Source organism: Erithacus rubecula (assembly GCF_903797595.1).
Source record: "Erithacus rubecula genome assembly, contig: SUPER_Z_unloc_7, whole genome shotgun sequence".
Lineage (NCBI taxonomy): Eukaryota > Metazoa > Chordata > Aves > Passeriformes > Muscicapidae > Erithacus > Erithacus rubecula.
Genome location: NW_027635539.1, coordinates 188638 through 260406, shown reverse-complemented (window position 1 = coordinate 260406; position 71769 = coordinate 188638). Strand labels below are relative to the sequence as shown.

Genomic DNA, 71769 nt, shown 5'->3' with positions numbered 1-71769 from the left:
AGTGTCAGCTTTTCCATGTTCTGCAAGCGTGGGGCTTGCTGGAAGAATCCCAGGATGCTGCCCCGAGCTGCCCCTGCTGTCTGCTGCAGTCCTGGCTCTCTCAGGACCTTGACAAGGAAGTTGATGTATCTCATGGCCAGCCGGAGCGTCTCGTTCTTGCTCAGTTTTTTGTCTGGTGGGTGGGTGGGAATGAGCTTCCTCAGCTTGGCAAAGGCAGTGTTGACATTTTGCTGCCTCCACCTCTCCCTGGTGTTGGTGAAGATCTTCCTTGTCATTTTTAAGGGGCTGTAAAGCAAAGGAGATGTGAGTGAATGCAGGATACTCCTGGCTTTCACACAGGCTGCTTTTTTAGGGGTACTGTAACCTCTGGGCCAGTGGCAAGCACAGAGTGGTGGTGCCAGGCTTCTAATTTTTACCCTCTCTGGCTAGTGCTCTTGTCCTGCATGTCTTTCACAGATTCACCCTGAAGTCATGATCAGAATTATTAGAGATGCAACTGGATTCCAGAGTTCAACAAGAATTTCAGAAAGGAGGTAAAGGAGTTTCATTTCCTTATACAAGCATTTGGTGCTGCTACCAGCCTAGCTTCTCCAGGCTCCTCAGAGTTCCCCTGCAACAGAATTCCCAACAGACAATGCATTTGCCATCCCACCAGGCTGCATGAGGCACTGTCTGGTTCCCTACCCAGCCCACAGTGGCTGCACACTGCTGGTATCAGAAACTTTTAAGTCTGGCTTCTGCTTTAGCCTCTGAGAAATGCCAAGACTTAAGCCACCAGTGCCATAAGTGCATGAGGGAGAGTGTGTTTCTTACAAAGCTGGCATCCCAGACAAAACCTCTCCCCAGTTGTTCCCTGTCCACCCTCACAGAGCCAAGCAAAGGGAGCCCTGTGCCCAGAGCAGACCTGGCAAAGAAGAGTACTGAGGCAAAGGGTGCACGGTGATTTTTAAATGCCTTTTACCAGAAAGACTGCCAAAAGTTCTTTGTGTTGCCCTAACCCTTCTCCCACCACCATGAGAAAGTGTCTTCCCTTCACTCCTACAGCCCTGGAGGAGACAGTCTCCATTTCTGAAGCAGCTCTTTGTGCCAATGGCACACAGACATTTGGAGTAGAGAAGAGCTATCCACAGCCAAGAGACTAAAGAAAAAATATGAAAACCTCAGCTTTCTATACTCATTGGCAAATCTTTACTGTAAAGAGGAGTGGGGAGCAGAGGGAATAGCATACTTCATCCCCAGGAAGAGAAAACTTTGGGATGGTAGCCCAGCTGTGATCCTGTTTCCATCTGAAGCATCCTTACACCATGTGAGACACTCGAGGTTCACCAAAATACACAGTGAAATCCAAGGGAATAAAGAAACACAAATGTGGCTCACAGTTTAATTGGGATGCCCTGTCAGGGAGCCAAGGCAGGGAAGTTCCTGCCCAGTTCCTTCGAGTTCCAGTCCAGTAGGGATTACCAGCTGCCAGGGGAACACAGCTGCAGCACTATAAATCCTGTCACAGCTGTATTCAGAAACCTCTAGCCAGGGATGCAGGCAGTACACGAACAACCTTATACCCTGCAAATGGTCATGCTGACAGCACCTCACAGGCTCCTCTTTGACCCTGGCCTTTGCACTGTTAATACATTTTTATTTTGGTAGAAGTCTGAAATTACTGTCATACCTTTAGGGAATGAGAAAATGGTCTCATCAAAATGGCCTTGCTTCATGAAAGGCTCCTTTAAAAAACAAACCCTTATATTTCAGGTTGCTGAGAGTTTTTGTAGACTTACATTAAGACTCCTTGCTTGATTGTATCTCTCTTTGTATTTATTTTTTTTTTAATTGCTCTCCTGCTTCGTGTATCATTTTTGGTTTGTGCTGTGGGAACAAATCTGCTTGGTGTTTTGCACCTGACTCAAACATGTTATATGCACCTTTCTGGCAAGAACACTGCCACATCAGTGGTACAGATTTAAACACTGTCTTCCAGTGCCTCTCTGTAGTGCAATGTTTTTAGTGCCCAAGACACTGTATTTTGCTTTATTTATTCTTCCAAGCAGCTGCTTAGATCCATGTGAAATGCAGAATGCTACGTGCTTCTTTCTGTCTTCTGTTTTGATGTTTATGTTGTTGTTTGATTTTTTTGGTTTTTTTTGTTTTTTTTTTTTTTTTTTTCTTCTGAAGACATACTTATCCCTACAAAGGTAGTTATGTTTTGTAACATAGGGGAAGTTATTTGGGCTTTCTTTTTTCTTCTAATGGGTTGACTGGACTGTATTTTGCCAGGCCTTTGGGGCTCTGCACTGTAATTCCGACATGTGGGTCAGTGTTTGCTGAGTACCTATTTACATCTCAGTAACAAATACCAAGAGAGAGTCTGCTTCTTGTCTTCCTCCTGCTGCAGACAGCCCCCAGCAAAGCACTCCAGGAAAGCAGGTCAACACCCAGCCTTGGTGCTGTGAAAACATGCTCTCTTGTCCTGTTAGTGGTGTCATTGGTGGAAAAATAAACCTAGGCTACTCTTTCACGCCATGTTTTCTTTGTGTCTCTACTCATGCCTCTGGAAAGGACAATGCTACGTTTGTGGTCACAAGCCTTGTCAGCAAACAGATGCCTTTGTGAGAACAGCTCCTGCTTTGCATTTCAAAAATGTGTGTTTGTATTTCTGAAATTTATTCGAGATTAGCAAAGAGCAGCTCCTTTCCTTTCCCAGTGCATCCTCTTGAAAGGATAGCTCTAAAAGGAGCTTTGTTTCAGGTGTAAGCCACCTCAATACATCTCTCCACCTTAAATTCTTCTCCCTTTTTTCTTTACAGGTATGGGTTTCCTGTTGTGCTTGGAGTTTCCATTAGAAGCATAGCAGAAAATATTACCCTGGTCCAATCCTGCAGTAATTATAATGTTTCAGCACAGCTTTTTGCTCTAGTCACCTACACATCCCTCGAGTTCTCTGTAACCACAGCACCTTCTAGTTAAAATGCAGCCAGTTTGCTGGCAATGGATCTGATTTCCATTTCTTTTGTCTCATTCCCTTCCTTCTCTGCAACTCTTCTCACCAAACTTTCAATATATTATTTGACACTTCAGGTCTTTGCTAATTTTGCACAAACAAACAATGTATTCTTTAGCTTTCTCTGATGTACTGCATAAAATACATGTCATCTGCTGATTGTGTGCTGCTTGTGTCCCACTGGTCTGCTTTAAATCTGGGCAGAAATCACCTAATCACCTGTTTGTACGAATAATATACAGATTTATTGCATTAACCTGCACGTTTGGACTCTGTACTTTCTCCTCACACTTTCTAACCACAGATTAACTGCCCCACATTTAGCTGACAATTAAAAATCCAGGAAGACAGCTGCTTAAATTCAAGAGGATTAATTCTGCTGTCAGCAATGTAAATCTGGAAGTTTACACCATTTTCACAGGAGGAACTACTTTGAAGGATAAAATTTTTCACTGATGCAAGGATTTAACTCAGGTCAAGAAGGCATGTCCAGAAATAGGAGGTAAGGAGGTAAGTGCAGTTTCTTGAGCTAAAGGTGCACCACAAAAAAAAAAAAAAAAAAAGAGTGAAACAAGCCACCAAGAACCACCAAACCTTTGCACCCCCTGCCTACCCATTTGAAAATTATTAAAAATGTGTGGTGGGCGGAATACTGGCTGTTTTTAGTGCAGCCCCGAGTATCATCAGACATGGGTCTGAACGGAAGAGAGGAAGATCTCTCCCGTAGCAGCAGCAGTTCTCACAGCCTCTCTCTCCGTGCAAAAGCCTTTCAGGCAATTCAGGCAGCAGCAGCAGCAGCAGAGCGGCTTAGGCACAAAGCACATCTCAGCCAGACATTCCCCAGCAAATGGCCCCCGAGCCAGCCGTTCATTCTGAGGGCTGGCAGGGAACTCGCCGGCAGCCCGGCACTCAGTCATAATTAGCAGGATGCTATTAACTAACGATCTTGGACGAGAAATTTCCTCCCTCAAGTTATACCTCTGACCTCAGTGAAGTTAAATCCATGTTGAAACTGGCCGCTGGAGACCTGCTCCTGCAAATCTTGATCAGAGAGCAGATGCCTGCTGCCACCAAGAATTGGAGTGCTTCTAGCAAACCTGAGGTGCCACACCATCACTCCACAGGGGAAACACAGTGCCTACTAAAATTGGTTTTTAACACATTGCACTCGATTCTGTAAAGTCCCCCCAGCCCTTAAGTAAATGGCAACAGAAGAGCAGGTGGTGCCTGTTTCATCTATCAGGCAGATGCTTGTGAACCTGATCTGCTACAGAGAGCAGATTCCCTAGTTATCACTCCTTGCTGCTGTGCTTTGTTTGTTTTGCATCCCTGTGATTTGGGCAAGAGGAGAAAGGGGAAATTCACAATTTCCCTCTTCGGTTTCACACAAGCCTCAGAGTGTGGCACTCAGCCTCATGCAGAGGGCAAGATGAGCATAGGTATCACATGACAAAACACTAACTTTCGCTGACGTGTGACTTAATTTTTTTTTCCCATTCCCTAGGAGGAATGGAAAGCTTTGCAGCTTAATCATGCACAGTTTCCTGCGTGGATGCTTAGATTTCAGGGACTTTCTTTGTGTTGGCAGAGGGGACAATGCACCCCAGTTTGATGGACTGCAAGAGGAGCAGCTCACCACTAAGTACAGGCTCTTCCCCCAGCTTTCCTCATCTCACTCTCCCCGTTTATGCCTTCTTATATCTCTGACCTGCTGACCCTTCCCAAAGTGCCTCCCACCTAAAATCCCACAGGAGAAGGACACAAAGGGATCTCAGCCCTGAGAGCTGGTAACCAGGAAGATTAACTTCTGTGTTTCTGTGGTTCCTTTGCCTCAGGCAAATTCCTTTATCTTTTTTTTTTTCTTTTCTTCTTTCTTTTTTATTTTTTTCCCTGCACCTCCTTGACCCTCCTGCTTATAAACCTCTGCAAGGTGTGTGGAAAAAAATTGTAAAGTATATGTAAGAATTTGTGTGTTAGAGCAGACACAAGCACAGCCTTGCAGTGTTGGTATAATTAATGAGAAGAGCCTTTCCCTGCATCCCTAGGGTGATTCTTTACACTATCAGTGAACTTCATTTTATTTCAAATAAGATGTGGGAAGAGGAGCTACTTCAGGACTAGACAAGGGCTCCTTTCCCTGCCTCATGCCTCTGTTGGGGGTGTTATCTGACAACCACACTACACTACACAGTAGAGCAGAGCAGCACTGTAAAAACCAGTCCATGCTGACAAGGTGATTTACCTGTTTTAGAGTCTGAAAATCTAGGACAAAACACACATTATAGAATATCTGCTCTTGGGAGCTCTCTTGTCTAAGGGCAGCATTTGCAGAAACTCTCGCAGCCACACTTTGGTCTCACTGAACCTTTAGAAAAGAGTAATCACTGGAGTCTTCAAAAGCAATTGTGTGAAGGTCTCAGGATTAAGTCATCCTTCGTGTTTAGGGTTACTACACTGCATGTGATCCCAGTTTCAAGGGGCAGGTCCTTCCCCTGACCCAGCACTGCCCCTGGGTCACTGAGTTTTGTAATCCAGCTCCCTACTGGAAGGTGCAGGTCTCTAGCAGTGAAAAGTTCTCTGCTTCCTGAGAAAAAAAGACTCCACTGACTCCTCAGCATGCACACTGTGGCATCATGCCCTCTAGGCCTGCCTTGGGAAAGAAAGATCTGTAGAGTGATGAATGTGCTGCCACCCAGATGGGCTTTGGGAGAGCACAAAGGATGTGGCCAAGAACTTGTCAATAGTAATATAGATGTAGCTCAAGCAGTGGTTTACTCTGCACATGGGAGTTGGCTTTTTTGGTGTTTATTGTTGTTGCTGTTGGATTTTTTAATGTGGCTCCCTTCTGCTCAATATTTTTCATGGTTCTTTGCAGAAAGATGCATTATACCACAGCTCTACACCAAAAAAATAAAGAACCCTCTCATGGGCTGCAACAGCTTTTGCTAAATGGAGTTCCAGTGCAATGACAAGGGCATGGCAGCTTGGTAAGCTGAGAAAGGAACACTCTGCCAGAAGGTTTAGCCTTTCTTTGCTAGAGTTGCACTTGTGTAATTTTCTGTTCCAGAGAATCTGAGAGTCTCTCTTGGAAAAGTGCTTCTCTGGCCTGAATGACAGTTCCTGTGGGTTTCCTTTAACAACAGTCTCTGCCAAATTAGCAGTTCAAATACCACATGGAGACACCCTCCCCATTCTTTAAAGTAAACAGAGAGAAAAAAGCAGTTTGTTTCTGTTCCAGGAGTTCTTCAGGTCTCTCTTTTTTCTTTTTTTTTTTTCACCAGACTCAGTGTGCAAAACCTTGTTCTACACTGATATTTCTCCCACCTCATCACATCACTCATTCCTGCCTCCCTCTCTCTGCCACAACAAGGCAGGAGGGCAGCTGTGAATAGCAGAAACCATTTGCCCTGCCCTTGTATGTAGGGAAGTCCACATGTTCCAGGAAGGAAGCATGTAAGTGAGGAGTGGGATGCTGCATGTCTTACTGCATGCTCAGCAGAGAGCAGTCTACAGCAGCTCATGCTGCTAGAGAAGTTGTTGGGAGCAAAAAGCGGAAAATACAGGTCTGCAAAGGACATTTGCAATGGGGGAATGTAGATATTTATCATTTTTGGATGTGGCCCCCAAACAATATTTGCTTTTGCATTCTATCCAGGTCTGCTCTGAGGCTGCTGGCAAATCTGTCTGTAACCACAGCCAAAGAAGAAGGTCTGTCACTATCCAGTGCTGAGCCCTGTCCAGATTGCTCACCACCTTGGGTCCCACCAGTGCCTGCTGTGCCTAAGACACAAGGAACCATGAGGTCCTAGCTTCTGAAGGTGAGATTTAAACCACTGCAAGACAAGGAGCAAACCCCATTTTCTTCTGAACGTCTTGCCACCAATCTCTGTGGGGCTGCTCCTGAGAGAAACAGCAGCACAAAGATCATTCCTGCCTCAAGCACTTGCATTTAGTCCACAGATTTCCTGCCTGGCATGCTGGCTCTGAAGAGCACCTCATTTCTTGGATCACCTGCTCATATCACAACTATCATAAAGATTTATGTAAACAGGGAGTAAAAACAAGTGCATTTATTTTAGGGGTTTTTTTCCTAGTGTTACAAGGAAATCAGGAAGGATAGGGACAGCTCCAAAAAATATGCTTTTGGCTTATTATTAATGTTTTTGCTTATTATTTTATATTATCTTTCTCAGGCAAATAGTTTTATGCAGAAGGCTACCCCTGGAAATACAAATGTGTTTTACATTGGCAGTTGCAAAAGTTTTTTCACAAATTTGAGAGTTACTAATATTTAACATGAGAAATTAAATTTAAAAAAAAAAAAAACAACCAAGAAAAACCCCTAAGGTTTTCCTCCTAAGTGCACTGTTGAACAAAGGAAAATTCAAATGTCTATGTATTTTACATCTGCATCAGCTGTAACATGGATGACGAGTAAAGTATGGGGATATTCTTAAATATGTGAGTGTTGGAACTTAAAACTGATTCCCTACGCCTTTACCTGTTGACACAGTCAGCGAATTTGTACACAGTCTAGTACATAGTTAGATTATTTGTGCTTTTGCAAGGATTAGTTTAAAATATCAAACAGCTTTGGAGAATTCATTCTCCACTCAGTTAGTTCTGTCAGTTCATTCAGTTAGTTCTGAACTCAGACAGTCTAGGATGCTCTGTCTAATCCTTTTGCACCAGTGCAATAATTCTGATTTACAGCAGCTTGCAGTGCTATAAATGAGTTTGCCTAATGTGTAATTAAACAGCTGTAAGAAAACCCAGGAATAGTTAAGAACAGTGATTATAAAATCATTTTTGTTTCCTCCACATCTCACCACTAATATTTCTCTCAAAAGCAGTAAAACCAATCAATATTTTCTTCTGTAAGGTCTGACTCGCTGAGTCTCTGTGAACACTAGGAATTTTGAAAGTTCAGGTACAAAGTGTCTGTTCACTCGATGAAGTGCAGCCAGGTATAAGTGGCTGTTTCTCAGGTGAGATGCCTTACTCTTAAATTTTTAATGACAAGAACCAGAGGTGCCAGTCTAAGAAATTAAAATCCAGCAAATTGGTAAAAAGGCCACTGCAGAAATCCCTTACTTTAAGGATACTACCTGCTCTGAGAGGAAATTTTGGCTTTTCTAAGAAAGTTGCAAGATAAACCCATAAGAGGGGAGGGTAGCTGTAAAGAGCCATTGTCACTTACTTTTCTGGAACTTGTGCCTCTGGAAACCTGGTCAGGGGACAAACAGGCAGCAAAATCAGGTGCTTCCTGTGATTCTTTCCTGACTGCTTTTCCAGTGCCTGGCCACAGAGCTTGCTCTTGCTGGAGTCAGCCTAGCACTGGTCCCAGCTGCCTCATTTATAGAGTAGCAGTTCCTTTGTCTGGCGCGTGTCACCACTAGTCCTGGCAATCCAGGGAGCTTATTTTGCATTTCCCAGGAGATCCTCTCTCTGTCTTGCCTTTTCTCTGCTCACCACGTGCCCCCTGCCCTTTTCTGGGGCTGGTGTGGGGTGGTAGCAGGAACCCTCCTTATCAGCTTTAGTCACTTGTCTCAGTGACTCTGGCTAGGTCAGGTGAACTTTGCAGGAAAGAATGGAACCATCATTAGCAATAGTATAATTTCCCCTTCTTTTTCCTCTTCTGTTTGAGGAGATTTTTTTTTTTTTATTTTACCTATTTATCCAGCTCTGAGCTTGTCAGTGTTTACAGATCTGGCCCTTTGAAAAACCCTCCTTAGCATGACTCAGAACTGAGGAACAGGCTGAGGTATTTATTGCACTCCTAAGCAGGAGGAAGCTCCTGCTCTGCTCTGAGAGGATGTGAGGTGCAGCTGGGGGGTGATCCTGTGCAGAAAAATGGATCCTGCACTCTCTTCTTTGGTGAGAGCTCCCTCTCACTTGGAATCATAGCTGGCATCTTCTGCAGCCAGAGGACAGTAACAGCTGCTGCTGTCCCAGTGCTGCCCCAAGCCCTGGCTGCCCCTCTGCCTCACTGTGTGTGACAGCAGGAAGCCAGAGGTGTGAATTCACACCTCTTCCAGCCTGTCCTTCACGTCAGGGCCCAGGCAGTGCACTGAAGGTTTAACTCATGGTTTTGCAGCAAAGATGAGTCCATACCCCTGTGGCTAAGATTTAGGGTCAGTGAAACATAAACTTTCTCCACTGCTGGGGTGACCCCAAAGCTTTCTGTCTGCTCAAGGAGAACAAGCAAGCAAGGTGACATCTGAGTGCAAAACCCAAAACCTGCAGAATAACCCCACCCCAATCATGTGTCTGTGTCTGTGACAGAGACTGGTCCACCCAGCCTCACTCTTGCCCTGGGCAGCCTCATTCACAGGTCAAACACTGGCACAGGCTGCCCAGAGAGGTGGTGGGTGCCCCAGCCCTGGAAACACTCAAGGTCACTCTAGATGGGGCACTGAGCAACCTGATCTCATTGAAGATATTGTTCAGTGCAGGGTGGTTGGACTAGGTGGCCTTTAAATGTTCCTTCCTAACCCAAACTAGTCTTTGTTTCTATGAAAATAGTAATGAAATTGCCCCAGGTACAGAGAAACTAGCCTTACTGCAGTCATACAGATCCTTTGGGACCTGTCCAATCCTTTCTGCTCCTCCATCCACTTCTCCATTAAGTGCTGAGAGTTTGCTTTGGATGAACATAAGAGCAAATAGGGAGAACAAGAGCATAATATCTGCTTATGCCCTGGAGTGACAGGAAATATCCTGGGGATACAAAGGAGAACAAGAGGTGGGGAAGGAGAAGCCCCAGCTCATCACCCCAGTTTCATGGGGCAGAAAAAACTTCTTCACGCAGGGTAAGCAGCTTTAGGCAGACTCCACCACTTCCCTCTGCCAAGTCCCAGGAAAGCTCAGCTATTAACCAGACCAGCTTACCCCAAACAGTAAGATGGCTCAGCATTGGCCACCTATTGGGTTTTTAAAAGCACTGAGAATGTTTCAGCTAACAGGATTGCCCCATAAATATTAATAAGCCAGCAGTGGAGTGATGTGGTTGCTCTCCGGAGAGAATGAGCCTCCTGTCCCTGCCGGGGCAGAGCTGTTCCCTGCAGAACTCGACTGAAGGTTCAGCCCTTTCACACGATAAATTAACAGTGGCACTACAGCCTGAAAGCTGTGGCAACCACTTCATTTAGCACAAGTGTTATGTTAACTAAAGGCCCTGTTCCGGAGGGGCCTTTGGCCTCATAGAAGCCTAATTTCCATGTAATTTACATTGGAGATTTGGAGTGCCCCTCCTCTCTGTTACTTCCTCCAACCTATTATGTACCCAAAATCTGCCCTGAGATGCTTCAGCCAGTGGGCAGCAGTAGGGAAGTGGGCTTGTAGGCCCAGAAAGTGAAGGGAACTGAAGCTCTTGATCCCTAACTGTTTGGATACTTGACTGCCTAGAGCTTTCAAAACCTGTCCAGACAAAGCATTATAAAATACACAACCAGGAAAGCTTCTTTCCTTGCAGGGAGAGGTGTAGGATGGACTGCTTTTCATTCCCACACAGGAGAGGGTGCAAATATGACAGCAGTCAGTTCTGCACTCCCGGGGCATACCAGAATCCACTGCCAGGCACTGGGCAGGAGGTCCCAGGTGCAGAGCCAGCACTGGGAATGCTGATGAGATGGCACAGGGTTGCTGATTTTTACACCAGCTTCAAGGGTCTTTTTCACCCAGTCAGAATGTTCTGAAGGGGTCATAACATCAGAGTCTGCTTCATTGTGTCTTCATTAAGCTTCCTACTGAGCTGTGATCACTTGGCACCCATGAACCACACCAGTCTCATTCATCTTTCTCTCCATACTTGTCAGTGACCTGGAAGCAGGGGCAACACATTGCCAAACCATCCCTGCAGTCCTGGCATTACTTTTCCACAGACCAGGACAGTATAGCTCAGCCAGGAACAAGGGCTGTGGAAGCAACATTGCACTCTGGCCTTGCTCCTCCTTCCAAAAATCTCTGCTGGGATACATCCTAACAGTTTCCCTGAAGTCTGAGGCAGTTCTTTACCTGCAACAGGTCTGGTTTTCAGCAGCCATCTGTTACCACCTCATCAAAATTGAAGGGGACACCTAATGCATTTTGTAAGATGTGATAACAGCAGGTAGCTTCAGCCACCTCACCTCTGCACCACAGGCACCAGGAGCTGCTTGACCTGGATGAAGCAGCAGAGTGAATTCTCTGTCTTACGCAGCTGCACTTTCCGTGTGTGACTCTGTGAAGTGGGACATTGAGAGCTGGCTACTTCCAAGAGGTCAAGAACATGTGTGTGGCTGCAAAGTGTGAACATCTCAAAACTGGGTCTCCTTTTGAAATTCGGCATGCCAGGATTAAAATTCCAGCCCCTTGGAACTAGGGGCATAACCCTTGTTGTTCCTCTTTGTAAAAGGAAGACAAGCTGTTTCTAGTGTAGGGGACTGTGTGATATGCCAGCAGGAGGAAAAGGCTTTATCCTGCTGCACAACTTCCAGGGCCAAAAGAAGCCTCCACGAGACAGCGTGATGGCAAACAAATGTTCATGGTTCCCACTGGGACAGACTTCAAATTCTGTTTTTCTCTAGCAAAACTCTTACTTGCAAGTGACCAGGATATAGCAGAGAATCCTGCCTAAATACCAACAGAGATTTTGGAGGATGGGCCTGGATTCAAGCAATTTTTTCTGCTTTGTGAGGTGACCCAGGTGAGCCTGATGAAAGCAGCAGAGTGTTGGGCAGGAAAAGGACAGTGAGGAGGCTGCAAACACACAGCTGTGTTATCACTGTGAGTTCAGAGCCCTGTTCTACATATGTAAACAATAAGAAACAATTACGAACATCTGGGCTCCTGCCCTTTAAAATCATAATTTAGATTAATAGATTTTGAATACATTGAGCTGGAGGAGGCTACTTGGGGTTCAGAATAACAGCTGCATGCAGACTGCTGGAATATTAAACTTTCATCATCTGAAGCTTTTTCGTAGCATTTTGAATCTCTTATTAGTGTTAACAAAACGCATCAGAGGGTGCTTTAAATTCTGGCCACACTTTCTGGCTTAATTCCAGAAGCCAAAAATCTTCTCCTTTTTAATGCTGAAACTTGCTGATACCATTGAAGAAAATGTTTAGCCGCAGAATAAAGAGACTGAAAACCTAATGTGCCTCTAAACCTTTTCACTAGGAGCAAGGGGAGAGACAAACAGACTTTTCCACTTGATATAGATGCACCTCGACATAAAAAGTTCTTGGAAATCACCTAAAATAGAGGAAAGCAAGTCAGGGATCTGAAAGGATAAGCAGCTGCCACTTTCAGGGGCACACAATGTGGAGCTCAGCCAGGTTGCACGCAGCAATAAGGTGACTACATCAGCATCACTCAAAACTGAGATTCAAAGAAATGTGAAGTTGAATTTACGAAAATCTTTCTGACCAGAGTAAAAGCCCTGAAGGGTCTTTGCCATAGGCATGCCTTCTACAACAAACTTACAATTAATGACAAAAAATTGTCAAGAAACCAAGAGCTTTAATTTCCAGTATGACAGGCTCAACCCCCAGCCATCTTTGATGTGGATTTGATGTGTTGGGGATCTCCAGGATTTTCCACAGTCTGGCAAATCCTTTTCCTTCATGGGCAAGTCTTTGGAACCATGTAGCTTGCTCTTCAACGTGCACTCTTGTAAGAAAGGAGGGAATTTGCTCTGAATCTCTCCAACATCTATTTAGTGCAGGTTGCTGCATGGGAACAGCCGAGGTTGAAATCCTCCAAGGAGAGGTCCCAGTTTTGGTGCCTGAGGCTACTCCTCTTACAGGACCAGCAGTGCATGTGTGTGCAAAGGGACCCTCCAATGAAGCCAGCCTTTCAGGAGCTCATTATGATTACACAGTTAATTTCATACAGAAGAAACAGAGGTACTCCCTATTTTAAGTCTTAAGGCTGCTTTCTTCCTTCACTTTTAAAGTTACTCCATCCTATTATATTGCTGAATTATGAATGTATGCTTATATTGCTGCCTTGAGGTGGTGAAGTGGTATTGTTTTAAATTTCCTTTTCAACAGCTTTGCTTCCATTAAGTACTTTCTGATCATTGTTTATCGATTTTGATCAATACTTTTTAAAGTATTTCTGTATTTCAGATGCTCGGCTGGTGCAAAGGGATTAACTTTCCTCAGTTATAGCAAAGAACAGTACTGGCTTGCAGCATGCAGGAATCATCCCATTACTCTTTTAATTCACCTGTATTACATCATATAATCATGCTAAACACCCCTTTACTTTCCACTGTCTCTACAGGAGCCAGCAGCAGACAGAGAAAGGAAGACAAATTTTAGACAAAACTTCTCCAAGTGAGAACTATGCAACATTCATATCTGATCACCTGAATTTTCAAAATAATTTTTCAAGGTCAGGCAGAAGCTCCTAATAGTTTGGACCAAGGTGTTCATTTTCCCCACCTGGCCATGACTATTGTTCCTGCAGAGCTCATGTCACATCCTGTCACACCACAGCACAGGGAAACAGCTCTATTGACCCCAGAGAAGTCCTTTGTGTGCACATCAATGTGTCCCTACTCCACCTGTCTGTCACCTGAGCCCATGAAACCCTGGTGTGCCCTGGACCCATCAAATCTGCATGATATTAACCCTGTTTGTACAGATTTTAAACATCTTTTAAATATGAGACATCTTTGCCTACCCTGAGTGAAAAAGACATAAGTATCAGGATGTGTGTTCAACAATGGAGAAGAACTGAGGAGCAAATTCTCTTAGCCATCTGTGAGTACCAAAAGCCAGTGCAAAGCCCTGGTTGTACCTGCCACAACAGAGGCAGCCTCATCCTTGTCACAAACAAATTGCATTCATCCAGGAGTACCTTACCCACAAATGTAGCTCAGCTTGGTTTTCTAGGTCATTTTCAGTGAGCACACAAAGAATTAACAAGCTCTCAGCTCCTCGCTTTAGTTGCAACTGACCTCCCTTGCCTTCTCTGGCTTTCTAGTCCAGATGGTAAAAATATACCATCAGTTCTCCCTAGATAAAAAACATGGCAGCCTCAGAGAACAAGTGAGAGCCACAAGCCTCATTCTGAGCAATGATCAAACTCGGGGAAGGTGCTGCTGTGACTGCCTGGGCTCTTGGTCCGTGTTTCAGGAAGACACAAGCCTGTACCAAACCCAGAGCCAGAGGAGGTGCTTTCCTTGCCTGCACTAAAGTGCAGCAGCAGGTCTGGGCCAATACAAGTCCATGTTTTGCAGGCACAGATCACTTTTGGTAAACTATCCCTTCCTTCAGTTCAGTCACTGTGCTCAGGTGCTGAGACAAAAATGGTGACAGCATCTCTCAACCAAACATTGTTTGAGGTGCTGGGTTTTCCACTATTAATGAACAAACTCATAAGACATCACAAATGCAAAGTAACAGGCAGGAATCACGGAAGAAACTGAGTTGGAGCATGCCCTCAAGGATTATCAGCCCAACACCTGGCTCTGCATAGCACTGTCCCCAGGGGTGCCACCATGTGCCTGAGACCATTGTCCAAACAATTCTGGTCTCTGTGCCCCAAGGAAGTTGGGGATGCTCTTCCAGCACACCAGAGGCACCATCCTAGGGAAAAGTGCTGGTCTCCAGGAAGGCACCAGGACTGCCCTCCCCAGCCCAGCACCAAGGCACTGCTCGTGCACAGGCAGCATCCACTCCTGACCTTTGCTTTGCTGGTGTCTCCCACTGCTTGGCCAGGGCAGAATGCCTGCCTGCCTGTCTGCATGGAAACAAAGATCTGCTCCCCTGCTCCTTATCCCAGCACCCTCTGCCCATCCCTTTCAGCAGTGCTGCCTTTTTGCAGTTTAAATGTTCCTTTTTAGAGTGCCTTTTATTTCCAGATTGGAGAGCAGAGGGATGAGAGATGGAATAGGGATGCTGAAGTACTAATTTACATAATCTGATTAACAGAGGATTATCCAATGGCTGCTGAACAGCCTTAGTGTGCTTGAGCTAAAAACCTTACTATTCATTGCTCTCACCACTGTGCAGGCTGCTGCACCTGCAGCACCAGCTAATATTCTCCTGGGGACTTCAAGGAAGGAGAAAAGCAGGGACATATTTTTATTATTATCTGGGGGAGGGTTGAGGAGCTGCTGCTCGTTGTGTGCAGCCCCTAATTAATCTGTCTGCATTAGTCACTAGGAAGATGAAATAAAAGCTGAGCCAGTTGGCATTATCAGGAACAGACATCACCTTTGAAAAGGGCCAGCTTGTGTGGCTCCTCCCAGGTTCCCTGTGGCTAGTTCAGTGGGGCCCATCCTGGCCTGCCATGAAAGGAGCTGGGTAGAAGGGTCCTGCACATGCAAGGACCTAAAGCACAATTTTTCCTGTGCTTCACTCAGCTGGGAGAAAACCAGCTTCAACCCTTGCCCCAGGGTCTCTAGGATCATCAAGCCCAGCCATTAACTTCCAAGTCCACCATCAAACCTGTCCCTAAATCCCTAATCTACATGTCTTTTATATCCCCCCAGGAATGGTGATTCTACCATTTCCCTTGGCAGCCTGTTTCAGTGCTTGACAAAGATCTCAGAGGAGAGATTTTTCTGGGTATCCAATCTAAATCTCCCCTGGCACAACTTAAGGCTCTTTGCTCTTTTCCTGTCACCTGGGAGAGGAGATCAACCCCCACCTTGCTAGGATCTCCTTCCAGGTAATTGAATGAAAAATAAGGTACTCCCACCCCAAGCCTTCTTTTCTCCAGGCTAAATGTTTCCTGTTCTCATAGTGGAGAGCAGCAAACTCTCCTGTAACAATTCGGCAGGCAGGCTGAAAAAAAAAACCAACAAAACCAACCTGAAGGGACAGATGAATGCCATAATTCCTTGAACACATTACAAAACTCAGTTCTGCATAAGGGCATCGACTGGGGGTGAGTCCAGTTTTCCCAGAAGGAATGGGAGATGGCTGAAATTTAGATCCTGGCAAAACAAGATGCATTCAGCACCTGCTGGTTTCAACAGAAGCAGGTCTGCACCCCAAGCATACACTCATAATGAAGGGTTGAAACTCCAAACTGAGAAACATGTGAACTTCAGAATGGAAAGAACTGGGGTCACAGAGACCTTCAGCTCAGGAGAAACAACAGATAGTGTGAGGTGGACTCTCCTAAACACATTCAAAACAAAACCAGGGAAAGAGTAAGAATTTGGATTCCCCCCCCCCATTTCCCCCCCCCCCCCCCCTTATACAGAGGGACATCTGTAAGGCGAGCAACTATAAATGGTTTTAGAACATTCCAAGGATATTTAAACTGGAGTTCCTGGAAGAAAAGAGACACAACCAAATTTAATCCCCGCCCCCAGTAGAAATGCTGCAATATAATCACCCAAGACTAATTGTGAGTCTTTGTTTCCAGAAGCACACTCCATCCTCACAGCAAGGTCTGGAGATGCTTTACATATTCACTTGTGACTCAGACTGCTGCATCTGTCTCTGAAGACCTGCCTGACAGCTGCCATTCACAGACACCACCTAAACAGATTTACAGCTCAGTGTGTCTTCTTTACTCCTACCCACAGTGTGAATGAACAATGGAACAGTTCATTCAACAGTGGCCTACTAAAACAGGGAGGTTGCAGAGTGTGGTGAAGTCATCCTGCCTGCTTGTTCATCCAAATTTTCCTCCTCTTCTTAATCAAGAAGGGGAAATGCTTCTGACTTAGGGGTAAAAAACACAAGAACAAAGGCTGAGAAGCAGCAATCAGGGGACACCCTGTGTGTACACAGCTATCACCACTGAATGGGTTGGATTTTTTCAAGGAACTGTGGCACAGAGAAATGTCCTTTCACTGTTCAGCCCTCACTTCTGGCTGGAAACAATGACCCCTGCCAGCTGCTGGCTGACCTGCCACCAATTGCACCTGTCCAACAAGGTGTCCAGGGTGTCCATGGCAGTGATATCTCCATGCTCCTCAAAGAGGTGTTTGCCAAGATATTTCCATGCTTTGGTGTAATTAATATTCCTGGGTTTAGGAGTTCAGTAGTATCTACAGAAAGAGATAACATAGCATCCTGGGGTACACAGGCTCTCCTGCTTTGAGAAAGATAATCTCTGTTGTAAAACTAATCCTTCATGCTGGCATCTTCCCAGATGTCAAGAGGAATGAGGAACCAACAGCAACCCCACGAGAATTTCTCTGTGACACATACTATAGGAAACCTGTTTCCTACAGACCCTTATTTTTCTGTACATCTATGAGGCCTCCTTACACCTCATGGTTGTTGAATCTATACCCTTTTCTCCTGAAAAGCATTCAAAATGGCAAGATGCAAAATAGGTGTGAAAGCAACTTGTATGTGCTGGTGGGTAAAGTCAGGTCCCTTCTTCACTTGGTCTTGTTACTTCAGTACAGGAATTGAAGGGCTAGGACCTGGTGCAGATCATCTGCCATCTCATGGTGTTCAGGAAAGAAGAACATTTCCACAGATCACAGAGACTGCAGAGACAACAGCAGCATCTGTTTACTCTGTTGTGTGTTCCCAGAGAGGGACTTTTATTTATATTCCCCAGAGTCTCAGAAGCCAGAAGAAAAACATTTCCTCACAGCTGCTATTACCTTTTTTCCATGCTTCTCTACCCAGAAAAAGCAGCAGAGCTATTTGGCTGCCATCCATTCCCCATGCACACAAACTTGACCCACATGAGGCACAGAAAATACACAGACAGCACAAACAGAATGAAGGGAAAAAACCCTTCTCCTGAGCAGCAGGCACATTTCTCATGATAAATCCTCAACATACAATAGCAGCAGCTTCTCCCCAGCAGACAGCAGGCAAAGTTAGGGAGCAAATATCATGCCATGGAAACACATTCAGATGTCAGGGTCTAGGTCTGCGCACAGTGGTGAGAGGAAGGGATGCATCTTGTGAGGAGGTTCTGCTGCTCCAGCATTAGGTGTCAGCTTAAATATTGACTATTCTCAAAAAGATGCCACAAATCAGGGGCTCTTCCCTTTCCCCCTTTCTTCTGGGCTCCTCCTGGCTGACTCCAGCTCCCTGTGCAGCTGAACAACTGTTTGGGAGCACAGGACAGCTCAGCTCCGCGGCCCTGCGTTATTTATGAGTTTGGAAATCAGAGCTGTTCGGTTCACTGCCAGTAAAAGGCAGCGATTGGGAGGAGGCGGGGGATGGGGGGAGGCTTGTGTGCAGCTCTTCATTCTCTATTCCCTGTGAAAAGGGAATCACTCCAGCTAACTGGCCCATGGAGATAAGGATTTCAGACAATCTGCATTAGCCTGATAAGCCAGGTTTGCATTTCATAAAGATTGTTTGTTAAGAACCTCAGTAAAATAAAATAGTCAGAAAGGCTTATCAGCACAACTCATTTTCACTCACACAACTCTTCCTGTCAGCACTGACTTTTTTTTTCCGCCTATAAATTAAGGTCTCTGCTTGTGTCCTGGGTCTCTGGGATGGAACATGGACCAGGGAGCAGTGGGGGAGGAAGGACAAGGAAGAATAGCCTGAGACCTCCCAGCTGCAACTGGTCACTGTTAGAGCCATGGTCCTGACCCACAGTGTGTGGGAGGGCAGAAGTGCCCCCCTGGTGGGTGGTTTGGATTTGCCCTTTCCAGTGCAAACCAGAGAAGCTGGGCTGGCATCAGCAGCCTTCCCTCTTTGCACCAGCTGAGGAATTTATACACATTTCCCTCTATTTCATGTTTTCCCACTTCCTCACATAAAAAACCCTAACGTGAAGCTGTGGATGCCCAAGCCCCTGTCAGTTTTTCCTCTTCCCCCTTCAAACAAGTCGTAGTCAGGAATTTTGCTATAAAAGAGCCTTGGTGCATCATGAAAAACCATTAGAACAACCTCTGGTGCTCACCCCTTCCTTTTCTTTTTTTCCCAGCACTTGCAGTGTTTGCAGGGAGCACACCAAGGCCATCCTGTTTGGACAGTGCTGCCATTCCAGGAGGTGGATGCCCATTTCTGCACATTATTCAGGTTATCACACTAATTCAGATTCAGCAAATCCTTTTCCAGTCCCCTTTGGATGAAGAGTCCCAGAGAAAGGCAGCCACACAAAAACAATTAACAAACACAAGGCCTTCCAAGGTTTGACAGCCAGAGCAATCACAAAGTCACTTAATCTGTATCATCTGTAGTTTCCAGCTGCCCTTGCTGCACACACTTTATTAGGTATTTTTGGCAAAAAGACCTTAGCAAGGCAGAAAACATCCTAGTAGGGCTTGGCATTTCTCCTTAGTCCTTGCTAATGCTGTGGAGTAATGCAACAATTAGTGCCACAGGTAAGGATGACTCTCTCTCTCACATCTTTTAAGGACTCCAACCCTCAGCATGAGCACTGGTGACCATCATTTCAAACAGGTTCCTCCTTTTCAGGGCCATTTTTAGGTGAAATTTGTAGGTGAATTTGTAGGCTTGTGTGGCCCTGGTGGCAAAGCCTTGTCTCACTTCAGTGGAAGTTCTCATGAAACCCCCCTTGCCTCAAAAGTGAGATGGGACATGCAGTCTAGTCACCACTGTAGCCAAAATCCAAAGTACCCATCTCCAGGCTTCAACCAGCCTCATGCCAGATGGGACATTCATGAGGGCTGGATAACAACCAGAGCATGTCAGAAGTGTTATTGAGAAGGATTGGAAAATTTGGCAGTCAAAACAAAGGACAGGTATCAACATTTTCTGGGTCTTTCCTTGTCTTGTTCACAGGAGATATTAGGGATCTTTTCTCAGAGGTTAGAACATCTCCACTGTGCTGGAAGGAAAAGTCAGGTCGCTGGAGGGTTGAGGGGCAGCAGATTAACTGGCCAACTTTATTAGCTGCCTGCAGCAAAGCTGCTGTAAAAGACAAGTAACGAAGAGGCTAACGATGGTCTCAGCACATTGACCTCAGCAACAGCTTCATCTCACAAGGAAGAGCAGGGACTTTTTCTAATCAAACACTAAATGCATTGCAGAGGTATCATTTACCCAGAGAAGCAGCTGCAGCAAACAGCCAGGGGCTAAAGGCATTAGCAGTGCAGGAAAGACATCACAGGTGGCTACAGGCAACACATGGAGAGTATGTGATGGAGATGGGTCCAAATTTCTTCACTGGTTGTGTTCCTGTGTTTCCAGGTATATTGGAGATATGGAGATTGAGTTTGCCATTAACAAATTTGTAGATGTCACTGGGCTGGGTGGGAGTGTGGATCTGCTGGAGGGTAGGAGGGCTCTGCAGAGAGTCTGGACAGGCTGGATCCATGGGATGAGCCCAATGGACTGAGGAACAACCAGGGGAAGTGCTGGGTCCTGTCATCGGGTCACAGAAACCCCCTGCAGCTCCAAGCTTGGGGAAAAGTGGCTGTAAATCTGGAACAGGCCCTGGGGGGGCTGTGACAGCAGCTGGACACGAGCCCAGGGGTGCCCAGGTGGGCAAGAGGCCGATGGCCCCTGGGCCATCCCAGCTGTGGTGTGGCAGCAGAGCAGGGCAGGGACTGTCCCTGTGCTGGCACTGCTGAGCCCACACCTCGAGTGCTGTGTCCACTTCTGGGCCCCTTGCCAGAGGAACTGAGGGGCTGGAGCGTGTTCAGAGAAGGGAACGGAGCTGGGGAAGGGTCTGGAGCCCCAGGAGGAGCTGAGGGAGCTGGAAAAGGGGCTCAGCCTGGAGAAAAGGAGGCTCAGGGGGACCCTTGTGGCTCTGCACAACTCCCTGACAGGAGGGGACAGCCGCGGGGTTGGGCTCTGCTCCCAGGGAACAGCAACAGGAGAGGGAACCGCCTCAGGCCGGGCCAGGGGAGGTTTAGGTTGGATATTAGGAAGAACTTTTTCACAGAAAGGGTGATCAGATATTGGACTGGGATGCCCAGGGAGGTGGTAGAGTCACTGCCCCTGAAGGTGTTTAAGGAAAGGCAGGATGTGGCACTCAGTGCTCTGGTCTGGCTGACAGAACAGTGATCAGACACAAGTTGAACTCAATAATCCCAGAGGTCTTTCCCAACCTCTTTGATTCTCTTAACATGTATTCATGAGGATCACAGAGCAAAACAACACCACCCAAGAACACCTCCAAATCAAACCAAAAGCCATACAGACATCCTTCTCCCTGTCAGTGCTGGGACTGAGTCACAGAAACACTTTTCTTTCCAAGCACAGAGCAGGACATCTGCTTTTGGAGGAATGGAGGCCACATTGCACTGCTGCAGAGGATATCAGATCTTGGGGCTGAGAAGGCATGCTCCAAGATCAAAACACCTCATTTTCTTCCAAACAATGCAAGACACAGCACTGTATCACTTAACTGGGGGGTACAGGAGTTTAATCTGCTCACCTCTCACCCCTCACAGAGGGATGGGAAAGAGAATCAGGGTAAAAGCCCTGTAAAACTCACAGTTGAGACAAGAACTGCTCAATAACTGAAAAAAAAAAGTAAAATATTAACAATGTTGACAACAACAACAATAATAATAAGAATAATAATGAGAGAAAGCAAACCCCAAAAGAAAGTGGTGGACAGCAGTTTGCTCACCTCCAATAGATTGATGCTCATCCCAACCCCCAGCAGTGAACTCCCAGACAAGTCCCCCCAGTCTGTACTCAAAGCCTGGGATTTTCTGAAACCCTTGGATTGCTCAGTTCACTTGCACCAATGGCTTCTTATGAACCTGTCCACGGGTACATAATGAGAAACTGAAACATCCTTGTTTTAGGGCGTGCATTACACAGCAACAGCAAAAACACTGGTGTGTCATCAGCTGTCTGGTGCCTGAGGGTCTCTTCAGGCGTGAGACCTCCCCAGAGAGGATATGCAGGTGGTCAGGAGTCTGGTTCTCTCAGAGGCACCGGCAAGAAAGCAGCTTGAGACTACTTTGTGTTGCTTCAGGGCTGTTTATTTATCTTATCTTAAAAATGTTTCTGCCAGCCCAGCATGGGTCCGCTCTGCAGGTCGACCATCGCAGAAGGTCTCCTGGGCAGGTTGTGCCAAGGTCTTTATACTCTAAACTACGTGTACAATATTTACAAATTCTCCCCAGTGCCATGCAACCTCTTTACAATGTCCAGTTCTTTCCCCATCCAATCTGTGGTTCCCAGGGTGCAACTTCTGCATGGATGACACGAAGAAGAAGGAGGAAGAAGCCCACCACACCCAGGATCCTCCATCTTGGCCACATGGCTCTTAATATAAACAATCTAAAACCCTACATATACTATATTCTAATATTCTAATTTACACTCTACTCATCATCATTTTCTCTGTCTCTTCCCTCAGTGTTGGCAGATTCTCCCAAAGAGCCAAATCCAGCCCCTGCAGCTCCTGGGCAGCACTCGGGGGTCTCAGAGGGGTCTGCCAGGGGGGGTTTTGCATCCCCAGAGAAGCCAGGGAGGTACCCTGGACTCCCACAATCAACATTTATTCTCATAGTGAATCCAAAATCACAGCAACACACCAGCTACTGAGAAGACTATAAACTCTGTCCCAGCTGAAACCATGACAATAATGAAATTTTTTCCCAGGGAATAAGACACCAAATGTCTGGTCAGGCATGGAGTGATCCCTTTCCACATGACACAAGTGTAACTAAAAATAATTAAAACAAACCACCCAAAAAAAAAAAAAAAAACAAACCAAAAAAACCATAAGAAACCCCCCAAAAAACCAAACTAAAAAAAAAATCACCCAAACCCCAACAGCCTGGCCTGGCTCCTGTCTTTACCAGCTGTTCCCTGTTTAATCTTCTCTCCCTTTCCATGTTTGTTCAGAAATCTCCCTTCCAGTGCAGCTGGAAAAGGTTATTGCCAACAGGTGACCGAGCCTGAATGCTGACAATATGAGATAATTACAGGAGCCCAAGGAGCAAACACATAGATTTTTCAACAGCAAATGCTCCTGCTGCCTCAACCAGCTCCTGAGACAATGTTCTGGACCGTGGCAATGATAAAAAGGGCTAGTGTGAACTCAAGAAGAGAGGCCACACAGTTCAACAGTAACTCCTTGTGGAAGCAGCTTTAATCTAGAGTTTTGACTTTTCTGACAGGAAGTGGATGGGCAAAAGGTGCTGTAATTATTTGCTTTATGCCAGAGAGAGCCACTTGGCTATCCTGGTGTTGAGGTGGAAGGAAGAGAAGTGGCTGAGCTGAGGAAACACAGTGCTATTAAGCAAGATTATCAGCTGGTGAAAATCTTCTGCTACTGCCACTTTACCAAAACAGCTGATGTAGATCAGTAAACACAAGTGCCAGACAGACTCTGATGTCCTTGCACCTAGTTTCTCAAGTTCCCTTGCTCTGTTCTGAAATCCATAATATGATAGAAACACATGAAGAAGAAGGAAACAAGCCTGAACAGTGAGGCAGCTGCTCCTGAGCTTTCTGAACTGCTGTGTGAACTCAGAGAATTCTGCTGGGGAGTAATAAAGGACAAAACCATGTCCCTGGGAGCCACTGCACTGTGGCAAGCCAGTCCTTGGAAGGAAAGTGTCTGTGTGGTTACACATCTCATTCATCTGTGTACAGTGGGCAGTGAAAAGCAGAGACTGGTTGTCTCTCAAGCTGACAGACTTCAGACTTGTAGAGAATTCTAAAGCATCAAAGGATACAAGCTGTTTAACACCAGCAACCAGCATCTCCCAGGCTTTGCTTCAACAGCAAGGGCATAACAAGATCAGCTACTACTTTTTCATCTGGACAGCAGAGAAGGACTCAGCCATACTTGCAGGATCCTCTCCTGCCTGTATCCACAGTTTTCCCCATCTTCTGTGTCTGAGGTTAAAAAGAGCAGCACGGTGGAATGGACATGGGCCCTTCTGTCCGAATACTGCTCATGGACAGGTGAAAAGCATCAGCATCTCCCTCAGACCCTCTCTGCCCTGTGCAGCCAAGCATTGTCCATCCCACGATTGTTCTGCAGCCTCAGTTTGGCTTCTACATACCCTTTTTTGGAAGAGCTTTTACCCTTTTTTTGCAAATAATCACATTTTTTTCAAGTGTTCAAGACACCACAGTTTTCTCTCATTTCCCATGGCAATTCACCATCACTCCTAGTGTGAGCTCCAGTGTCTGATTCCAGAAAGAGATCCTTTCTTAAGGATCCTTCATATACAAATGATGATTCCAATTTCCACTTTGTGAAGCAGAAAGTTGTGGAATACTGCAGAATCATGGGAAATAAGAACTCCCTCCAGTGGGATTAACTACAGCCAGTCCTTTGCTATAGTCAGCCTTGGCTGGCATTTGCCTGATGTGTTCTCAGAGACCCCCAAAGTCCCAGATTTTAGATATCTATCTCCACATGTCAAATACTCCAGTTTCTATGAAGGTGGATCAATTTGCATTCTTCCTCCTTACTTCTATATCCTACCACCCACAGAAAGGGAGCACAGCACACATATCCCTTTCTTTTCTTTTAACCATCAGTTATGGCTTTTGAAAATGGCCTTTTATGGTCCCTTCTCTTCAGGCAATGCTATTTCTCAGTCTTGCCCTGCTGTTATTGAGGAGCTTTGAACGCTTTTCTGTCTTTAACAGCTGCATATAAATAACATTAAAAACCTTGCTTGTTACAGGGAAGCCAAGGGACTTCACATATGGTTGCTTAAGACCATTAGGAGAATTTAGGAATTACCCTCCTTCCAGAACACTTGCAAAGTGAATGCAGTTAGTAAGTTAAGAAGGTAGTACAGAATTAAGAATCCATTTCAGATGAGGCAATTCAGGAGAATCTAAGAGGAGGCATACCTAAATCTGGCTGCTTCTGTGGGAACGCCAAGGCTTCAGCCTTGTGCAGCAGTTCCATGATGTTCACACCACTCCTGGGCACCCAATCTGCATCCAAGCACAAAATCCATGGCCAGAGCACTGCACAGAGTGACAGCAGATGTGCAGTGTGCAATCTCTCTGTGCAACTGAAGGATCTTTTCTTCTATGTGTGGGCATCCGCTTTATTCTGAGTATCATTATTGTATCTAAGTGTTTTTTATTAAAAAAGAAATGCTCAAAGATAGGCGGTGAATAAGCAGTGTAAGAAATATTTCAGGATTTTCCTCTATGCATTATGTCATTGTAACTGCAATGAAGTGTGTTAGATGCTGCCCAAGATGACAAAACAAAGGATGAAACAGCATCTCAAGTTGCAAACTAGACCCTCCTTTTAATCAATGTTAAATACACACTTTATCTTCTGAAGAGAAAATATTTTAACTTTAAGAACACCTTACAGGTATAATCAGCTATTCCAGATATCCTCCCTTTCAGGGACATGCATTTTTTTTCATTAGTCTTTTCATCTACAAAGTCAAAAATTTGACAGATTATAATTTTCTGAGAGCATATTTTCTTTCACTCTTACAGATTTATCACATCTGAGAAACTCACAAGCTTACTGCATGTTATTACACCAAGAAGTTCAGGACAACAGAGTTATGAACATGAAAACCACAAGGACATCCCCTTTTTTCCCCATTTAAAGGAAAAAGTACAAAAAAATCTACCTGAGAAATTATCCCTTACGCTGTCACGGTTATTTTAGCAAGTGAATGGTGTTAGCAGGGTTTTACATCTCTCTCTTCTTCACCAGGCAGAGCAAACAAAGTTAATATCCTATTGAAGACCCAACCTGACAAGTTGTTGCCAGAAGCTGAACAATATATTCCAGTGTTTCAGTGGCAGGAGAAACTGAAACTGAGAGGACTGGCAGGATTGCTGCTGCAAATTTGATGAACAGTTGGTATTTGTACACATTTTTCCTTTCCTTTAGAAAGAAGCCTCTGTTCTGTGAAACAGAAAACTGTGAATAACCCCCATTTCTATCTACTTGCAGGAATGCAGGGATAGCCATAATCTCCTAAAAACTGGTCAAACCTTTTACAGGGAGAACACAAAGAGTGGGACACTAAAACCAGAATTTTCTTTCTTTTCATGGAGAAGCCATCCCAGCAGCATGCACCTTCACAATCTTAAAGAAGAAAAGACAAATTGAAAAATGTCCTATGTGAATAGCTTCTCTTCCATTCACCTAGTTTCACCGAACCATTACCAGATACATCCTGGATATACAGATCACACAGGTTCTGTGCCACAGAAACATTCCACTCCCAAGAGTGGCCCAGTGCTCATGGTAGGGATACACCAGCCTCAATTCAAGCATATTTGAGGTATGAGTACACCTCGGGTTTTGAAATTAAACAGTGACACAATCTCCTTTGCAAAAAGAGGAACTTCTCTGAGATTTTCCTATCCTAACCTTCTCTCAAGCTTGAGAACTGAACAGTCTGAAAGTTCTGATGATCCCAGGAATGCTAAAGCCACCTGGCCACTGTTTACATTTAAACAGTCAACTGACCATAAGTCCACTGCAGTCCTCTCTACTCCCTTTATGCAGTTTTTCTTTCAGCTTCCCTTCCCTCCAGTTGCTTTTCATCTTCTCCTTTAACCACTCAAAAAAGCACAATGAAGGTGAAGAAAATACCTGTTAAGTAAAGTGAGGTAAATGTCTCCTTAGGAAACACAGAGGGCATTACAAAGGGAATGGATCTTGATGCCTTTGGGCACTGGGAGATCACAAATTGACAGTTCTGGGGATTGGCTCTGCCAGCAGCCAGGGCTCAGTAGATTTGGATAACATTGTCCCACTCATCAATAGGCCAGACTCCATTGTCCTGCACGTTGAAAGGTGAGCTCTTCCAGTCCCATGTTTTCATAGGCACCTTCCACTCCGGGCCATAGTTGGCCTCCACGTACTGCAGGGTTTCGCAGGGCACGTGGACTTTGAGTTCCACAAACTCAGTCCAGCACAGAGTAAACTTGGGAAAGAGATACCTGTGCCAGAACAAAAGGATATGGTCACTGGTAAAAGGCTAGAATGTACCTCTAAGTAAGTTCAAGGAGAAAGCAAGCAACTGCAGGAAGTGTCCATATTACATTTATACTGTTTTTTCTCTTACAATGGTGTTATCAACAGTAACTGCTGAACACATTCTTCATGTGCTTAGGAAGGAGCATTCCTAATTCTTCTGTTGCTTATACTCACATCATTCTGCCACCTATAGGTGAGTCTCTGTCTCTGCTTTGCCTGTTACAAATGGGATTAACAGTTACCTCTTCCAGAAAGTGAGGGTGATACATACTTACAGCACTAGCAGCTCAGAGGTAAATTTCACAACTTAACCAGAACTACATTCTACAGAAGTGTCAGAGTCGAGGTGTTGAACAATACCAAAGTCTACCCGCTATTCCTGCAGAGGATCACTTCCACTTGCAAAGTTCAGAAGACTTACACACAAATTATTCTAAAATTCCTTTTCAAGGGTTAAAAAGAAACCATAAGCACTTCATCACTTCAAAAAAGGTTTGTACATTTGTATGATGAACTAGCACTTCCCCCTCCATCTTCTTGCAAGCTTGAGTTAATTTTATTTCTAAGCTCTCAGCAAACATTATGAGAATACAATTTTGCTTCCTGCATTAAGTGGAGGAAAGGAAAAAGGTGATCAAGCATTTTTTGGAAATATATCCAGACTGTTGATTAAAATAAACTCTTACACAGAGTCCTTTCTCTTAAAAACCTACAGAATTGACTCACTTTAACGATTAAAGCAAACTGTGTGGATTTGATTCCCAGACTGTTTTTGTAGATACTAATTCTCTGAAGGAGAATGCAACTGTCCAGTATTAAATCTGCAAACAAACAAGAAGCCTCAATTGCTGCAACTCCAAGACAATATCAGAAGGATGCATGTTTGTATCAGGAATGCTAAGGAAGCGTTTGAGCACATGGAAATGCAAACGGCATAGCTGACTGTCAGGGTTTGAAACCAGCTCTCCAAGGAAACAGAGACTAAAAATTACTATGAGAAATAGTTTAGGGACTCAATAAGAAATTATTTAGCTCTCCACCCTCTAATTTAGATTTATAGAAAGTATGCCTATGCATGTATTAAGCTTCATGAAGAAAACACCTACCTTTCTGTTTTAATCTTAGAAGAGAGCTTCTATTCTTCTCTGTGATGATCTAGTAGCAATCAACATCTCCTCTAACACTTCAATTCCTTTAAAATTGTTAGAGTGGATTTAGGATTCAGCAAGAGCAAACAATAACTTCTCTAGCTGAACTCCTCATCTTTGCCTTCCTCTAAAATTCTGACAGGGCTGGAGACTAAGCAAAATTAAGGGTCATTCTGGTGTTGCACATATTCCGATTAAGCATGCCAAGTGCTCTCACACCTCACAATAGCAAAAGTTGGATCTCTCTTCTCTTTTGAGGGATGTATTTGGAATAACACATGTCTGGAATTACTTGGCTAAGGATTCTGAACAGCTACAGCTGTGATATGGCTCAGGGACTTTATGTGGTAAACATTCAGTTTTCCTGCTCCTTTTCTGTGTGTATTAAACTAAGAAATACCAGCTCAGAATTAGAGGCTTTGCTTCCTTAAGATGCTATGCCTAAACAAAGCTATCACTGAACTAGAAAGCCATGTTTCAATAAGCTACCACCAAAAATAAGTACAGGCTACAGAAAAAGGAAAGGGTTTTCCTTTCCATCATTTCAGAAGATGGAGTTCCAAAAGAGCAGTAATATCCAAAGACATCCAAAGAAGCTAGAGTGCAGGACAGGGTCACATTTACCCCCTATTCTCATGCCTTGAACTAGTTATTATCAAAAAAACAGGGAAACACCTCTCAAATATCCAAGGTTTGATGGAATTTTGAAGGAGCAGTGTCAGCTTCACTGGCATGGAAATAGCTACTGCAATTTAGATGCAAAAGGAGCACAAAGAGAAAGAAAGGAATTTATTAGCCAGCCTGTATTTCAGAATGCACCACACATGAAAATTGGAACTGCTGCTGTATTCTTAAGAAAAAAAATAATAAAAAAAACAACTTTGCTACACAGCACATTTTCTGTGGGGATATTCCAAGAGTTCTTTCTTTAGTCTGTCTATCTCTAAATGTGCCTTTTGAAGCTGGTTATCAAAATATCTTTGCCAGTCTTTGTTTATCACTTCAGAACAAAGATAATTAAGAAAGGCTTTGGACATTATCTCCAACAGAATGACAGTGTTCACTAAATTTCCATTAGCTAAATACAAACAAATACATTTCAGGCAAAATATGAAAGATAACTAAATCCTATAGAAGTCTACAAGGTTTTCAAATAGTCTGCAGCTATCTCCTTCTGAGTGAAGGTATGTGATTGAAAGAAATAAATCTAATTATCAAAACCTATATTCAGTTTGCTGAGTTGATTGGGAAGCTTGTTTGCTGATTTAATACTGAAAGGTGTGAAAGAATTCAAAAATCCATTTTCAGAACAGTAAGGCCTGCAGGAATTATGTGTGCTGCTGTCACAACACTACAGTCAACCCAGTATTCCAAATTGCTACCTCCAAATCCCAAATTGTGAGCTTGTCTGTGCAAGGGGAGTTAAGGCTTTTCTGCCCTGTTTCCTCATCAAGACAGATGCCTAAGGATTAATTTTCTACTACAAAATTTGATTGTGCAGTAAATAAAAATAAATAAATAAAAAACTGTTTTAGAGACTTTTTCTCATCTTGGATGTTCATGTAACTGAGAGCTTGTCACAGTCAGATAAGATCTGCTTGATATACAATATGCCAGGCCTGCTTTTGATTTCACAAGAGATCTGACATTTACTCTCTAGTAAGGCACAGTTCAATCTCTGCTTCACTGGTCTCACTGCAGACTCTCCACTAATTCTCCTCTAACATCCACATTTCCACAAAGAGCACAGACTTTGCCAGGCAACAGCACACAAAATGTCATCAGTAAACACTAGTTTGTTCAATTTCTTTCCTACTAGGGTTACAAATCCAGTTCTTACTTAAATTTCTTGCCCGATTTGGCCTGAGTTCCTCCATTCCATATGTGGTCATCCTCTTCATAGAAGAAAAAAATATCAAGTTTCACATCATCTTCTCCCTGGAAAGAGAGTTCCAAGCTGTCTTCTACCTGGAAAACAAAAATATGCACTGTATATACACATAAAAATACAAAGCAACTTATGTCAGCAGAAAACAAATTAATTTTCACCAGATATACAGAGTAACTTCTAACTGAAGAAAACACAGTAGCTCTGCATTATTTTTAAACTTTATTAAACACTTCTGCAACTGAAGTCATAGTTACAAATCTACAGAAACATATACATGAAGTAAAATGTTCATTTTCTATGTACCTTGCCAAATTTGTGCTTCAGTGGCAACCCTGCTTTCTGAAAGGCTGGAATGATATCTGCTTTGTAGTCCCTTATAAAGATTCCCAAATCCACATCTTTGCTGTGAGGAATGATATTGCACTGCCTATACCAACCTGGGGGGAAAAATAAAACAGAAAAATTCCAAACTAGTTAATTCAAGAACGTGAATTCAACAGAACTAAAGCAACACAAAAATGAACTGCCCTAAGATCACCAGGTAGAAGTCTTTGACTGAGGCTATAAGCAAGACTCGTGCCTTTTTTTAGCATGGGATGAACCACATCAAAGGAGTAAGTGTTACTGCACTTATAGTCATCTCTCTCTCTTCAGAAAGCCAAGAATGCGAGAGATAGCAAAGATAAAATATCTTCAGTTTCCTAACTTAAACGCATTTATATTAAAAAAAAAATAAAATTCTTTATGTGGGCCCAAATCTAATCAGCAGTTAACAGCTACAGGGCCACAGCTGTGCTTCTGATTTTCAACTATTGTTCTATACTGCATCCAAGATGTTAATCGTCTTTCAATCACCACTACAAAACAGAAAGATACAAAGTGAGACATCCTTTTGTCTGTTTCATTAAGGCCACTTTAAGTAACTGTTCATTCAGAAAATTATATTCCCTAAGATTAAATAAATACAAGGCAAATGTGCGCACACAAGTTTTCACTAAGTGCTTCAGTAACAAAGGAACCTTCACCAGTGACAAGACTTGTCCCTTCAGTAGAACTGAAAACTTGCATTATCTACTGTAATGGACTGTCATTTTATTAAAAGTTTGTTTTGAAAGAAAATAAATTAATGCAAACTGCAACTTAGAAGTGAGTGAGAGGCATCTAATTGTATGTGAAGAAAAACAGGGTTAGAGTGTACTTGGACAGCAGAAATATGCACTCATCACTGCATTTTCCAACTGGCATTTCAGTGAATTCCAAGCGACACAAATTAGGGAACTGTTGATTACTTCCTAGCAGGGATGAACACAACACAGATGATTGCTAACAACACTAAATGCTTCACTGGAAATTTGCCCAGCATCTCTGCAACTCATGTTTCTGAAGAAAAAGCTTTTTTTTCAGGAGCAAAAAGGCCTATTGCAATACAGTTATTACCTTCCAACCCAGTGTGTTTGCCTCTGTGACATCACAAGCAATGGAGGATGAAGTGCTCAAAATTTCAGATGAGTTTAAAAATGCAACACAACACAAATTTTTACCGAGACACGTTCCACTGCTCAGCCAGAACTTCACTCCCAAGTTATTCAGTGTCAGAGCAGCCAGATGAAGCAAGGATTTTGCCTTTTTTCTGAATTCCACTGCATCAAGGGAGGCATCATCAGAATACAGCTTGAAGGCAAGAGTGAGCAAGTTACCGTCAGAAAGTAAATTTGTCCCTTCATTTTTCAGTGTTCTAGGGAAAAATGACCTTAAAAAGTTTATTTAACTAATACTTGGGCTAATATCTGTTTTTACATACACAGTCCATTTTCAGAACATGCACTGGAATGACAAGTTGAAATTAAAACTTTTTTGATTAAAGTCATCAATCTTCACAGTAGACTAGAATAAGAAAATACATATTGGGCACTGACTCTCAACACTTGGCAGCAATACGGGCAAGCCCTTGTTCTGCACATGCTGAAGTCCATTCCCAGAATCCAAAGGGAACACAGGGACAGGATCAGTCCCTGCCAGCACACCAAGGCTTTTCCAACCTCTAGAACTCCATGATTAATTTATTTGGCGCCACCAAGTGTCAGAATTGGGTGTTGAATTTTGAGAACTGCCAAGGAGAAACAGCGTGGACATGAAAATCTTCCAGGCATAGCTGTGGCAAGGTCTGCTGCCCATGCGAAGCCAAAACCAATACAGGAGGCTGGGCAAACATTACCAAATCTAACAAACCAACAAACATTTGGCTTTGTAATGGATTTCTATAAAAGGTCTTGAGCAACAAGCAGCCAAAATAAACTTTTTAAAAACCAGCTGCTTATCTCAGTATCAAAGCTCCAGCAAAGTTCAATAAGCATTTAGGGGCACATTTTCTTTGCCTGTGGTGATTTCTGCCTGGAGGCTGAAGTGGACTATATTTTTCTGTCTACCATATGTGAAGGGACACTCATGGATGTCCCTGTGACTCTCCTGCTACCCAAATAAGGATCTACAGTCTGCAAGAGTGAACAGGAGTAGTCCTCCCTTTCTCCAGCACCTGAATGAGTGCAGACTGGCCTCCAATGCCCTTTTTCCTCCTTCCATGAGCTCAGAGATGGCTCAGCTTCTGTGATCTGACTCTGACTCTACAGTCTTAACTGTGAACTCTACATCACTTTATAACTCATGTCCTTCCCAAGTTAGAAAAGTCCTTGCTGCAGTGTGGGGGGCATTTTGTCCTATCTGCTAATCAAGTAGCAAAATCCTAAAAATAATGCTCTGAATAGAGGTAAAAACATTATATTACACGTCAGAAAAGCAATTCAATCAATCACTTTGGAATGTGACCATTTCAAAAAAGCCAAATGAGTAACAAGGAACTGCAGGACACTGTTCAAAAACTGTAAAATTAAGCATTTCTCAAAACTCTGAAGACTGCCATAAGGACACTGTTCAGCCATGAAGATACCTAAGATCTTAGTTTTATTTATTTTTATTAAATCCATATAACAGTAAGGGTGTGTAAGAATTATGGATATGTTGGTTCCCTCTTGGGAAAAAATGTGCTCATGAGTAAAGAAACAGAAAGGCCCTGATCCTCAGGTAAAGTTTTGATTTTATTACCACTTAGTAAGCTCTGTGGAATGAGAATCAATTATATTTAGCTTTGTGCAGCATGTGAACTGTCCCATTTAGACCAAAAAAAAAAACCCCAAACAGTGGAATGTTCTTAGGTTTGGATCAACCAGTGAAAACACACATTTCATCTCAGAGACACTACCTGGTTACCACTAACCTGAAAGAAAGCCCGAGCTTCTCTGTACCTACATTCAAGAAATCTAGAGTGGGACACCTCCTCTAGAAAACTGGATGGATTTTTAGGAATTTGAACTTTTAAGTCATCAATGGAAACAAGCAGAAGTTCTGGCCTGCATAGAAAGAAAGATAATATATTACCCTATTTGATTCCTTCACAAACCACATGGCATTTTTTCCTTTAACTCAGGTCTTAATGCACACTACTTATCCCTCTGTCCAACTACTGCCAAAACAAATTACAAATGAAAAAAGCAACAACAGCTTCACCAAATTTCCCATACATTTCAAAACTTTGTTTAAAAAAAATTCCTCCACCTCCAAACCCCAAGTTAGTTTGTCAGATCACTGATTCCTTTACTGATTTACGACTTGAATTTTTAAGAGATGTTGTTAAATGCATTTTAAAATTCAGGCTGTTTGGTTGTTTAAGTATGGGATGCATGCAAGAATCAAAGTTTACTCTATACTTTGAGGCTATTTGCTTTTAAAAATCAAAAACTATTCCTCCTTCACAATGATTGAAGTGGGGTTATTTAACATCTTACACAGTTTACATCAAACATTTAGGCACATAACTCACCCAGATTCCATGTTGTAAAAGGACAAAAGAATGGGATCAAATAAAAGGAAGAAGTTAAAGATTTAAACATGCGAAATGTCTGAATATTTTCCTCATTTTCTCAGAAACTATGTTCTCAAACCCCACACTTTGGAGTATGAATCATACCTCAGCTGAATTTTAGAACCTGGCTACAGGAAAGAGAGTAGTTTAATACACAGAGGAAGTAATCTGGGGAGTGCCATGATGGCTTTCTCCTTCCCCTGTTGTGAACTCACTTTTCATACGCCCCAGGGTAGCGACCAAAGTGGAGCTTCCGAAAAGGCACAAACTTTCTGTCTATATGTTGCTTGAGCCTCAGGGGTCCATGCCAGAGGAAATTGCCACTCCTCTCATAGAAGACCACCAGGTGAATGGCATGGGATGCCAGTTTGAATATGTAGTGCAAGGGAATTTCCATTCCAGACAGGTCATCCATCCCATCCAAGCGGGGGTCCTTGTTTATAATCTTTAGCCACTGGAACCCCATCTTCTCAGCAGTTCTAAACAGACCCACCTGAAAACGAAGAAGATGGAGGGCAGAGCAGGCTAAAGATTAGAGAAAACAAAACTGAAAGCTAAATGCTTATTATTAACTCACACTATTCCCCATTTTCATTTTTTAATCAGGCTTAAGCACAAATGGATCAAAAATCTCTGAGCTTGAAGACCAGCAGCCACAAGCAATTCCAACCACCTTCTTTCCTTGTCTTAAATTTTGTCTTTCAAACTACAAAATAAAACAACAAATAAATGTTGCAAGCCATACTTGGACCAGGTTTGTTCCTTGCCATAGCACCCCACCCTACACACTCAATCTAGTCCCTAAAACAGTTCCTCTGCCAAATTTGGTGTTCCTATGTACTTGAATAACAACATCACTAACACAAAAATGATGAGTCCAAAACCTTCTTTTGTGGGGCAAATAAAAATCTCACCAGACACTGAGCAGTGCATTCAGGTTAACAGGCCTTCATATTTCCACAAATAAAGGAAATTAAATTCTGTCTGATTAAAAAAACAAAAACAAACAAAACCCCAAACCATTCAGCATCTGAAGAGCCTTTCCATTTCCCCCCTTGAAATGTTTTGTATAAGCATATCAACTTCTCCTCTGAATGACACCGAAATTTTCACTGAGACCCAAAGCAATGGGGAAATGGATTTCTCACTGTGCTGCCACAACTTTACTCTTAGTTTCTTGAATTCCTTCACACCCATGGGTAAAACAACTGCCCGATCAGGCTCAGAGTGACTCCCATCTTCACTCAAGTCCTTTACTGAAATAGTCACTGACCATTTCAGTGTCTCCTGCTTTTTCTAATTAAAATAAAATGGAAAAAAAAGGAAAAATATGTTTTCCACTGTTATCTGTAGTCTGTAGAAATTAATCTAATAAATATTTCCAGATTACACTTAATTTATGAAATAATCTTGGATTTAATTTTGTCCTTCATCACATGCTACACCTCTATTTTTAACACAGCCATTAAACAATGTCCCAACACCACAGAGAAACAGATAATACATTTTATTTAATGTGTTGGTAAGTACAAAGATGTGCTAAAAGAGATGTAAACCAGTTCACTCCAGATTCATAACAGCTGCATCTGCATTACAGGCATTAAGGTTTTCCTCCTTCCTTTCTAACAGACCTTCTTTTTCTTTCTTTCCTTTTAGCACAGACTCTGACTACCTGTGCTTCGTTTAGTTTTTTTTGCTAATATTGCAGACAGCTTCTAAAAAGTTTTAGCTATAAGTTACTCCTAATGTATCCAGGCTAGTAAATGGGCAAATGTTTTACTTTAAAGTGAAATTTCCTCTGCCTACAATATTACCACTATGTGAATTCAGACACAAACATGAAAACATTGTGACAATATCAAAAAATAACTGAATGCATTAAAATATAGAAATGTGAACTGAAAACATGCACTTACTTCATGTTTCCATGTTTTGTCCAGTAATGCAAAGGTAGTGAAGTCTCTTGGAGCACAGAAGTATTTGCATTCTGGGCTGGGGCCATCAGGAGAGCTTCTGATCTGTTCAATGTCTTTATCAACCAGTCCCAGAATCAAAGGATCAATCAAATACACTGGAATATTGTGACTGGATATTAATCCTAGGAACTTCCTAACCACGTGCTGTTTGACAGTGGACAGAAACACCATTTTAGCATTAAAATTCTTTGACAGAAAGAAACCCCAGCCTGCTGAAAGAAGGAAATTACCTCCCAATACATCCTCTGAGTTACACTTCACTTCTACAAACAGTTGTGAAACTGAGTGGCAAGGCAGGATGCAAGTGCCACACTTGCAGAATTTGGATTCTGCTCTACCTAAGGCACTCAACACTGAACATGGAGTTAAAAGCTGCAGCAAGAAGGTTCTGTGCCTGATGTTAGGGGTTATGAACCTGATTCAGTGGAGCACATTAATCAAGCACATTTTAACATCCATGGCACAGAGAAAACATTCCCAGCAGCCACAACTATCCTGCTACTTAAATGTATTCAACTGTAGCATTTTCATTTAATGATTTTTGAGCTCTGGCTTCAGAAAGATGTGAAAACATGAGGATGGGATGTGGGTCAACAAGAGTTTGGGCAGCAGCATGGCAAATTTGGCAGGCAGAAGCAAGGCCACCCTCACACATGGAGCTGCAAGTGATGTGCTCATATTATTTCTGTGATTAAAACTGGCACACCAGAATGATGAACAGGAAAAAGATCTGTGCAAAAGTATCCACCTTCTCAACCATCATGACTCCAGGAAAACAGATGCTTTCAGATGAAACTTAAATAAGCTTAAAAAAACATAAATAAGGGTAGAAAGACATTGCCTTGATGCTACATCATCAAGAAACATGTTCAAATTTAGTATTTTGAACACACCACTGCAAAGACTTTGAGGAAAGCTTGGAGAGCAGTAGGTCCCTGTCAGGGTCATGCAGCATCCTTTATCACTAAAGATCTCAGAAGAGCAAGTTGAACCTTCAGGAGAGCTCTGCCCACACACTAGAAGCCCCCTGTGATCATGACACCTCACATCTGGTAGGCAGCTCCAAGGGGTGTCACCTCCAAGAATAGCAAAACATTCCTGGCACAAGCAAGCAGTCCACAGAGCAGTTGGTTTGGATTTTTTCCAGGGACAGCTCTTAGCCACAGCACCTTCCCTCTTGCTCAGCAGAAATCAGGCCTTTAAATGGCCATTCTGCTAATTAGCAACATTATCATGTTGCATACAAACCAAAAGGCAGCCAGCCCCCAGCACATCCTTCTCCTTAACCATCTGTGCTGTTTTTCCACTGGGAGATCAGTTAACAAAAAGTCTTTTGTAAAACTGTTTCCAAATAATCCTAACTACAAATATGATAGGGGACCTTATGATTCCAAAGGGTGGGTGTTTTGGTAGCATTCAATCTTGCAAGTCTGAAGCAAGACACAACAAATATCTCATTTCAAGCACCTAACAGCCCTCCCAGCCCTGGTCATGATGGTTGGAAAGCTGCAGCTGGTGAATGATGAAATATGGCATTTTCCTACTTGGGAAGAGGTTTACAACCCAGCACAAGCAGAAAACAGAACAGTGACCTGCAGGTTGAACACCTGGAGTGGGCAAAGGAGTATTGCCTGACCCAGGACCTTCTCAGACCAACACAGAAGTTGCATGGCAAACAGCCAATCTGTTCAACATCCAGCCCGAAAGGACACAAAATCCTGGATCAACACTTCCTTCTCAGAAAGAACAAGTGTTGCTTCCTGAAACATTAATAACTCATCTAAGCACTGCATTGGCAAGGGCTGTGAAGCTGTAACTGTTTCTCAATTTTACTTCACACCATGTTTTGATACTCTTTTTACTGAGCAAAGTTACAAAGTGCATCTCTTCATCCTTCAAAGCAGAAACCGCCCAGAAAAGATGACAAGAACTGGACCCTGAATTTGCAGTTCAAAGTGAGTTCTGAGACTTGTGGATGAGCTGTATGAACCAGTGACATTGTACATACCCATCTAGTGCTGTCTTGGCCTGACTGGCTTCCTCTGACTTTGGAAAAAGCTGCTCCATTCTGTCAAAAAACCAAACCAAAACAACAATAACAACAACAACAACAAACAAACAAACAAAAAGCCAAAAAAAAAACCAAAATAAAAAAAATTGGAAGGGGAGGGAGAAACAAGAGAAAAAACTACAAAGTTTTAGTTGAATCCTTGTCTTCTTAACCTGACATTCAGGGGCATTTATCCACTTTATGGTTATGGCTGGAGTTATGCCTCTGGTCACTCAGGTACAGCATTGATCGTGAAATCCCAAACAACTGCTGTGGCTTAAGTATATTTAGAAGGACAACCCAAGCCTCAAGACCTCCAGACATGAAAGGATTGAGTGGTGAGGCCTCAGGTTTCCAAGCCAACAAATGCCAGCAAATGTAAAACAGGAGGATGACAAACCGTGTCAGGCAAATACCACAGGGGCAAAGACAGCAGGACTACCCCTCAGTCTTTCCAGGAGAAATCCTAGACCATTTTAAAGACAGCATATTCACGTGAGAGAGTCAAGTCAGCTCGTGGCTCAGCTTTTGGCCTTTCAAAAGCACAAATAATTTCTCAGTCATTGTTTAAAAATCAGAAACAATGAGAGTTGAATGTTGCAGCACCACCTGCCACTGACAATACCCCCAATTAACAAGGAAAGAAAAGCCAAAAAACAAGTCAGGGCACTTCGAAACATACACGGTTCTTCTGTAAAAACAAAGGGAGTTCCTTTGTTGAATCGGAATTGCAACAGTAAACTATGAAGCCACCAGAGGATTTAATTTACAGTAGCATTCCCTTCTTTTGGCGTTGCAGAAAATCACCCGCCTGGACATTCCCGGTATAAGAGCAGGAATTAAACTGTGATATCCTGCACTTCAAGAGCACTGAGTCACAAAGCAGCAAGACGACTGCAGAAAAAGTTGGGATTTCTCTCCGCCACACCGGTGTTGGAAACCCTGCACCCATCAGATACTGCATCCCTTCAGCAGAACCCTCAGACAGCGCTCGCTGGCGACTTCGGTGTCCATAAAAAGTCACCGAGCAATGAGAGGCGAGGGTTTAGAGTCGTGGCTGCTGGCGGGGGCACCATTCCCTCCAGGAGAAATCGGATGGCCCTGGCTGACACAGTGACTTGGATGCCGCGCCGGGAATTCAAACCCAACCGTAGCCGGACACCGGACACGGGCCCGGGCGCCTCGCCCGCCCCACGCCCACCCTGCCGGCCTCGAGCAGCCCCGGGGACGCGCTGGCTCTCACCTTCTGCGACAGGTAGAACTTGTAATAGCACAGCTGGAAGAGCAGGAAAACCAGGCTGGTCATCGAAAGGAGCGCCAGGACCACGTTCCTGTTGATTTTCTGCATCAGCCCCGAGGCGCTCCGGGAGCCGCTGCCCGGCCGCCCTCACCGCGATGCGGCTTCAGGCCGCAAAGCGCCGCCGCCAAGCGCCGCCCGCCGTCGCAAAGCGCGCTCCCCGCCCGCCCTGAACCTCCCTCACGGACATCTCACCCACCCCAACAGTCCAGATCTCCCCCAATCCCCCAAACCGCGGCGGCGGTAAAATGACACAGCGAGAGGTACACAGCGTTGCAGATTTCTGTATTAGTACAAAACATCGCGTCACACGCAGACGGCACCCCCTCCCCCCGCCACCCATGGCCGCCGTGCTGGGGGCTCCGGGCGGGAGCCCGCGGTGCGGCCCAGGGACGATCGGGACTACCGGGATCCGCTCCCAAGAGCCCAGGCCGGGCTGGGGCTGCACAGGACACGGAGAAACAGCGACGCTGGGGCACGACAGCAACACTAGCAGCCCCGCAGTTCTCAAAAAAAAACAGACAACCCCAACACGCTCCCAGGTTGTTTCCCCGGTCTCCATCTGAAACGGGGTGGTGGAAACATGATTTGTACACTAGCCTCTGCTTTTCCTGCATTTCTAAAAAATGAACCTGCTACCTCTGCCCTGCCTGTCTGGTATTTGCAGAAGCATTTATATCCCCTGGATGGTTTTTTTGTTAGTTGTTTTTTTTTGGTTTTTTTTATTATCCTCTCTGACACTGACAGGCCTAGCTGTGGTTAACACAGTTCTCCTTAGTTTTCCACAGAACAATGACAGCTACACTCATTTGATTTATTAATACCTCAAGGAAAACATTTAGCTCCTCAAAGGTGGGTTTTTGGAGTTAACACTAACTTCACAATACCAGCAGTCAGTACTTAAAAGAAAAAAGAAAAAAAATTAGGCATCTCCTTTTGATAGAGCAGAAAATCCCTGTTTAGCCACAATGCAGTATCAGCTTCAGAATAACTAACAATAAATAAAGCTCCTGGATTGAATTACAGACCTTCAAAAAATCTAATCCACTGCCAAAGAGCCAGCCCCCTCCTAATCCCTGTAAGTGGATTCACAAAGGGAATAGTAACTCCATGGGCTCCAGACATCCTTGTACAGCTGCAGGCACAAACTCTGCATCAACTGCAACAAAAATCATCACTGGAAGCAGTGTGGTGTCGCTCATCTTCCTATGATAATAGGTGCTGGAGAGACACTAGTTCAGAAAAAAAACAGTCTAAAAAAGAAATCTAAAGTGCTTAAGGCAATTCTTCATATCCCCATTTACTAAAAACAACTGGACTAGATGTTAGCAGCAAAAATTTGACATCTGTGCAACCTATAACAAATCCATCGTTTTAAAGGTAAAAAGTCACATGTTAAGGTACACCTAGGACATCAGTTAAACTAAAACTTGCAAGTCACAAGTCACAGTATGAAACACTCCCAAGCTTTCCTCTAACTAACTGTTAAAAGAAAAATTACATTTTTACACCAGTGCATCTCAAATTCACCTTGCAAGTTACACTACAACCGGCTAAAAGGGAGGAAAAAGCTAAACAAAAATCCATAATTTAAATGTTCTTGTAGAGGGCTGGAAATACTCATGGTTCTCACTATACATTAGCGGGTTGTAAACATCCTTTTTCTTTCCACAAAGGGAAATTTGAAGAGGAACTGCAGCTGAACACCCAAGACCAAGACAAGTGGATGTGTGGTGACAAGGAGGTGCCAGTCTGTCCTGGAATCTGCACACCAGAGCCCTGGACTAGAATTGGCTGCAGAAGTGAGTTTGCAGCAATTTATCCCCAAGAACTCCTAATCAGGTGTCCATTGCAGTAAAATTGAAAGAGAAAAGATTATACACAGAGTATTTGCATAATAGTAGCATCTGCAGATAATGTGTGAAACAGATTCAGACACTGTTGACCAAGAACCACATCACTTCTGAGTATCTTTGTCCCAAAGCCCAAGCAACAGAACAGGAAGAAGGTACATTTAAACTGGGAACTGTTTTGTACTTTCCTCTGTGAAAAGAGATTACAAGTTCACAATGCAAACAACTAAGAGATGCTCGAGTTCCAGATACAAAATAAATATTTAGGGCTCAGCCAACCTGTCAACTTCATGATTCCTCAAGAAAAATAACACTTTCCAGAACAGGTAATTACATTTCCTTGTTAATTTTAACTTCTTACTGAATATCAAAGCCAGTTTATTAGAATGTGCCTCAAGGAATTTCTCCTTCTCTTGAGAAATTGTGATGGACAGAAAGGAGCCATTGGAAATACTGAGGTTTAACATGATTAGATGTTCATAGTTTTATGGGCTAAAAGATACACAAAAGGAAAAAAAATTATACTGGCCCAGCAGCAAATGAGCCAAATTATTATGGACCACAAATTTATAACAATTTTCAGGTGATAGCAGAAAATCTTCAGTTAGAAAAAACCTCATTCAAGAATGTACCTGAAAACTATTTATAGGCTCCTTGGCTTGATTAGAGAGAAGAAAGCAGATTTAAAAAGCCTATAATAACCTAGTAATTCCCACTGACAAGTTGGGATTTTCCACAAAGAATATAACATGACTTTTTTTCTTTTTTTAGCTCTCCCATTACTATGAAGCATTTGACTATCATTTTACCAGGCTTGCAAATAGGAGTCAAGATAATGGAACATTTAGACATAATTTTCTAATATAACTATAATGCAATTAATGTAAAGGTGACAAATGGGAGCCAGTATCAATATACACAGTTTCAAAAAGAAGTTACGCATGAAAAGTAAGATTTTTTACCACTGGGGGAAATAATCACAGCCTGCTCTTACTGTTTCTTCATACCAAGCCTACACATTCTTATAATATCCTTCTGAAAACATGGTGCTATGGTACTTTGCCAGGCTAGGCCAGCAAATCAGTCTGTTTTCAAAATGCATCTCAGAAATCACAACTTCTAATGGGAAGCTTAGTAATAATTAAATACATAGTTAAGTAATTTGCATTAGGAGAGCTAAAAACGGTATTTGCTATATTCTTCATAGAAGAATAGTATTTGTAACAAAACTAATATTCAACTCTGTAACAAAATGCTTGAGTACAGTATTAGAAAAGTACATAGTTACAGCTCGTGATTTTTTTTTTTTCTTAAATAGGCAACAGTTCAGCTTTCTGACATTTTTCTGGATTCCCAGACTGGTTCTTAACATTTTAGCCCCAGCCCTTCACACTATCAGTACCCAGGCCCTAAACAGCAGAAGGTAGCAAACCCAGTAAAATCCAATGCTCACAAGCTTCTGTGAGTAGTAGCTATACAGAAAAACAAAAACATTCAGCCATAGAAGTGTTGAACAGACATTACTAGGCAACATTATTTAGGCTGCTTGTTGAACCACCCAATCCATTTTCACTCTTCTGAAGAGTTTTCACAGCACTTGGCACCTGCAATCCAGTACTCACTGTGAGCCCACCACACCAGATCTGGGGAGGAAAAGAAAAAAAAAATCTGCATTATGAACCTAATCTCTCTCTTGCCACCCCACAGTTAAGTAGCACAAATACAGCTGCATGTCTTCTGCCACAGCACTCTGTAAAATGTTCTAATCACAGATATGCTAATTTTTAAGTCCATAAAGTCTAAGTTGCTTCACATACTATGCTTCATAACTAAGTTTATAACTAAGTCCTAGTAGTCAAAACACTTGCTCCTAACTAGAAAAATTCTTTGAAGGTCAATGTGCCAGCAGCAAGTAGAGTGACAATGAAAAGCAACTCTATCACTATGCTCCACTGCCTGAAAGCACTGCTTATTTTTGCCATGTCATGCTAAAATTATGTCAGCATAAACATATTACAACAAAAAATATTTGAGAAGCTTCAGGGGCACAGATACCAGTAACTTCTATTCTACACATGAAAGAATGCTGTATTTTCATGTTTATAAGTAAGTTTGAGAGCTGTGGTTAAATAGTTTGTCATTTTCACTTGTCCTATTCAGTCAGTAAGGCTGTTACCACTCTGTGAGGGGCTGGCTGTGTGAGGTGCAGAAGGATAGCCTGAATTTTGGCAAACAACTATTTCCCCAGATGACTTGGGAACTGAATTTACAAGAGTCAGCCTTTGTTTTGCTAGGGAGTTAAACACTTTAGAAAATGACTAGTCAGCCAAACCAAGTGCTTGCAGTTTCCTTCTTTAAAGAAAGAATTAAAACTGAATTCAGTGCTAGAAACTGCAAAATTTTATCAATACTGACCATGAAACCTGGTAGCAATGGCTGGGTAAACTTTGTTCTGAAGGTGTGTAACAACGCCTTTGAGCTTGCATTATAAAATGAAAGCTGACCTAAGAGAAAGAGGCAGAGAGAGAGAGAGAACAAGTTGAAATTCAGCTTAAGCATAGTTTGCGCTAAGATGCTGCTGGCTGTCTAACTTGTACAAAAAAATTGATTCTTTTCCAGGACACACTAAATGCAGTCCACGAGAGTGAAAATACACTATTTTCACTGAATTTCAGTACCTCTGTCACACAGATGAACTCAGGTCATTTAACATGACAAGCACTTAGGGTCTGTGCTGTCATCTAAGACTGGATCAGTCTGGAAGTAATTCACTTCTTCAACCTTGAACTGCTCCAGCTCAACACAAATAGGAATTAACTCTTTTTACTAAATCTCCGAAGGTGTAATTTACCTCCATCAAAGTCGCAGTATATTCCTATTCTGTCTGGGACAGGTATATCTAGAGTCTTTGCTTTATTGTTATGCTTTGCTGAGAATGTGGTTTGCAGCCAGTTGTTTACATGGATGCACCAGCTGGAATTAGTCTTTCCCAGCTGGTCAAACTTCCCTGGGTTTCTGTACGTTACTCCCACGCTGTAGGATTTGCAGTCCTTCTGGGCTCTCACTTCCCAGTAATGCTGTCCACTTTCAACAGCAGTGTCTCCTACCAACAGAAATACATTTAATTAAAACTGAGAGCAGTTAATTTCAACTGAGCGTACCTTACAGTGCTGCCTTATTAACAGGCATCAGTGATGTTTCCTCTGTTTTATTTTAGGGCAAAGAAATCTGCACTATAAGGAATAAGAAAATTGTACAGTAGGATATAAACATAAAGCAAAATAATGAGACTGTATTTACATTATAAGATACATTTAACACCAGTTTATGTTTAAAAGCAGTGCATGTCAGTCACTAAGAGCTTTGTGACACAAAGCAGAGTTGAAGACACAAAATTGTGTGTTATATGGGCAAACTGATCCAGGCAGGACTATGTTGAGTACACAGCCTTGAACAATCACAAACTTTCCCTCCAATTCTTACCTTATCTGCCCTTCCCTAACAGAGCAAACAAGTTCAGCTCACCCAGCACTGTGTAAGATTCACCAGCAAAGCGATCCCGGCCACCCCTCGCCGAGGCTCTTGGGCTGCTAGTGGATCTCTTCGGAGATGCCACGTTGCTTCTAAAGGAGAGATCAACCGCTCAAAACCTGGATACGGCCACAGAAATGCACACTCGGGTGTCCCCGAGTCCATCAGGTGCAAGAGACACACACAAACATTCCTGAGACACATTAGTTGATGCCTCTAACAGCATGCATGCACAATGGCTGAGAGGGAAGAAGTGACAGAAGAAAACATACAGAATGTTGTAAAAAAAAAAATTCAGAGGCAGCTGAGAACAGAAACAGAGAGGGGGGAAAAGCAGATGTGTGGCACGTGGTTTGAATGAAACACTTCAGGATGGAGAATATAGAATATTCTAATGAGCAATCAGTTGTATAAAAGAATAATTTTAGCCTAATGAGTTTTCAAACATTTTTTTAACCTCAGTTAGGCTCTCAGAGATAACTATCAATAATTTAACCATTGAACCGAATACAGGCTACTTGCAACATTCCTCAGACACAGAATCACATCTGAATAGTACTTTAAAGGGAAGCAGTAGCAAAGAATTCTAACTTCTTAGAAACAGCTGTACAGTTTACAGTTTAATTTCATTGACAAAAAATAAAAAAAAAAGTACAAAGTCAAGTCTCTGAAATACACTTGAGAAATCATTTTCAATTTCTCATCTTCTGGAGTCTATGGTACATTAGCTTTGGAAGAAATTCCACCTACAGAAGAGTTTTCTATCCAACTTCTCCTTCAGCTACTATTTAGTAAAGCTATTTTTATGTTCATTAATACAGTGAAGTTCGGTTTGTTTTCTTTCCAATTAATTCATTAGTCTCAAAAACCTTTCCAAAAAGGGTTAGGACATGTCCCTTTTTCCTAATACCAGCACAAAAATAAAGTCACATGGCAATCAAAAGCTAAGTGATACTAAGCTGCCAGATGTAAATATACTAAAATGTAGTTAATGACCAAGTTTGTTTTATTCCATTTATAGAATCTACAAAAAAAATTACTGATGAACAAGCTGTTTCCTTGAGCATCACTATTTACCATGCAACAGAAGACAACAATGCTTCCAAATTGCTCACAAGAGATACATGAAGGGGATAAGTGTATACTGTGCAGGGGTACCACATCAAGTGCTTTTGAATTTTGTAAGTGTGGGGGATGCTGCAGTTTACTTACCAAAGGAAAAAGTTAGCAAGTGATAGCATGGAAAAAAAAAAAAAAAAAAAGAGCAAAGCCAAAAATTAAAGCATCATTTCAGAGGGAGGCACTCTGCAGATTCCATCCTGCTTCATGTGCAGACATCATCCACTCACATTCTCAACAAATGCTGCTGAAAATTTTCTATTAGACCCAGGACAGATGGGCTATGCAGAAAGCAATGTAGCAATGTGGCCATTTAGAGAATCACAGTAAGAAAAGCAGCACTTTGCTAGAATTTTCTCAAGGTTAAGAAAGCATTAAAAGCTTTTTGGTATCATTTACTTTGTTCAAGTCTGTAAATGGCCACTGCATGTGCTTTGTCCTCTCAAAATTTAATAGCCTTTATCAGTTCAGAAAATACTACTGATTATTTGACATAAAAGCTTCAAAAAAACAGTCGCTCAGGCTTTCTCTCCTCCACAGTGTTTACATCTCCCTTTCAATGGAAGGCAGCAAGTTTTGCGCCCGTTTTCCATTAGAACACAGTCCTTATTAGCCAGTAACTGACACACTTCTTCCAATATTCAGTGGCCAGATATTCTTGTCTCATGGTTTAGGATTGTTGCCTACAGCACTGCAATCAGTCCTCATTTCCTCATCCATTTCAGAATATACTCCACACAGGATGTATTCTCTTCTGGAGAAGAAAGGCCAGGGAAGGAGATCAAAAATTGAGAGGCTTTTTTCTGATCTAATAAATGAAAAATAATTAAGATTTTTCTTGCCACCATGTATTTCTAACTCTTAAAACTACAAAGTTTTTGGTTTAAAGCAACTATACTTCATTTTTTTCCCCCACCTCCAAACTTCCCCTCTAACATAGAGATCTCACAGATGTTTTTAGGTGGGAACAAAAACCTCCTACATTAACAAAACTCATCTAAATTGTCTGCTGGGAAAGGTCAGTCTGAGATACCAAGTAGAACATGTGACTATCTTCTACCAAAGCAGAGCCAAGAACTAGGGAAGTTCTCTACTGACAGCTACAAAGAGAGACCAAGGTATAAAACTCCCTGAGCTGAGCAAGTAGGAGCATCTCCAAGACATTTTAAAAAATTATTTTGGCACAAATTGCTGTAATTTGTGTAGTAGACCAATTAAAACTGAATGGCTTCAAGAGCTTATTCTGCTTTTTGCATAAGCTTTTCTTATTTTGAATTAGAGATAGGTCCACCTGATAGATGAATACAGCGAAGTAAAACCTGAAAAAATTAGGATCCTGGGTATTTCTTTTCGTCCCATGATTTCTAGATGAGCAAAATGGAGCAAGAGATCAAAAATTGGGAAAAGTAATTTCTTAAAAAGGTGTTTCACTAGAAAAACACTGAAAAAATGTGACACTAAAAAACTACAACTGCACAAAGAATAGGAGAGTATTTTACCTACCTTTACATAGGGAAAAAAAAAGGATTTCTCATTCAAACAATTGCTTCTGCAATTGGAATGGCCATGAAGCTTTTAACATATGCTTAATCCTCTTCAAACATGTAAAAACCACTTACTTCTTACTCTCTGATGTCTAGTAATAGCTAGAACACAAGTTCAGAAGCAAAGAGGTTTTTGAGATTCAAAAATAAGAAGAAAAAAATTATTTTAAAGTTTTCAGAAAGGAGATCTTCACCATATTTGTAAAGAATGTGCCAAAGGTTTAAGAAAGTATCAGTATGTCAGTAAATAACAGGGATCTGTGGATCAATATTAAAATACATGATGCCCTTCCAACCACTGCAAATCAGGTATAATACACGTTACAATGAATCCTTCCAGAAAGGCTCTCTTCCAGTCACTGGAGAATATATATATAAAATCTCTATGAATCCAAATTAAACTGCAAAATAGCTTCTAAATGCACATGTGCACCGTCACTGATAAAGGCTATTAGATTTGTTTCTCATGACACCAAGCAAAGGAAAGTAGCACAGATTCCCAACAAAACTAGGTGCTAGATCCTAGGAATAAGAGGTATATTATCACCTTCTATTGCTCTTCAGCAGAAGATGCTGGCCACTGTCGACAGAAATAGTCATTAAAGAACTGTTATATTACTACAGTAAATTATTCTAATTTTTAAAATGCCAATAGAAGTTATTCTATCATGCTTCTGGTAATATATACCTGTGGAGAATGCATTTGTTCATAACTTATCTCAAACTGTGAATATGGAAAGCCAATAAACCATGGCTGAGGGAGTAACCAGTTGTGTGGACTCATTCCCACAGGGTATCCCCAAAACACAAGAGGTGAGGTACACTGGGAGCAAGGCCAAGGGTTCTGTACAGAGCCAGCAAACACCAGGCTCACAGCCCTCCAGGTGAGGGAAATCCACACAGCAGGACAGGCTGAGGGACACCCAAGGGAAGAACACCTCTGCAGAAAAGCCACTGAGAGTTTGAGAAGCAGAAGCTGACAACACCACTGCCCCTGTGCCCTCACGGCAGAGGTGGACAGCCACACACAGCCTTTAGCCCCAGCACAGTGACCAGGAGCCCAAGGCAAGTGACTGTTCTCCTTTTGACAGCTGTCAGACTGACCCTGAAGCCCTCCTGTGTCCAGCTCTGGGCCCCTCAGTTTTACACCCTGACATACCAGAGCAAGTCTGTGGAGAGCCTCACTACAGTTAAGGATCTGGGGCACAGAAAGACAATTCAGTTTGCTCAGCCTGAGGAAGAACCAAGTGCTGTCTTTAATGAGGTAACAGGAAGGGGAGCAGAGAAGACCAAGCCAGGCTGTCCTCATAGGGGTCACACTGATGGCTGAGAAGCATCTGGAGTCACTGCACCACAGGGAATTGCAGTCAGGTACCAGGATATTTCTCCTCTCCCATAACAGTGGCCTGGACAGAGGGCTAGCAAGTTAACACATTCTTCATCCTTGGATATATTCAAGGTTCAGAGTACATAAACATTTTTTCAATTGTATTTATCCAGTGACTCAGAATAGCAGATACCTAACAATCTACCAAGAACTCTGCTGAAGTTAGGGGCTTTTTCTGGGTGAAAGCAATATGTTTAGAGCTGCCACATCCACAATAGTTACGTTTCATTATCCATTACCTTTCGCTGTCTGTTTTATTTTATTGGTACCTTTTTCCCTCCAAATGAGGGTTTGAGATAAATTCAGACACCAGCTATATGTAGCAACAATTTTATTTAACCTTTTGTTTCTCAAAGGGTTAATGCAGTCAGCTCTTTCCTTACTTTTATAATATAAATGCTTGTATAATAGAAATGCTGTCTATTCACCAGAACTGACCTGCAAGACTAGTAAACACAGAATTACATAAACTGCCTGTTCACATTTACCTTATCTACAGTCCTGACCTTACATGGCAAGGTTTTGGTACTAGAAGAAGGAGAAACCATGGAGCAAGTGGGTGGGCACCTACTGTGTAGCCAAGGTCAGTGCACCATACCTACAGTTTAGCTCAGTACACTGAATGACACCCTAAAAAATACATTTTAAAAATAAATAAATATTATTTAACAACTACAACACAATTCTAGCTTCTGTATCAGTGTGACAGAGGAAACAAAATATTAAAAAAAACCCAAAACCTTTTTCCAGAGAAACATTTCTGAATGAAAATTCCTTTCATGTCCCACTGTCCCCAGGTGCTTTAATTCTCCCCTGCCCCCTTGCTTTAATTGCCAGAGGAGATACACCAGACACTTACAAAACACAGTTCTTACCTGTTTTTGTTTTCCTTCCCTTTTATTTTTTCTTGGCCTTTGCCTCCAGTAGGATCCCATTCAACGTAAGTGTCTTCAACTTTCAAGTTCAAGTGAGATGAAGTACTGTCCAAACTGAACACAAATGCTGGTCAAGACAAAATAGAAAACACTGTAATGGTGTAATGGTTATGATGCACAGAAAAGTAGTAGTAAAATTGTTACAGTTTTATTGAGCATAATGGAAGCACCAGCTTTTCAATCTGACACTTGGAATCAAAAATACTAGTACAACAGGCTGAATTTCCTAAATATATTCACAGACTGTTCTATAAATGTCCTAATACTATCAGATATTACCGTCTGAGTCTGAAAGAATGTATTCTTAAGATTTTTAAGAGCTTAGAACTCAAAAATGCACACGTGTAACAACAGTCAGGTTAAGCACATGGATGAGGAGACTGATTTTCTCTGGGTTGATTATTAAAGAACATTAACTAAGTGTTCACAATAACAATGAAAATAATATGGGAAGCATGGTAACATCCATATAACCAAAACTAGAATTACTCTTCCAGTACTGGAGTAGTGAATTATGTAACTACTAAACAGATACATCTCTGACAATAACTGTTGCTTTAAAGTATTGAAATGATTACAGGAAGGTTATCAGAATGCCTGTCAGCTCATTAAAATTGCATATAGCTTTATTCTTATAAAAAAATATTCAAAAGTAATAGAACTTATATAAATTTATGCAATTAATACTAGTCACTTTGCCCTTTACACCAGACCTGGATGTAAATCAAACCTCAGGATCACTCTCTCACCTTAATAGCTAAGATTTGTGTTCTGTTACAAAACATCCCTTCCAAGAAGCTTCTCTTTCAGTATATTTACAAAATTATGTTAGAAAGCCACTCTAGTAATTCTCAGATCAACTTTCTAAAATCATAACTAGACACCTTTAACAATTTGAAGCTGCCAGCTTTTAAAATATTGACAGTGATTAGAAACTACAGCTACAAAGTGAAGAAAAACCTTTCCAGCACCTTCTAGTAACAGAATGCTGTGTCTGCCACTAATAACAGGACAATCACACCAACTGTTTAGATTCCTGAAGAGTCATCCACAACATTCATCCACCTTCTTGCTGTATGTTGGCATCATGCAGCAGCACATGCGACTGTCACTCCACAGTTCAAGGCAACCAATGCCAAGCTTTTGGAGAAAGTGACATTAACTGCCCCATTTTTTTAAGGGTCTGAATGCCAAAAGGGCAGTTTTGTGCCAATGAGCTTCTTAATCCTTTACAATTGTTTTCCTTTCCACTTAGGAAGTGTTTCAGCAGGGCTCATACAGAAGCAGACTGAACTTAACAGGTATGAAGGTAGGGAAGCTTAAATGCAGGATTTTCACCACAGAGAAGATTTTCAAATTTTACCTTTGGTTTCCAGAGTCACAGGGTCAGAATATTCACCTGCCACAGCTTTGTTGCAAGCTTGTACTCTAAGGTTCATGTATTTTGTATCAAATTTCAGACCTACAAAGAGAATGTTTACAAATTTGAAATTGTGTTGATTACTGACAACTCCTACAGGACTAAGATGTATCCCTATGTCTTTCTTTTATCTCAATCTGCAAAAAACCCATGCTTGAATACCAGTATGAAAGTTATTTAACACACAATTTTTGATAAAACCTCAACATCAAAATAAAAGAACTGCTATTGTACAAAACACCCAAGACTGATGCAATAAAATGGCAGTTTCATTGCATGCTGAAAAATGATCACTTTGCAAAACTTCCCAGCATAGAGAGTAATATCAATATTCTTGGGTTTGAACCTTTACCTGATAACGTGTACTGAGTAGCTTTAATGTAGTCAACCACCTCCCAGTGCTGTTCCCCTTTCATTCGAGGGAGCCCATCAAAGTTGGTTTTCCTATACTCCAGCACAAAATGATCAATTCTGCTGTCCTCCTCAGGCATTCTCCATGATATTGTTATGCAGTTGTCAGCAATCAGACATGCTGCTACATCTATCTCTGGAGCTTTAGGGACTGCACAAAGACAAACACACAAGACAGTTTGAAGAAGAGAAGACTAGAGTAGAATGGATTTACAATTATGAACCTACATTTGGAATAAACACCACACAGGAAGAACATGCAGAAGCAAACTTGTGTTCCTATGTCTGTGGAAGGTAAGTTCAGCTGCACCCCTCATCATCACTTTTATTTCCATCACTACAGACACACCAATATTTTCCACTGGCTTCTCTTCAGTTACTCAGTTTTATTTTCACCCCTTTATCTTGAAAGGAAGGGGAACAGTTCCTAAGGTCCACTAAAAACTGAAGCTTTGTTTATAGGCAACAGAATTCTACTTCCATGAGATCAAACAGCACTACAATCTGTGGGAAAAAAATCTGAAGAAGTTGGCATTTACATACTATTTGTAGAGTCTAAAGAACATGCAAGGAAGACTTGTACTGCAAGGAAATTCAAAAGAATTTTTATTGTTTTCAGTTTGAGTTTTTGGTGTCTGAGTAATTTGAAAGTATGGCACTACAGTATAAAAGGTAAGACTGATACCCAGACAGTCAATTTTCCTGTTTACAAAGTAGAAGCCAAATTTAAATTCCTATATATTTGACAAGGAAAAATGTATAAGAAGGTTCATACTAAATAATACTTCTATCCACATGCAAAATTTTGTTCACACTAGCTGCTAGATCTTTACACTCCTATTGCTGTTAAACGGGAGCACTGTGAAATGCAGGGCAGTGATTGAAATCCGGAGTCTAAGACTAGAAGATGAATTTCTGTCAGGACACTGCCAGCTGACCACTAGGAATAACAGTGGTCATTTAATACACCTGCTACCACATACTGTATCTGCAACACACAGGGCAGAAATGAAAACTGATGCTGCCAAGTCCTTAACAGATTTGGATTCCTGACCTAGAGATGAAACAACTTAACATCCCTGCCAGCAGCGTTCTTGTCAATATATTCTCAGTAACAGCCAAGGGCAAAGTGTTTTAAATAGGACAGCAATAGCATTAAAAAGGCATGAAAGATACACACTGGTCTAATGCACCCTAGTTTACTGTCAAACAGGAATAGATGGATTAATACACATTTTGTAATACGGTAGTATCACTGTACATGTAGACTGTCCCTCTCCTCTATTTCAGACCATTTCACCACTCTTGTAAGTTTAGATTTCCACACATAACACTCCTGCACATGAGGAGGACTTTGGGGTGTCACTCAGGATCAAGCTGGCATGGACAGTCCTAAGAAACCTCATGTAAATTCACAGAGTACAGAGGAACTGACAGCTCATGAAAAACCATGCTCCAGAAGACTCACTCTCACTTCTGAGATCAATACCGCTTTCCAAAATGCTGTCTTGAAATTAACACAATAAAACTAGAAAACTCTTATCCCCAAAGCATTAAATTTAACATCCAATGAGTTTAGGTACTCTGAAAAACTTGCTTATTAGGGTGCACGAGGTGCAATTTTCTTTAGTTTGGTTGGTTTAAATCTAGCAAGCCGTTCACATAAGAACAGTCTAAACTTTTTGGATACAGTTTTTACCTGGCAAAAACTTCACAGCTTGGAGCATACGCTTTTCCAGGGCGAAGTCCACCATCATATGAGTCATACTGTCACTGACTTTTGGTTTCAGAGAGAGGCGGAATGCTGAAGCCACCGTGACACTAAAGCCAAGAAAGCAGCATTAGCAAATGTATTTCACATGGTCAAGTCCTATATTCCATTTTCCAAAACAGCAGTCAGACAATCTGCATCACTGACGTCACACTACTGAAGCTACAAAGATTAGAACATTTTTCTAACACATAACTGTTAAAATAGACTCAAAATAGAAAGTCCTGCTAATGTGACTGTCTCAGAATAATGGTGTGAGCTACCAGCCATTCCGTACTACAAAGCAAGTAAATACTAATGAGGTGACTAAAGATGAGTTTAAGATGTTTTATTAGCAACAAAAAACCTGGTTAAGAAATAAAACAAAATTTCCATCATTTGACATAAATTCAGCAACATGAAAAGCCTGAAGTAGTGCAGACTCAGGATCGGGTTGAGGGATTTCTAAACAGCAATTAACAAGCTGACTAGGCTGATTTTATATCTATTACCTTATCAGGGGATGAAAAGTTTTTTCAAGCGACAGATTAGAAGATTCAAGCACCAGACCATTACTATAAGATATACTAAACACTAAGGAATGCTAACTCAACAAAGGCAAATGCAGAGTTCTGCACCTGGGCAGGAATAACCACAGGCACCAGCACAGGTGAGGATGATCTGCAGGCAAACAGCTCTGCACAGAAGGACTTGGAGGTCCTGGGGGACAAACAGCTGTCCCTGAGCCAACAAAGTTTCCTGGGAACAAGAAGGCCAATGGGTGTGGGAGTCCAGGGTATTCCCTGGCTTCCCTGGATGCCTCTAGACCCCTCTGGCAGGGGTCTCAGAGGCCCTGGCATGGTGCCCAGGACTCCTGGGGACTGGATTTAAGCTCCTGGGAAAAATTACCATCATTGCAGGAAGAATTACAAGTCACAAAAAATAAGTAGAGTATAAATTAGATTGTTAGAAGATAGAAAAGTGAATTTTTTGAAATGTTTATGTTAGGGGTTTGAAGCTAATATGGAGGATTTTGTGCATGGTATGTCTTTTCTTTCTTCTTTTTCATGCCATCCATGCTAAATGCCAGGCTGGCATTACTGGATTGGTGCAAGGGAAAACTGGACAGTGTAAAGAAGGTGTCATGTATTGGAAAGTAATTGTAAACATTAAGTATGTAATTTATAGTATAAAAGGTAAGTCCTGCCCCAGGGGCAGGCAGTATGCCATGGATCTCCATGCTGAACAGACTGCTGTTAGCTAGAGAAAGAATTTCTTAGACCAGAAACAATAAACAACCTTGACCAACCAAGACCTCAAAAAACAGCCTCCTGAATTTTCTTCGGTGACCAACTGGGAAAACCTGAACTTCAAACCACCTATACCTCCTGCTGTGAGGATCTCAGGCTCAGGAGACCTCAGAGACAGTGACAAATGGGATCCTGGAGTGCACTTGGAAAGGCAGTGCTGGGAGGTCAGGGAAGGATCCTGCCCCTCTGCCCAGCCCTGGAAGGCACCTCTGGAGTGCTGTATCCAGCTCTGGGCTCCTCAGGGCAGGAGGGACACAGAGCTCCTGCAGTGGGTCCAGCAAAGGCTGTGGAGGTCAGGAAGGTCCTGGGGCATCTCCCACATGAGGAAAGGCTGAGGGAGTTGGGGCTGTTCAGCCTGGAGAGGAGATCCTGGGAGGGATCCTCATCCTTGTCTGTCCCTGTGTGCAGGGAGGGTCAGAGCAGGGCCCAGGCTCTGCTCCAGGACCCAGCAATGGCACCACAGCAACAGCAGAGACTGAGACCAGGAAGTTCCACCAGAGCATGAGGCAGAACTTCCCTGTGCAGTGACCAAGCCCTGAACAGACTGCCCAGAGAGGCTGAGGAGTTAATCTCACTGGAGATATTCCAGAACCTGGACACAATCCTGTGCCACGTGCTCTGGAATGACCCTGCTGCAGCAGGAAGGTGGGTCCAAATAACTCAGGGTGCTCCCCTGCAACCTGACCCCTCCTGGGATTCTGTGAAGCACAGGTCCCATTTCCACCCCTGAAATCTCAGCCGAGTACTATTATGAACACTCTCAAGACATTTTTGTACTTGTACACCAACAAAAAAACCAAGGCTCTCACATAATTTTCCAACTCTTAAGACACCAAGCCATTCAGCAGATTTTGAGTAACATTGATTCACATAGCACACAGATCCCAACTCCTCCTTTAAAAACGATTCTCAACTACAAAGTAATATATATGTCACAAAAGTCAACTACCAAGACCTGAATCCATTTTACACCCACTGATGTGTGGGCATGTTTAGAACATCTAATGCACATCCCTTCCTGCACACCACTAATATGTAAGAGATTGCATGCTAACCACAGATACATCAAAGAACACTGAAAAACAAAAAAATCTGATAATGGGGAAGGAGGAGGAAATGTCAAGTTTAATATTACAGATATATGCAATTTTGGGATTATTCCAATCATGAGACTGAACTGAATGTCATGAAAGACAATTCAATTGATTTTCCAAGACAGTTCACATTCTGAAATTCAGAATGGGCTGCCTAGAAAATTAATGCTCGGCCAGATGGATAGAGAAAACCCCTCCTTAAGGAAGAATAATCCATAATCCTCTGATTAGCAGCAAGAGAGCACCAGGGAAGTGGGTTTCAGATAGCTTTTTAACTTCTGCTCAGACACCAGCCTTGGACAGAGAACCACAAAGGATTTGGTGATAATTTCAAGTAACCAGAAGAGAATGCTTATTACTGACAAAAAGTATTAAAGAGTCTCATCACTGACACTAGACACTTTCCCTCTGATCTGTTAAGAATACTAAATATTTACCTTTGGAAAAGCAAAGATTAATTTAAACGCTAATAATTACCCATTTCACACAGAAGTTCTGAGAATTTAGTAAATCAGAGCATTCATTGAAAAAAAACTGTAAACTGAAAGCCAATCTATTTGCTCAAAGGCAATAACATCCTGTGAACTGCTGCTCAAAATATTATGCACATCATAGAAGGTTTTCTAACCAGAATGTCATATTCTTGAAACATTCATTAACATAGAATTAACATTCTTCAAGTGAAGAAAAATGGTCTTAGTATTGATTTTGAAACAGCAAAGTTTTCCTTTTTATACAACTGTTCAAAAAAAAAAAGCTACCAGAAATAACAATTTCATCATCACTGGTGTCACCAGCAGTATTTCAACAACTACAAGACTTTCATATTCTGCAAGACAAGTAGGTAGCAAAAGTCTTTAAGTACTTGGAAAAAAAAAAAAAAAACCCCAACAAGATTCTCTCAACTCAAAGGGACAGAGTCAGCTTGAAACATCATTAAATTTCAGCCATGAGGTATTAATAATAAGCCTATTAACAGTAATAATTAATTGTATACATATATATTCAAAGACATAATAATTACAGCAGCAGCTGATGCAGAGGTCCAGTTCCCTGCATCAAAAACATCTTTTTATTTAAAGCTATGAAAAGCCAGTAAAAACACTACATGAGCAGCACAGAAGTTTTTAGTTCCCTCTCAGAAGTTATGATAACTAATATTTAGAAAAGAGTCAATGAATTTTATTAAAGCTGACTATGGCCCTTTCACAGTAAATGCATTTTTAAGAATAAAATTAATTCAAAGACAAAAGTGATAGATTTTGTACTGTACCTATCTTTGATCTGTCTGGCAGCCTTGATGCATGTCAAGGAGAAGAGAGAGAAAGTAGTTAGTATTTCCACATAAGTATCAATGGAAGTAACATGCAGGAAGGCCAAGAACAATCTCTGCTACATTGCTCAAATTTGAAGTTCAAAATGAGCTTAACATTTTCCTCAAAATAAATTATCCTGCGAAGCATGTTAATAGCACAGCAACACTGTAACATGTGGAGAAAAAAACCAAACTGATTTCCAGAACCACACCACACCAATTCCAAATTATTCAACTTTCTAAGTGTGACTTGGTATTTTCAGATTTCTCAGAGTTACTCTCTATGGCTTTTTAAAAGACCTACAGGACCAAGCCAACAACATTTAACAGCCATGATATTTTCTGTGAAGCTAAGAAGTGCTTATTAGTGGCATGCAATCATGCCTCACTTGTTGAACAATACACACCACAGGATGAATGCCCTGATAAACAAGAAAAAATAGGACTTACTCTAACGTTTCCTCTGAAAGTTAGGAAGTATTGTTGGAAAAGTATAATAAAAGATTCTATGTGTCAGCATTCAAAAATGGCAGTAAGTAGTTCTTCTCAAATAGTAACACTGAAGCAGATGTAAAAGTGATGACATTTAGAAGATAAACATCAACTGGCATGTGGAAAGACAAAAATCTCTCTCCTTCAGCAAAAGGAGCTGCAAACCTAAGCCAAAAATTATTGTTGTAGTAGTGAGGGCTTGCTTGTGTCTGCTGAAGTCTTGCTTCAACACTGCTCCTTAATCCAGCTGCTCATTCAGCTGAATTATCTTCCCTTTCAAAGAAAAAAGAATCATCAGGCAGCTTCCCAGTTTGAAGTCAGAAATGGATAACTCCCCAATTTTTCACTAAATACAAATCACACCGAAAAAAAATAAATAGGAAATCAGGCTGTCCCTGCTACAAAACTGATTACATATCCCTGAAGTGGGAAGCAGAGAAAAACTCAAGTGTTTAGAAGTAATTTAGCTTAAGAGGCAGCTTTGCTTTATCTCAAAGTTATTCTAGGAACGATTGACTGATTTTCCTACACAACATAAAACAGAGATACTTTGCAACAAAATCCTTGGGTTTAATCTCCATGCCTTGTGAAATATGAGGTAGCCAGGACTCAACATCTTCTGCAAGACAGTCTCAGTTTAACTTCATCAACTTCAGTTTGTTTCCAGGCTACTGACAGAGAAGGATCAGCCTATCCCAGAGGAGCTACCTAGCAGTGTCTGTTCACATGCTACCTAAACACTGTACCTTCCTGCAATTTGTCACTCGTGTTGTTTTGACTTCCAGGTAAAACAACTCCAAGAATAAACCCACCAAAAAAAATTACATAGGAAAAAATTTAAAATATTATTATGCTAGTTGCTCCTGAACTGATTTACTGGAGTATCCAAAGAAAATTTGCCAATATACAAGAGTCAGGGCTGGAGCTGCCCCTTCAGGACTACTTGCTATTCCTACCAACTATACCAGAATTAGCTGTCTAATAGCCAAGGCAATATTACCTTAAAATGTCATCCCCAAATCCACAAGTGTAATACCAGTATCAAAACCTACATATTAGAGCTCACTGAATTGGATTTCAGTATCTTAATCTTCAGACTCCAAATCTGAAGAGGTTCCCCCCCAGTAAATGCTCAGACAGCTCTCCTTGGTGTATTTGATTGGAAAAAAAGCATTAGAGAGACCTGAAATAAAACCACTTCCAAGAAAAAGCTGCATTTCGCACGGAGTTCAAGAGCCAACTTAAATTTTTGCTACAAGCCAGAAAGCACAACTCCAGCTGCTGAAAAATACTGTTTAGGAATCGCTCCTCTTTGAGGCAAATAAATCAAAGCTGACTCCCAGAAAACATGACAGCACACAAACATGCAGCCAAAAGGTAAAACTGACACAGGAAGAGAGCCTTCCTCCTTGGTCTTTTAAATTGATTTGTGTCCTTGTTCCCATTAAAATGTAGAGAGAGAAAAAAAAAAGTAATTTGGCCTTGGATTTGTGGCTGATCCCACTGCTACCACCAGGATTACTGTAGCAAGTATTAGTGTACTGATTCAGTGGATATATGGAACAGTTGCCTTAATTTACAAGGATATTCTTCCAGTTAGATACATGTTATTTCACCCTCCCTTTCTGGGGTCATCCATGCAAGTTTGATTAACAATGACAGTTGTCTAGCAGAAGGCATTGTACTCCCTCCCCATCACCCTAAATAAGAAAAAAGCCAACTTGTTTTATCAGAAATCACATAAAAATTCAGGACTACAATATTTAATTTGGCTTTTCAGCAGGGCAATAACTGCATTTTTAATGCCTGTCTATCCTCACTCTAAAGTACACCTGATATGTTTGCAGTGTCCAGGAGAGTAATGCAAAGAATATTTCAAATCTAGACAGATGTCAACATCTGCCTCAAATACATCCAGTCAATGTTTTCTACCTCTATGAGGTCCACGGGGTTCTTAATGTCCAGTGACTGCACAGCAAGTTCCAGCAGCTCTTCTGAGCCTTCCAGGGCACGGCTGCACTGGCTCAGCTGATCCTGAAGCAAAAACAGAAAGAACATTTCTGTAACATGATGTATTCCCATTGAAACAGCAGTTTGTAAGGCACTAGTCCTAGGAACTATGTGGATTTGTTATGCATTTGTGACAACTTACCCCCTTATCTAACCAAGGCCTCTGACAGTGCCCTAACTTCACTGTGCTTGACAAGTGCACAGTGATACTTGGCACGTGCCACAACTCCAAGGGGGGAAAAGCTGAAGTCTGACTTAAAAGCCAGATTTAATTTCCACGCCGTGTTTCCCCCAATTTCAGGGTTACAGAAATCAGAGAAATAAACACTTATATTCATGTGCACTACAATTTCTATTTACAGGACTGCACTTCATCACTGAATGACAGTGTGGCAATAGCCTTGAAAAAGGCAGTGACTTTACCAGCTCTTGAACTGTGACCAGACAATCCTGAAAATCAATACTGCTGTGTAACAAATGGGAATAACATAACCGGAGAAGAAGAAATTTTAAAATGCTTCTATGCAGCTGCAATTTTTTCAAGAATTATTTATTTACCTGCAGAGCTTGAATTTTGCGAGCCTCTTCTTGCTGAATAGTGTTGGCCATGCTCCCCTTCATCTCATGCAGCACAGAATACAGACCATCAAACTCCTCATCTAGCTCACTGATGGCATTAGAAGAGTTTACCTGAGAGGAGAATTTAAAATGCTGTTCACACTGCAAACAATGCAAAGTTGAAAGTAGCATAATTCCCCACATGTTTTGCCATGGCCACTGGGTACCTTGTGACTGCTCCTCAGCTTATCAAAAAGGGGAAAAATATTAGGAATGATGGAACAGTCTTCTAAGCAGACTCTACATCAGGAATTGAATCCTCCAATCTGTGAAAATTCCATTATACTCAAACTTGCACAAAACCAGCAACTTGGCAATTTTGTTCCATGCCAAAAGCCTTGATTTTCCTCACACAATTGTATATGAACTTCTAGCTGTTTGGAAGAGGAAGTTACCCAGTTCCAAATAAAAATATTTCCTTTTATACTAAAAAGGGCACTCAAGAAGGCAGTTTAAAGTTTTGCTGGATAACCTCCACTTGTGCAGCCAACCTGATTCAGCTTTGGGATGAAACTTTTAGCTGACTGACAGGCTGAAGAAACCTAAACCTCATCCTCATGCAGACACTCTAACAACATCACCTAACTCTACGCTTGAGCCCAACAATTTGGAATTGTTGAAAAGAGAAACACTGAAGAGTTTTCTCCCAATATCATTTTTCAGTCCACCAAACAGAGCACAAGTCAGAAAATACAGACTATTTCCCACTAGTGGGATTCTCAAATCTTACACACAAAGTTCTACAAAACCTCTTCACACAAAATGCAAGACCACCACACCTGTCATCTAGAGGCAGACTTAAAAATAAAATGTTTTTCTATCTAGTTCTGACACAAAGATCTATTTTGAACTGGATTCTTAAGCCCATGCTTTAGACACTACACAGTTTGAGACTAACAAAAGTGTCCCCCTCTCAGATACAACCTATGAACCTTAAAATAAATACCTGAACATTTGATATTGTATGGTTCAGCATATCAATGAAGTTGTGGATTTCATCATTTTTGTTCACCAGAGTACTGACAATCCTTTGCAGAGTCTCCTAGAATTATAAAAACAAGCGAGAGAAGTTGTAAAAAATCATCTTGCAATTTGTTTTCAAATCATCACCATTTCAACACACATGAAAACACATCACAGACATTCCAGCTGCAAAAAAATCAGTTCTGACAGGATCAGGAAAAGCATCTTCTCAGGACAGAGAAAGACCTCTAGGAAGCATTCCGCCAAATTAATGATCTTCAGGTGTTAGTTTGAGAAAAATCAAGAACTTGCTTTAAGATACCCCACTGTTTCACATATTTTTCTGCATGAGTTACCTGCACCACTCAGTGGCACTACAGCTTTTCCACATGAGAAAGATGATGCTTGTGCAGCCAAACTGAGAACTAATAAAGAATATTTTAAAAGCTGGTAAAAAGAAACACAGAAGAAAAGCTGAGATTTGCTCATGTTAAAGGAAGCTAGTGTGAAATAACAACAATGACAGTTTATTCTATATGCAGAATAAGTCTGTAAAAGTGATTTGTAAATTTATTCCACAAGTTGGAAAATATCTTGGGTGAGTAATTTCTACGTTCAATTAGAAGTGACCTCAAAGAGAAAAGCTTACTGACAGCTGAGAAAGAGAACTAAGGCTATTTCAGCAACATCCATCCCAGCTGTTCAAAAAGCAGTAGATTCAGCTTCCAAAACACATAACAAGCCAGCAAAACTATTAAATACACCAAAACTTATTTCAAATTAAGTAAGACCAGCAAGTCTAATTTTGTTGAGCAGCTAGTGCCATATTCTAAGAATTTGACAAAAACACATCAATGCTTGGTACTTAATTTTAAGTCAAGTTGTATTATTCAAGAATTTTAAGTAAAGACTAGAATTTCAATTGTTCATCCTAATGTTATTACCTGATAAAATTTAGGAAACGAAGGCAATGAGAGATAATAAAATACAGCTTGGAAACAGCCAGACCACCAATGGGATGTTGCAGAAGTCTCTCCCAGAAGCAATTTCTTAATAGCCATGTACTACCTGAATCACATTTGTTTGCTAAAAAGCAAGAAAAATGTTTTATCTTTTCACAGCACCCACAGTGAACCTCAACACAACACCACATTTAAAGAACCTCTAGTCCTAAGCTGTGCTCCTTCCTCTTTCCTCTGACCACTTCCAGGGCAGTTTCCAACAAATCTGCAACAAGGTATTTAGGGGTACTCCAGCCTGTTTAATAGTGTCATACTCAGGAAGTTAAACCATGAGTAGAAAAAGCAAATTTTAGTGTTTTTACCACTTTTTACAGATGTTGATGGTGTTCCATACAGAGGTAATACGGCAGACAGCAATGACTCAGGTCTGGATTTTGGGACAACAGAAACAACACCTTGGCTTCTTTCAGAAAGAGAGGAACAGAAAATCTTGACCACCTCATTACTGAACCTTCTCCTCATCTGGTGAAAACTGAGCGTGTTTGTAGGCGATTTTGTACATATCAGAATGCCAGATGAATAGCCATTGTCCAGCCTGCTACTTATGCATTCACCACTGACCAGAGGCAATTGTTTTCACAGAGCAGATAGCCTGGAGATAAGCCTTAGATCCTATAAGCACAACTGTCAATTTGGATGAACACGGAAAACTCACAATCCTCTTTCAGCACAGATCTTAGAGCTTACTCAGCAGCAACACATGGAGGAAAAATGTTCTTGTGTGCAGTGCTGAACAGTGCTGCTTGGTTTTACAGCTACATCCTGGTTAAAGGAAAATATCTACATGTGAGGAAAGGCCTTTAAAAGGCCTTTACACAGCCAAGTCCACGGCAGCAACAGGAAGCCAGCTATAAAACAAGGTTTTAACCTAAAGTTACATTTAACTCACTAAATGCAGGTTGGTATGGCTCTTTTTAAGTAAGCTACCAATTTCTCTGTTAAGAAATTTAACCAGGTTTGGTGAAATTTTAATGAGTTTGAAAGCCCTTTAAAACAGTGTTTTTCTAAAACACCAATGCACAAGCCACCAGAACAAAAAAGGCAGCTTTTAGGAACCACTATCTTATTCTACTTTCCAACATAATTTTCTCATCACTAACATGCAATAGATAGATTTTCTTCCAGACGTGCCAAATTTTAAAACATGCTGCAATGTTGTCATTTCTTCCTTTAAGGAGTATTTCTGGGAAGTCAGTGTAATTTCACAGAACCAAGACTTCTAGAAAAAATTACCAATGTAAGCAGTAGATTCCACATTCACTTATAGAAGAATTTCAATAGCACTAAGGCAAGTAAAGCTTCTTGGTATTTTTGCATTAAAGAAAGTTCCATTGCCCACTGATGAATGCAATATTTCATAAAATTCTATTACAAGCAATTTTCTTTGAGCTTTCTCTCTGACCTCTATGCAAGGTCAGTTTCAAATGGACTGAAGCATTATGAAATGCTTATTACAAAGGTAATTTTGCTGCTGTTAGTGAGTGTCATGCTGCTCTTCCCTCTGTGTCCTAATCTTACTCTCTTAATCTAATGCACTTTGCAAGGGATAAAGAAGAAAAAAAACAAACATGCCACTGGCAAAATAACAGTGTGGACAAGCAAAGGATGAAGAGTAAAAAGGGATAGGAAAAAGAAAGGGAAGTCCTACAACATGTAGCTTGTAGTCTCGCCAGGTGGATAAAAACAGAATAGTCACCTCTGACATGGCATCTCTTGAAGCAGACAAGCACCTCATATAAACTAAATTTTGATAAATTAAACAATCATGGCAGTTCTACATGAGAAGCAAGTTACAAAGCTGCTCAAGATCATACTGAAGACTCATGAGCTGACTGCATGCAGAACAGTTCTTGAAGCAGTCCTAGGCCTAGGACAAAATCACAAGACATTATAACCTTCATATCCAGATCAAATTTCAAGGAGGACATGTTTACTTAGCTTCCATTAATTTAAACTCCTGCACTTGTCAACACAGTGAGGTTGCCAGAGTTTGAAGAACTTCGTACAGTACAGGCGACATTACCAAATTAACTCTTGGTAGAGAAAGTACTGTAAAATACAAAATCCAGTGCAATTTTACTGCTGTATTCAGAACCTCTGGAATTCAAATACGACCAGTGATCCTGCTCAGAAACATCCACCTAGAGCACCCATAACAGGGGCAGCCCTCATTTACTCCTCCTCCAGAGGAAAAAAAAAAAAAAAAAAATCTCACATAGAACAGGCAAAGGCAGCCAGACCCAAACTGATAGTTTCTGCCAGATGCACACTTTTTATGGCATTTCACATCTCACCTTCCAATGCACACTTGCAGACATATTAGCTGCTTAGGCTATCAGCATAAATAAGTTTTATGTAAAATAAGTTACATAGAATTATAGTGTTTTGTGATTTAGGATGTTGTTTGCTTAGGATGAGGACCTGGGTTTGCTGAAGTCTTGGACTGCCAGCTGTGAACTCACAGCAAGTTCTGTTGTGGCTGGGAAAATTTTCTCAGTAATTTCCCAGTAACTCTTACAGTCCTGGGGCTTGGCTTTAGGAAGAGAAAATTACACTGATCTGTAAATTTCAAGCCATTATGAGCACCAAATTACTCAGGCCACACACACACAAACCCCTTCCCAAGCTGAGGAAAGCACAATATCCACAGAACACAGAAAGAGGAGGCCCTCTACAATGATGGACTGGAAGCCAAGAGGCTGAGTCACAATTTTTTGTAGGGGGGTATCTGTTCAAGAATGCCCAAAACGGGCACATCACCGCTCTTCAGTGAGATCCCCGAGGGGTCTGATGGCAAGCGAGGGAAGGAGGAAATTATAGGGCAGCAACCATAGGGGAGGGGGGGGAAAAAACCCCAAAAATTAAAAAAATTAACAGTAAAATTGAAAAACAAAAACAAAAAACAAAAACACACAAAAAAAAAAACTGTGAAAAAAAAATCCCCAACAAAACCCGTTTATGCATTAGCTCCCTTCAACACGAGATTACATCAGTGGCAAACAGAAGGGCTTATGCACGCACCATAATTACTTATGACAGGAATACACAGAGTGAAAGAGCTCTAGAACCGCTGAAGCTCTTCATTCCAGAATCGCGGAATAGCCGGGGCTGGAAAGTATCAGTCCAACCCCCCTGGCAGAGCAGGTTCACACGGAGCAGGTGACACCGGAACGCCTCCAGAAACAGAGAGACACATCCACGAGGGAAGCGTGGATGTGTCCACGTTTTGAGTTCCCCCAGAACTCCGCTAGCATCCCTTCCATGTGCCGCTGCCCACCCGCACCGCCCCTCTTCCCAGGCCGAGAGCCGGGAATCTCCGGGAATCTCCAGGGAAACGTCGCGAGGCAGCCCGCAGCCGTCACCCCGCGGGGACTCACCCGCTCCTCCATGGCTCCGGGTGCGGCAGAGCCGCGCGGCGCGGGATGCGGGATGCGAGGCGCGGGATGCTCCGAGCCCCACGGCTCCCGCGGGATAAGCGCGCGCGCCGCCCCGCCCCGCGCGCACCGGGCCTGCGCGCGCCTGCGCGCCCGCCGCCGCCGAGGGTTCGAGTCCGGCCCCGGCCCGGCCCGGCCGTGGGTGGCGGGGGCGGTGCTGCACTGGCCGTGAGAAAGCGTGTCATCGCTCCCTATAAATATCCCCAGTTCATACCAACACCTGCAAACTCCCTTTGGGGCGGACGTGACATAAAATGTGTAGTACATCCAGAAGGTTAGTATGTATTTATTACAACAGCCGGATGTCTTTTACACCCTTTACAAACTTTACACTTTATTCATCTGTTACAATGAATCAACATAAAGTTCATTGGTGCAAAACTATCTCCACCTCTGTTTTTCGCAAAAGTTTCCTAAAAGTACTTTTCTCCGCTGCACGTATTTTCTTGCTTATCTCCTCCTTCTCATCTCCATTCCAACCTCGATAAAATTCCTTTCAAAAATAAACATTAACTCTCTCTGGCTCCTTCCACACACAGCTTTTCCGCAGAGGGTGGCCGGGCACTGATCAGCTCACCCACCGACGTTCCTTTGAGCCGCCTGCAGCGAGTGTTTGTAGGAGAAGCTGCTTTGGACCTGGGATCTCGGTGACTGCTGTGTAACTGGACAGTACCGAGACTTGGTGGGCGTTTATTCCTTTCATTACTTGTTATTTTCGATTTAAAACGAAATTTTGAAAGAGTGGATGCATCCAGCAGTTCGGTTTTTTTGCCAAGACATGTGGTGTTGGAAAGGGATGGCATTTGGCAGAGATGCAGCCATGGGGCTGAGGTGGTTTCCTGACAGCTCCGAGTGCTGTGCTGGAATTAAAAGAGAGCACTTTTGGCATGGACAGAGCAATAGGAGCCCACTTACAGTGTGGAAATCTATCACCGTGGGGAGATTTTGCCCCCTGCCAGTGAAGGTGGCAAAGGATGCCTCTTTAAAGCTATTTCTGCCTCTGAGTCCCCTCCCCACCACACCTGTACCTTCTCTGTCAGCAGCACTGCACAAATCCAGGGCAAAAGGAAGCAGAAGCATTGCTCCAGCTCCATCCAGAGACCTTCTGGGGCTGCTTCACTGGCACCAGGCTGGGCCTTGGCTGCAGTTTGAATATTCATGCTGTCTTCCAAGTACCTAATATCTTATTTTTTCCAGTAAGTACCTAAAACCTGGGCTGGTAGTGGTAGTTTCAATTTGCAGCCAGTCAGAAGACAAGGAGAGAAAATCATGTCTGGTCTTGCTATGCCTTAGGCTGTCCAGAGGAAAGGACACTGACCATGACCATGAGTCCACGAATCAAGATTTTTTTTCCCCAAATAGTTTAGAAACAAAATACTAAAATCCAAAGGGATTTTTAATTTCTTGGTCTGGGAGGCAGCTGGGTCAGAAATCGTGCTGGTGGTCAAACACACAGGGGTACCAGTAATACTGAAACCCTCTGTATTGGATTGGGTTGGGTGGTTAAATTGATTTCTGCAGCTGTGGGCCCACTTCCTAATTCCAGATTGGATTATGTGAGAAGATTCAACTACAAATTACTTTCTAAACTGCAAATGCAGGGGAAGCGTTGAGAAATATTTCCACGGTTTTGTGGGTTCCATGAGCACTCATGACCATGAGTCTGGAGGAGGTGATGAGCAGGATGGGGCACATCTCATACAAAGAAAGACTGAGAGAATTGGGATTGTTCAGCCTGGAGAGGAGGAGGTTCTGGGGAGACCTGATTCCCATACCTGAAATAGCCAACAAGAAAGACGGAGAGAGACAATTTGCAAGGTTTTAGAGTGACAGGGAAAGGGGGAATGGCTTCACACTGGCACAGGGCACAGTTAGATTAGGCATTGGGAAGGAAATTCTTCACTCTGAGGGTGGTTAAGGCTCTGGCACGGATGGTGGTGCTAAAGGGGATAAAGAATACCTCCAAAGTTGACACTCTTACTGTATTTTAGGCCAAAAAAGAAACATCACACACAGAAGATGCAAAGGAAACAATGGCAAGAAGTTGTAGGAGGAAGAAATACTTCAGGCCTCTAAAACAATAATGGACCAACCTGGGCAGTCACAGAATAATATAAGTAGAAGTTGTATTTAATCTATCTCCATGCAGGGTGGTGAATTAGAGGTATCTCTGTATAATTTTTTTCTTTGAAACAAAGGTTAGAATTTTAGTGAAGGATTTTTCCCCAGAGCAATTATCTGCCACCAAACATCCTTACACTTAACACGTGAAGCATAAACCAAAAGCTAGCCTTACCTGGCCACCTCCTAAAAGCACTTACTATCTTGAAATTCACAAGAAATAGAATATTAACATTCTGTTCTTGCTGCTTCAGGCATAAGATTGTGTTTTCTTCAAACAACAGCCAGACAGCAGCACATATCCTTATTTGCAGTGCCAGATAAATCTATGTAGTATGAGAGGAGGAGACAGCAGTTGTTGCATTTCTGTATGGAAAAAGGCTTCAAAATAGTTAAAAAATTAGACAAAAATTGTCTGAGAAACCAAGCGAACCAAATAACAAGGGAGGAAGAAGGTCTTGATGACCCAGTAAATTTTTTTTGTGCTGGCTTCGAGAAGGGCTGGACCCTGTGGCAGCTGCTATAGACATCAGAGCTGCTTATGTGCAACTCAGCGTGGCTGTGGCACCAACAAACCCCTCTCCTTGTGCAGCTCCAGGTCACTGTGACTTTGGGAAGGCTTTTTTGGGGGTGGTTAAACCAACCCCACAACCATCGACCTTGAGCTCTCCTGTTTGTGGTCGTCTGTAAGTGGACAAAGGAGTGAGTCACAGACAATCTGCCTCAGCAGGCTCTTCATTCGGGCAGGCTTTTCTTGATGCATCATTCTTTTCTTGTTTTTCCCCATGTTGTCTCTATTTTGGGAAGGCCGGGAGCCACCAGCACAACCAGACAGCCAGAGGGAGATCGGTGGAGCAGCAGAGACGCCCCTGCGTACAGAGCATGAAATAATCTGAGAACAATAAAGACTTCTCCAGTTTTCCTCCCGTCGAACCACCTGGTAATGGCTGAGCTGCACAGCAGGGAGTCACTGTGGGTGGACTAAGAGGTCATGACAATGCTTGTTTACCACTTCATTAACTCGATGAACAGCAAAGCCTCAGAAGTCAGTCTTCTGGTGGCTCATGTTCTTTGGATGCACTTAATGCAGTGTTTCTATCATAACTCAAGAAAACAAGTTTTGTGAAGTTCCCTGCTCCCAGCTTCTACTGCCTTTCTCAGAGAGTTCTGCGCAGCAAGAACAGAGGATTGTAAGCAGAGAAAAACAGACTTTCCCTCAGTTCTCTGAAATAGCACTGAAGGAAATACAGTAACATTTTATTTATGTGCAGGCAGAGAAGGCTGTGGCTATCAAATCTGCTTTATTGTTTCTACAGTAGGCTCTGCACCTATTTAAAATTAAAATCTGCACACAAGCACAGCTTTGTGATAACAGATGTGTGATATGTACTTATACTTAATCTAGTAGAGCTTTGATTCTTCATGGATTTTCTTAGTAGTCTTCCAGTTAGGAAAGGAAGAAAATAAAATGTCTTCTGAGACTTGAGCAACTGATTTTTCCCCCCCTGGAATGCCCATTAAAATCCACTGCCTTTCTAGTTTTATACATATATTGTTGTTTTAACCCCAGCTGGCAACCTACCATCACAAAACCATGCACTCACTGCCCCACTAGCTGGATGGGGGAGAGAATAGAAGCATAAAAGCAAGAAAATTTGTGGGATTAGACCAAAAAAAAACCCTCAAACCGTGAGATTTTAATTGCTTTTCACTTAGTGTTACCATCATGCCCAATATAAATGTAGTGTCAAATGAGGGTTTGAATCTTTAAAAATAGTACTTTTATGATTTAAAGCACTGTAAGTCAGTGCTAAGCCTGTGTCTAGTGCAAGGAGGGAGGGAAGAAGCTCAGTGAGATTGATGTAAAACTCTCAGTCATCATTTAGTACATCCTAAATCAGGATAGGTGGGATGAAATCTTTTTCTCCTCAACTCCAGCTTCACATCATCAATGTGACAGGAAAAACTGGAGTCTGAATCCTTTAAGGACACGTCTTGTACCAGATAGCAGAGTATCAGTGCTAGCTCTCTCTCCCCTGCTTCCTGCAGCCTGGAGTTCAAACTTCAGGTATTTCTGAGGGAAAGCAAAATTAAGAATAAAAAAAGTGGCATGGAGTACCTCCTTTGTCAGTCACAGCAACCTGGATTTTGAAGTTTTGTTGTTTGCCTGGGTAGAAACATGATTCCTGGAAGCACCGATAGCTGGAAAGGCAATGGATGCAGCACAGGCTACCCCACAACAGCCCTTGGTCTGCTGGAGGAGAGTGTTTCTGACCTGGTGTTGAACCACAGCCTCTTCCAGAGGGCATAAACATCCTGCCCCATGCAGGTTAATTTTGTGGGTTTGTTCAAAACAAACCCTGTACATGTACAAAACAAAGCCTATACATGCTTCTGGTACTCCCTATGTTCTTTACAAAGATTATTATCTGCTTTAAAAAGTTCCAGAAGAAGTGACAGAGCTAATCAGTTAGACACTCAGTGCCATGGTTTAGTTGAGATGTTAGGGCATGCGTTGGACTTGATGATGTTGGAGGTTTCTTCCAATCTAGTGATTCTGTGATTCCAAACTTCCCAGTTCCCACTCCATGCCATGACCCCTGAGGTGTCACAGAGACACTCAGAGCTGTGCCTGGGTCACAGTCTTGTTCAGACCAGTAAAGTGATAACAAAAACTGCATTGTGGCTGCAGGGGAAATAGGTGTTGCATATTTTGGATACATCTAAGCCTGTAGAAAACAGCCCTTCAGTGCCACAAGTTGATACAGAGCTCATGGTAGCAGGAGGACTGAAAGAATATATACGTTCTCCATCTTTGAAAATTGGCCTGGCATTGAATTACATGAGCTGTGGGAGTGATAAAAGGGAATATCCAAGCCTAGTAAAATCAGTTCTGCTCATGCCATCCATTGCCCTGTGCTGCTCTGGTAACGCAGCAGTGTCTTGACAAGGCTTGTGCCATTGGGACACAGTGAGACACTGCTCTGCTGTGAATTTCATTTTCCTACTGCTGACTCTGTTTTCTAAGTTTCAAAAGGACCCTATTCAGTCGAATTTGGCCTTCAATTTCACTTAACTACTGTGAATTTCTTTCTTTTCTGACCTCTGTCACTGTGTGCTGTGAAATGCCTTCAGTCCCAGCAGTTAAAGACTTGGGTAGTGGGAGTGTGACTCTCAGAGAGATCCTGACTGGTCAGGCTGGAAAGTTCCCTCAGCAGCCTCTGGGAGAAAGAGCTAAACTTTTCAGGAGGAGGATATATTTGTATAAATAGGATACCCACATTCATGGTTCAAATTAACCAGAGCCAGAGGAGTTCATGAGAGGTGCTGGAAAGAAGCAAAAAGACCCACTACATGTGTATTGCTCAGGAGTCACCCACCCATAAAGTTGAAGCCTGAGTCCTTGAAATTGCATCACCAAAGCACCTATTGGAATAAGCTTTGACTCATGTCAGAGAGCAGGGAATAAGTACATTTTCCTCACTGCTGCCAGTGAAGCTTGGCCCAGAGCCACACAGTCCAGAAGTCACTTCACATTTTAAAACCAAGTTTGAGAAGCCCTGCAGCCTGTCAGCAGGAGAAAAAAGACAGGCAGTGAGGAGATAAACTGCAGGAGTAGAGGTAACAAAAAGAGGGGGAAAAAAAGAGAAAGGTAGATTTTTTTCACCTGGAATCATAGCAAATGCACCTGGGGAAAAGGGTCTTCAGCTGCCTGTTTCTTTCAGGAAGCAGAAGGTAAGGGGAGAAGAGGAAAATGAGAGACCTCCCCTTCAGGGAGAGATGTGCTCCAGTGGAGAGGCCAGTTATGGTTTGGAAGAGAGGGAGCATAATTAACGAGGTTTTCAAGGCTGTCTGCACTTTAGTGGGCTATACAGTCAGCTGCACTCCTCTGGCCATTAAAGATTAAGGAATACTGTTTTTCCAGCTTGTTATGTGGACCTCCCATTTCTTTTTAAGAGGTCCCAAAGCAAATTGTGGGCAGAAGCTTTTGCCTCTGCTGTTAGGGCCAGAGCCACCACCACTGATGTCACTGATATAACCCTGGCCTAGGTAACTGCTCACTGTCCCTCCAACAGGATTGGGGAGGGAATTAGAAGGGTGAAAGTGAGGAAACTCATGGGGTGAGATAAATACAGTTTAATAAGGAAAGAAAAACTGCACACACAAGGAAAGGAAAACATGGAATTAATTAACTGTGGGCAGGCAGGTGTTCAGCCATCCCCAGGAAAGCTGGGCACCATCAAGGTGGCTTGGGAAGACAAAGGGCATCACCATAAACACATACCCTTCCTCCTTCTTCCCCCAGCTCTGCGTGCTGACCCGACACCATATGGTCTGGTGTATCTGTCTGGTCAG

The 71769-nt window shown here is 42.3% G+C and overlaps 2 protein-coding genes across 5 annotated transcripts; both read right to left on the bottom strand.

Moving 5' to 3' along the window:
* Positions 1–25077: 25077 nt before the first annotated feature.
* On the bottom strand, positions 25078–39226 carry FKTN (fukutin). Of its 3 annotated transcripts, XR_013777310.1 has the most exons (10): positions 39031–39226; positions 37746–37805; positions 35678–35881; positions 33977–34254; positions 33117–33249; positions 31387–31516; positions 30149–30282; positions 29795–29922; positions 26420–26769; positions 25078–25906 (listed from the first exon to the last, which is right to left on the bottom strand). XR_013777310.1 is itself a non-coding variant. In XM_079331692.1 (9 exons), the coding sequence occupies exons 1-9, from the start codon at positions 39133–39135 to the stop codon at positions 26556–26558; spliced, it is 1386 nt and encodes a 461-aa protein (XP_079187818.1). In that variant the 5' UTR covers positions 39136–39226; the 3' UTR covers positions 25078–26555. The 3 variants fall into 3 exon arrangements, 2 of the variants coding, with proteins under 2 accessions (XP_079187818.1, XP_079187819.1); XM_079331692.1 differs by having other exon boundaries at positions 25078–26769; XM_079331693.1 differs by lacking the exon at positions 37746–37805 and having other exon boundaries at positions 25078–26769.
* Positions 39227–39760: 534 nt separating this feature from the next.
* FSD1L (fibronectin type III and SPRY domain containing 1 like) lies at positions 39761–65363 on the bottom strand. 2 transcript variants are annotated; one of them, XM_079331689.1, is made up of 14 exons: positions 65236–65363; positions 60820–60915; positions 59814–59945; positions 59178–59279; positions 56712–56734; positions 52984–53105; positions 51226–51435; positions 50817–50915; positions 49394–49520; positions 47679–47711; positions 44463–44560; positions 43789–44040; positions 43353–43441; positions 39761–42580 (listed from the first exon to the last, which is right to left on the bottom strand). In XM_079331689.1, exons 1-14 carry the CDS (start codon positions 65245–65247, stop codon positions 42461–42463), a joined length of 1515 nt encoding a protein of 504 aa, XP_079187815.1. In that variant the 5' UTR covers positions 65248–65363; the 3' UTR covers positions 39761–42460. The 2 variants fall into 2 exon arrangements, with proteins under 2 accessions (XP_079187815.1, XP_079187816.1); XM_079331690.1 differs by lacking the exon at positions 47679–47711.
* Positions 65364–71769: the final 6406 nt, after the last annotated feature.

Coding starts and splice junctions, on each gene's coding strand:
- FKTN (XM_079331692.1), bottom strand. CDS start 39,135: ATGCAGAAAATCAACAGGAACGTGGTCCTGGCGCTCCTTTCGATGACC. Junction 33,250..33,976: donor TACCCTGGGGCGTATGAAAA/GTGAGTTCACAA, acceptor CTTTCTATGCAG/GCCAGAACTTCTGCTTGTTT. Junction 29,923..30,148: donor TGAAGCACAAATTTGGCAAG/GTACATAGAAAA, acceptor TTTGTTTTCCAG/GTAGAAGACAGCTTGGAACT.
- FSD1L (XM_079331689.1), bottom strand. Junction 59,946..60,819: donor ATACAATATCAAATGTTCAG/GTATTTATTTTA, acceptor TTCTCCTCTCAG/GTAAACTCTTCTAATGCCAT. Junction 59,280..59,813: donor GCAAAATTCAAGCTCTGCAG/GTAAATAAATAA, acceptor TTTTTGCTTCAG/GATCAGCTGAGCCAGTGCAG.